Genomic DNA, 60948 nt, shown 5'->3' with positions numbered 1-60948 from the left:
GTTCTCCAAACGGTGCACTCGGATCCATTCCTTGCCACTCTTAATTGAATCAGACATCATATTAACCTTTACATGATCCTCTCAGTTTTAGTAATATTCCTGTATGTGAACATGGATGGACTCGAGTGTTTGTTCAGTCCGCTCGCTTCTTTTATTGAAAATAATGCCGTAACAACCTCAGCTAACGCGACCTGCTGTTAGCTGCAACAGGCGCTGGCTGTCGTCAATAACTCAAAAATAATCTCCATGACATAAGCCTACTTTTGTGAAAACACATCACATATACATTTAAAATAATCAGAAATTTACCAAAATGGAGGTTTTAGCCTGTTGCTAATTGTGGAACTCATTGTTTGTTGAGTTAGATTTGACAGCTATTTTTGACTTTTTTTGGGGGGGGAAATACACGTGTGTGTATGTCCCGGTAATTAAAACAATAAGATGGAATAATTACGTGCGTTGAAATAAAAAGTAGCTCTCTTAATACTGGACCTGTCATAAAACGATATTTATATCAGTTATCGGTCCAATATCACAATGACAATAAGATGATCATTTATAACACTGGGGAGCACAATTTTTTCTTTTTTTGTTCGGTCTGAAAGATATTTTTAACTCTTATTTGGGTGTCGAATTCAAAACTGAATCTCCAGCACATAAAAAAAAATGTATTTGTATGTAATTAAAACAAAAAGATTTCATCGTTACAAGCTTTGAAATCGAAAGAAAATGAAACTCTTTGACTACTCACTTAGAGCATGACAATCCGATCTCGGTACCAGATAATGGTCTATTATCACCCTAATAAAACAGTATCAGATTATGCTATATCAGTCTGATATTTGCATTCAAATACAAACATAGCGTCTTTCTTTTCTATCCAAATAATTTAAAGGTCGTCATTTGCAGACTTAAACAATTCAAATTTATTGTACAATTTGTTTTAGGACAAAGTTATGTTTTGTGTCCAATCAGTGTTTTTCAAAACACATTTTGACACTTGCCGTTGTCTGAAAATGACATCACGTACCAACCGATCACGGCTCAACTTGCGAATGTCACATGACCAAACCCAGAAAACAGGTTATTTGCTATTATTTGATCCTTAAGTTTGTGTGATTTCGTTTTCAGTCAGCAGAAAGTGGCAATGGTTTGTTTTCAAAGGTATTTGTACACGAAATTAATTATGAAAAACTATTAACTTTTTACTGCTCAAAATGACTAAATCAGCTTTAGTATCCCTTTAAGTATTGGTGGCTGGTATCAATATCCCCCGCAAGAATTTCTATACTCGAAATGGGTTTTTATTCATAATTTCCCATACCTAATCTTTTGGAGACATCCACCAATCAGGTTTTCTTCTTTTGGTTGCAAAGGTGTCTAATTCGGACTAATTATCTGTAATTGCTTCAGACTATTAACTGCTTAGCACCCAGTTGTTTAAAAAGAAAAAAAAAATGACATCATCCGTCATTGTGCCAAGTTGTTCCACATCAACACCAAAAGTGTGGAGTTGTCATTTCACAGGTGTGTGTTTATTCTGGAAGCCGCCGCCTCTCGGTTCTCGTTTGACGACTTCAGAGATAAAACCTGCGAGCACTTTTCGGGCCGCGTGCGTGTCTGAACAGACGACCTCTCGATTGAGTTTCTGTCCATGGGACCGATTGAAACCTCAGACGGCAGAAGATGTTGCGACACGCCGCGTCTCTGCCGACCGAACGCGACTGACGATCTGATGAGAGACGGGGTTAGATGTGAGAGGAGGTCATGTGACTAGGAAGGGGATTGAAGGAGAGAGGGCGGGACCACCTGAACCGCTCTCACCTTTGAGCCCCCGAACACCAAAGAACCAGCCAGATTGTTCCCCCATTGGGATGCGCCCGGCGTAGGACTCAGACCCGGAACCGGATCCCCTCGGCCATGTTCGGGCCCGGGCAACTGGTCTCGGCTCTCCTGCCTGCCGTTTTCCATTCGCCCGCAGCGCCGTTCTTCCCGGCCTTCCCGGCCCGGCAGATCCTGGTCCCTGCGGGGCCCTTCATCAGCTACGAGTCCCTGAGGACTTACCTGCAGCCCGAGCCGTGCAAGGATGCGCTCTTGCTGGCCGCGCACGCCATCGGCGTGCCTCCGCTGCTGGAAGTCGCGGGTGAGTTCAAACGCTACCACGGGTATGTTTCAGGGAGTCCAGCGGAACGCTGCTAGGGGTCTTGGGGCCCCTAACTCACATGTATATGTGAAGACAGGCAACATAATCAAAAAAAACAAAAAAAAAAATCCATTATTTGTGCTAATCTCACTTTTGGGCCAATTAGAATCAATTTCTGTGACAAATCACATAAATCGGACATCTCTGCAAACCAATGCACTTTCTAACAGTAATAAATACATGATATTTTGCCCTGTCATCCTCATATGTATCCATTTTTTTCCACTCCATCTATTCCGTAATATGCTCAGAATGTAAGTCTATTCATTTATTAGTGGTCGTTATTACCGCCCTTATTGCTCTATTACTCTCTTTTGTTTTTGTTTTATTGCCTACTTTATTATTTGCTCGATTATGGATGTAATATACTCGGGGACGTGAACAGAATAAGAATTTCATTGTGTAGTATTACTAGGTATATGACAAAACTCTTGAATCTTGATAAATGTACATGACATTCAAAAACGATTGATATACTCTTAAAAAAAATTATTTTGTAAAATTATATTTAAAAAAATAGAGCGTGCTTCGCATGTTATGCACAAACTTTGATAGCATAATAAAAATTATATATATATATATATATATATATATATATATATATTGTATCTAAAAAATATGACTTTTCTCAAAAGGTTATTACTTTTTGTCTTAACAAAACCTTGTAAGTATTATGACCTACAAAAAATTCTGGTAACGCCATTATTTTTCTTTAAAAAAAAAAAAAATCTTTTATAATGAAGTCAAGATTGTTTTGCAAAAAATATTCCAGATTTTAATTTGGGGGTGTCAAACTGAAATACAATAATTTGTAAGTGTGTTGGTCACATATTTACTTAATTTTTAAATCAGAGGTTGGTAAATCTGTTCAGAAGAGAGATTGGGAATAAACAATTAGTTAGTTAGTTTAATTGACCTTAGACAGTTAGGCAATTTGTTTATTTTATCTCTTAAAATAGCATTGCAACATATCATGTAAGTCTGACATCCCCGCTTGCAAGTTAATGAAAATTAACTGCCACCTTCATATATTTTTCCTCTTTTTTTTTGAGTCAAAAAAGTCCAATGCCTTTGACTATAATTCACTTTATTTTTCTTTTTTATTTATAGTCGTAAGCAATAATGACCAAGAACATATTGCGTTTCTTTATGCATTTTGTTTACAAATCAGTGATTGGAATTTCATACTGCCAAATATCGGTCAAGCCTTTTTGGTTCACACATTGTAGTTATGATGATCTGGTGTGAGAATAGTAATAATCCCTGAAAGTTTAAGAACTCCATCTGAAATGTCAAATTCTGCCATCAATAAGATGTGATCTTCGAGTGTAAATGTTTACAAAAGCCGGCTAACAGCTCGTGACGAACAATCAATTATCAAACCGTGCCGAAGCAACCCTAATGATCGCTATGCTAATTAGCCAGTCGGAGCCATTAACTTCCTGTCACCCGTTGGCGATTGCGTTAATTTACCGCCGTGCTTTTTATTTTTTTCCTTCCGCCAGATGAGCAGAGGCCGGTGAAGCAGCGTCGCGCCCGCGCCAACTACAGCAGCTGGCAGCTGGAGGAACTGGAGAAAGCCTTCGAGAGCACCCACTACCCCGACGTCTTCATGCGGGAGGCCTTGGCCCTCAGACTGGACCTCATTGAAGCCAGAGTGCAGGTCGACCTTTTTTTTTTTTCCTTTTTCAAGTTCCTCTTCTAACAAACAGTATTGAGAAAGTGCAGCAAAATGCATAAGGCGTTGACGTGTCATCAGAGTGAAATTTGACAAGATGGATGTATAAGATTACACACCTGCTAACTGGCACTAGCCAAGACTAATATGTGGCTGGAGCAGCTGCAGTATGATTCATTGGAAGCTATGCTGGCCTGTTTGTTTATTTAGCGGACTTAGATTGATAGCTAGAGTACTTTTTACTTTTTTTATTTTTTTAGGTAAAGAAATGCAATGAAAAAAAGATTAAAGGTTTCATTTCTGCATGGAATTTTTATTGTGATGTGAAGAAAGTTTGGGGGGTGGGATTTGGTTTTTTTTTGTTTTGTTTTTACACTTTTTTTACACTTCATTTATTCGTTTTTACCAGGGGTTCTCATTCCGTCTTTTTCACTTCCGAAACAAAACCGATACTTCTATAGATCCTATAAGATACTAGTAGGAATGATACATGCTTACATTATTATTATGTATTTTGTGTAATATTTTTTTTTAACTATGAAATGTCAGAAGTGACTTGATCAAGGGTGTGCCAAAACTACTTTTTCACTTTCGAAGCAAAACCAATATAGCAGGCTAGAGTACTTTCCAATACTAATATTGAGCCTATATGATACCAGCAGGAATGATACACGCTTTTATTTTGTTGTTTTTTTTCTATGAAATGTCAGAAGAAACTTGATCAAGGACGTCGCAATACAACTTTATCAATTCCGAAACTAACACGATGTCTTAGACTCGACTACATACTGTACAATATCGATCCTCTATGATACCAGTAGGAACGATACATGCTTTTATTGTTATTATCTATTTATTTATTATATTTTGGACTAATATCAATATTGGAACACCTCTCATATACCGCTATATTACACCCCTGATCCTGACTTCAGTATATAACCAAAACATGTTGTTCTACTACTCTGATATATTTTTTTTTAATAATTTTAATGATTAGTTTATTTACAGCTATAAAAAAATATATATATACAAAACTGTGACTGTTATTTAACTCATCCAATGCCATCGACGACTACAGACGCCATTTTAACTGAACAAGTAAAAAATTTGGACTTGGCCGGCAGCGAATGACTTAATAAACAGTTGTTATGATTTTTAAAAAAGAAAATATTGTAAGTTTGAATTGTCCTTTCACTTCTTGTACTCCTGAAATATATTTATACTTACTTGGTATTTTTTTTTCCAGTATGACCGCTTATTCTAGTTCAGGTAATAGCAAATTTAATTTACTGTTTAGTTTTTTTAAATGTTGTGACAGGGACCGTATGTTTTTCTTTTCAAATTAATAGTAAATTGATTGGAACATGCTTTAACTTCTTGTCAAATTGTGTTTAAATGATTCTTAATGCTATTGTAACTTGTCATTAGTGACGCAATTTTCTGGCAAACAGGCCAAAATATTCAACATGATATGAAACGATCTTTCTTCCATTAACGTATCCTAATAATGTGAATGTGTTTTAAGGTTTGGTTCCAAAACCGACGTGCCAAGATGAGGCGTCAGCTGAAGCTTCTGGGCCAGCGTGCTGGGCCTCACCCCAAAACGGAATCCAGAGATAAAACATCCCATCCTTTGATACGTCACTCGGACGCTTCCGACGGCGAGCGTTGGCCGCGAGTTCACCAAGACGACCACAGCTACCCGTGGACAAAAGCCGCCGGCGCCAAAGCCACAGGTCACAGCTCAGAGCAGCTGCGCACCAGCAGCATCGCCAAGCTCAGGGCCAAAGCCAGGGAGCACCAAGCCGAGATCAACGGCGCCGTCGGCATGTCGCCGGGCGTCGCGTCCACTCCAACGCAGGAAGTGGACGCCGTCCACTGTGATTGATCGCTTTCCTGCTTCCTGTTTTTCATATCGCCGTTACGTGATGTAAACATGCTGTCAAGGCGCAAAAAAAGATTGTTGCGGGAACTTCTCAGGCACATCTCAAATATGGTCTAAGTTCATAATACCTTTTAGGAATCCTTTTTGTGTACCTTGTAAATAATGTTGGCTAATTATGCTTCACCTTCAGTATTTAGTGTAGTAAAACACTCACACTGCAAAGTCCCTAAGAGAGAAAACAAACAAATGACATAATTACCTCTAAAAATTGTATATCTAAAATTGGTTTATCATTTTTAATATTAAGAAAAGAAAAAAAAAGCCATTTATATCAACTTTCAGCAACTGTTTACTTTATGCGGGTTACAGCTTATTCTGAATCCGAAAAAATAAAGTGCATTAAAATGCTTCAAATATTTTTTTAAAATGTCAATTCTGATTCAAACGAGAAACAATTTTCACAACTGAACCGTTTGTTGCTAAAAAATAAATAATAATGTAAATCGATCTGAAACTTTAACACCAATATGTTAAATATTTTAACCTGAGGGAAAAGGTTTAAAACATTGCGCTGATTTTTCACCTTAATCAATAACGTGATTTAGACAAAAAATTGTTGACAGCAATTTAAAAGTTTCTAACCCCTGCACCACAGAGCGCGCCACAGCACCACCTGATGTCGTAGATGTGCAATTACACTACACAGCGCAAAGTAAAAGCCAGTTTCCCTACGTCCCCCACCCCACGCCACCCTCACCCAATGAATTTTTGGAAAATGTTAGGTACTATCATTTGATGGCTTTTAAAATAAACCTTAACATGTTTGCACAGTATCATGTGAACACATTTTTATCCTAATTGCGCAAGATAGCTTTTACACGCTTGGAACTCTGCAGAATACCTGATTAGAACATTTGCACACACGATTAAGAATCTGTATGCACTAGACGATATAGAGCGCCCATCTTGTGCATGCAGTATAGTAAGACACTAATTAACATAGCTGAGCCTTTATACCTCTATTAAAAACTAAAATAAATGATTTACTCTCCCACTAAGTTACAGTATTTATTTGATGTTATTGACTGTACCATAATTTGTCATCGTGCTAATTTAGATGACAAAATAACAACATGTTTAGGGTTTGGCTAGAAACCAAGCAAGCAAATTTGCTGGTGTTAAAGGGAACAATATATCCTGCTCATGAAAAAAAGTAAACGTTACAGTTTACCAAGGTAAAAGTCAAATGTCATATGTTGCCTTTACGGTGTTTCCTTATTTATCGGAGGGTTTATATTCTCAAAAAATACCCATAGCAAATTAAATTCGCTAAGTATACTTTTTTTTCTTTTGTATGGAAAATAAATACATAAAAGTTGATGAAATTGCTATTTTTTCATCTTTATTCTTTTTGACTCATCTGATTTTAAAAGAATATATATATATATATATATATATATATATATATATATATATATATATATATATATATATATATATATATATATATATATATCTTGTTCTGTAGATATTCTACAGGTGAGTTTTGAATAATTTTGAGAACTTTTGTGACTATTTTTTTTCACTTAAATAATTTCAATATGGATATTATGTTATTCAAATGTTTTATTGTTTCACTTTTAACCCTTTGTGCCAGTTGCTCTGTCTTTGTCAAGTGTCGTGTAAAAGTGTTTTCTAGTTGTACCATAAGGTAAGGAGGATTTTGCCACCTGTTTAAACACCTGTGTTTAAATTCAGACCGTTTTTCATTATGGACTACAGGAGGCGCTGCAGATGTTGCATTTACCATTGTCCTTAGATGTAACAAACATGGCCGCCTCCGGAGAAGTGCCACCCCCTCATGTCATATAATTTAATAATAACGAGACCTACAATTGGATTTAAAACATACTGTTGGTCATCAAGGACACATTCATTTGTAAGTTTTTGAATTTTATGATCATTTGATTTATTCCTTTTTAATTAAAAACGGTCTAAATCCTACACACAAGTCCTACATACAAGTAGCCTTTTTAAAGTTGATAGTCTACAGGTGAGTTGTGAACAATTTATCGCACTTTTTGTGACGAATAGGCATAATTTGCGCGTCAAGCCTCCATAATTATTCAGCGAGATTTGTGTACTCTATAATTTGAAAATATCTGATAGTTATTTTATATTTATTTTTCGATAGCCACTTAGATTATTTTGAAGAATTTAGGTCACCGGTTGTGACGGATAAGCAGCTGCGCATACTTTGCGCAGAACCACACGCACCTACTTAATTTGTCAAATTGATATATGTACGATGTATATTTTTAGTTCGTCTATAATAAGTTTATGTTTTGACAGGCACTCTCACAGGTGTGTTTTGGACTTTTGTTTGAGGAATTCTATTGAATTCCTCACACAAAACCTGGATATATCCATGTTCGTTTTCGATGCCAACTTCATCGGTTGCGCATCGTTTTGCGCAGAAACCCACTCGGCAAAAAACAGGACGCAGCTACGCCTCCTGCCCCACTTCCACCGCTTCTTTCCCCTCTACTTCGCTCACTTCTTTAAAAGAAAAAAAATATCGAGCACCTTGGGAGCATGTCTGCCATCCAAGCTTTGGAACAGTGGTGCCGCTCTCAGTGTGACGGCTACCGGGATGTGAACATCACCAACATGACCACGTCTTTCCGAAGCGGACTCGCCTTCTGCGCGCTCATTCATAAACACAGACCCGACCTCATGTAAGTACCGGCGGTTCACTTCTTCATGCAACCTACAGCAAAATTCTATTTTGCGGACTCCAATTTTGACAATAGTAAATACTGCTTCATCTACTCCAAGAGAGGACGGTGTGTACTGACAACATTTAAAGTGATAAAACACTAACTAGGACAGGGATGTCAAACTCATTTTTGTCATTTTGTAGCGAGAACTTCCTTCATTGGGCCGATATGATGAGGAAACCAAGTCGATTTTAAATTGTCTCACAGTATTATTACTGTACACAACAAATTGATGGCTTAGTTGTTTTGAAATCAGAAGTAAAACATTCTAGTTTGTTCATTTATTGTTTACATTACTGTAACAGAACAAACCAAAAAATCTCAACATTATTTTTCATTATATATGATAAGCTAAAGTTTCGGAACTGAGTTCAGCAAGGGTCATGGAAACTTACATGATTTGCTTTCGCGGGCCACATAAAATGACGTGGCGGACCGGATTTGGCCCCCGGGCCTTGAGTTTGACACCTGTGAACTAGGAGAATGTGTAGTGCCGAGTAAATAACACAAAAAGTTTTTTTTTTTTTTTAAGTTGTATTACCAGAATGAGGAATTATGTTGTTGTGTTTTTGTTTGCACAGAGACTACGACTCTCTCCGCATGGAAGACGTTTTTGGCAACAACAAGCTGGTGAGACGTCATCTCGTTCGTCTCTTTAAAATGTGACTTGTGACGTCACACCCCCAGCAATGTGCACGAGATAGATAAGGGCAGCTGGAAGGAACTTTTTTTAAAGGAGTTTTTTGTTTGTTTGAGGGCGGCGTACAGAAGAATGAAAGAATGTGAGGGCATTTTCAAACTTCTTTGACTGATTTATTAAACAGATCAGTCAACTAAGCAATTGTGTTCGTATCTTCAAGTTCAAGCATTCTGTTAAAAGTAATGAGGTAAATGATTAAGGAAATGTTATGTGCACAGCAGATTTGTAGTCCACTAGACCTAGATCTACCCCTTCACCAAACATCAACCCAATCCCATCACATTCAGGACCAGAACAAGAGCAAATTGTAGTGTTATCTATTTTTTTAAAAAAACGTTACATGAACTGGACCCTGATACAGAAACGATTTTTGTTTCTAAAATGAACTTCTCGTCATTCATCTTCGCAGTGTCTTGAATAGAAACTGTTATAGTTTATTATTTATTTATTTTTGCATAAATCTCTACAGTATATAAACCAATTTCTTATTAGAGGTGGCGACGATTTAAAACAACAAAAAAAAGCAATATTTGTCTCTTTTAATATTTGTTGCGGGATGCTGAAAATCGATAATCGATGGCGCGCCATAAATGGCCCCCAGGCCATATTTTGGAGACCACTATACATTTCAATATAGCATTTTTTTCCCACTTTTATTCTTCTAATTTTTTATGAGGACACGCTACCGATACTTGATGTTGACACTCGCCCAGCCCTAGTAGTAAGTAACAAGCTACTCGGTTTTTATTTTTGGGATAAATACTTGGGAAAGTATAATGTAGCATACTTTTTAATCTTCATTTGAGTATTTCATGGCCTGTAATATTGAGCTCCATTCCACAAATGGGTGATGGCTGCTTCAGGCGTTTCAATTAGGAACTTCTTCGCGTCTTTTCACGTTTACAAATTTTGGTTCTCAGTATACAGGTCAAGCACGTTTGTTATATTAAACTTTGACGACCACAGCTAGGACTCTTCTGTGACATGTAATTTTTTTCTTTTTTGTCACTTCCTCCCAAGCGAGGAGTCCTCCGCGCCGGGTCTTGTTGAAAGTTGACTTCCTGACACAAAAATTACAGCTCTGAGAGCATTTACGTGACCGTCACGGAGACTCCTATAGGAAACACGAGTTTAGTAACGGATACCCTTGCATATTTTATGACGTCTCACCTTTCCTACTCTGCTGTTTGATAAGAAACAATTTGGACAAAAGCGCCTCTTGTCACATTCAGATTATACATTTAAAAATCATGTCCAAGTTGCTCGGTGTTGTATCCATGCGAATGCGCAGGAAGTGAGCCTTCGGTCTATTTCAAGACGATTGTTTTGTCCCACTGGTGACGTTTTTCCTTGTGAAGGCTTTTCAGGTGGCCGAGGAGGAGTTGGGGATCCCCGCCCTGTTGGACGCAGAGGACATGGTGGCCTTGAGGATCCCCGACAGACTCAGTATTCTTACCTATGTCTCGCAGTATTACAACTACTTCAAAACGCGACCGCAAAGTGAGACACGGTTAATTTCGTTTCCATTTTCAGGCTGTTTATCCCAAATATGTTAGCTTGGCACGGCACTGCATATCCAAGTTTTTTTTTTTTTTTATAAGATCTATACATCTGTATTTAATAAAAGTACTGAATCATTCTTTAAATACATATACTAAATAAATAGTAACTATACTGTACAATGTTGATTAAATTTGTTTCTAAATTATTAATAAAATGAGATTTTTTAAAAACAAATTAGTCTTTAAATTTTACTAATAAAATAATATATAATTTGTAAATGATTGTTTCAAATATTTAAAATGTATTACTCAACATATAATAAAATATTCATTTCTTAACCAATTGTTTAATTTTTTCAAACACATTTTTATTCTTATTTTTTGTGATTTTGTTGTGGTAAAACAATTACTGTATTTTTTATATATATATATATATATATATATATATATATATATATATATATATATATATATATATATATATATATATATATATATGTGTGTGTATTTTTTTCAATATTGTTTTGAATATTTTTCATTAGTGATAGGCAACTAATAACACCAGGTATGTTGCTATCTAGTAAAAATGTATTTTAAATAATTGTTTTGAATATTTTTAATTAGTAATATGCAACTACTGATACCAGTTGTCGATATCAGTGTTGATACCTTATTTCAAGGTATTGATACTTTTGATGGCCGCTGATACTTGTGGCCATTTTATGATCAGGAACTACAAATTGGAACAAAACAAAACAAAAAATTCTTTCACTTTTGAGAAAAAAAAATGCTACATTTGGGTATGTATATAAAAATATTTATATATTTTTTTTCAGGAAACATTATGAAAAGTAATAATGGTCTTGACTACTGTAATATTTCTCCTAAAGTTCTTATTCAATTAAATGGATTGAGGAAATGAATGTTTTTAAATAAACATGACAAAAGATTTCATGTTAAAAGTTTTCAAAGTTACTTAATACATTGTCAAACTTTTTTTCTTGCGATTGGGTAGGAGTGAAACGTGCGGCGGAGGGCTCCAAAGAGGCTCCGTCAGAGAAGAAAAATCTCCCAGTTTTTGCCAAAGCCTTGCCATCCAAGGCCGCCGTCAAAAATACGGCTTCGCCTACTGCCTCTGGCCGGACCTCACCTGAACTTTCGAAATCATCCGCTCAGGTGGGATCACATCATTAGCTACACCTGTACAATCTTTGTGAACTTGAAGCTTGTTTTCCAGCAACCAACCATCAACAAAAGTGGAACGCTCAACAGCAAATGTGTGGCTTGTAAGAGTCACGTTCATCTGGTTCAGCGGCACTTTGTGGACGGAAAACTTTATCACAGGAGTTGTTTCACGTAAGACGTTTTTAAAACATTTATAAAAAATGTGCAACTTAACTCATTCAATACCAGTGATGGCAAAAGACATCAAAAGTCCAGTTCAACTTGGCTGGCAGTGAATGAGTTAATTTACGAGTGTCAAATCTCCTAATTGTAATGACCTGAGCTCATTAAATCATTCTATACCAGCCATTTTCAGACTTTAAAATAAATAAATACATCTGTAAATAAATACCGGAATTGAAGTTCTAGACTATAAAGACATACAAATACTTGGGATAGGACGAGACACGAATCCTCTGGGACAAGGAAACAAATGCAGATAAGCCACACTGAACTGGAAGCCACAGGGCTCAAAACATGAGAAAAAAGTTGCTGTTTAAAGTCTGAGAAATACAGTAAATGTATATTGAGATATTAAATAACCTTTTCCCCATGCATTTTGGTTGAGACAAAATGACATCAGAACCACAAAACACATTTGAGTCAGTTTGGTTTGGAGAAAAGTGCTCAGTACGAACGGCAACTGTCAAGCTGTCAGAATCAAATATTGGAGAGTCATTTTCATTTCCTAAACTGCCTTTGTAAATCCGACTGCTCTCACCAGCTGAAATAGCGCACTCGAGTGCTGCTAGCTAGCGCCTAATTTACAGTATATAATTTACAGTACAGTCTAACCAAAATTGGCAGAGTGTTTTACTGTCAGAACAGTAACAAGCAGTGCATTCTGATTTAAAAAAAAAAAAAAAAAACGGCCAACAGAAAAGGATCTTGTGCTATGCAGGGATGAAAAATCTCGTTCCGTCCTAATCTCATCCCTAATTAATAATGCGTCTTTGGGATTAAATAAATCAGTTTGCTGATATATTTTTTGTTCTCCCTATGGCGCTGTTCCAGATGCTGCGAGTGTTCAACCACTCTCCACACAGGAAGCTACAAACCCGGAAAGAACCCCGACACTTTTGTTTGCCGCATTCACCCCGAGAAGACCCGGCCGGAGTCCGCATCAGGCTTCCTGGAAAGCGCCCTCGCCGTCCTGCCCACGCCATCTCCCAAGCCCATCCGTCCGGTTCCCCCTACACAATGCTGGACCAGCTCGGCGCAGAAGACTCAGGCGGCCCGGCAGAACTTTTTCCAAGCAGCGCCGCCGACGCCTCCCCCGGCGCTACCGCAATGGGTGCACATCGAGACGTGCAAAGCGGGAAAGAAGTTGGCTGAGCAAAACTGCAACAATAACAACAAACGTCTGTTTACCGTTCGCTCGGCAGAAAAACGGTAAGTCATTTCATCCAATTTCTAACTTTTTTTTTTTTTTTTTTAATAAGTCTGAAAACAATGACTTGTGAATTTTACTCTGCAGCTTTGGAGATTTGAAGCCGGCTGAAAACGCTACTCCTCCAAAAGTCAAATCCGGCAAAATTCCAGCAAGGAATTATCATCCAGAGACAATGAAATGTAGCATTGAAATGCTAACGACTGCCACAGGTGAGAAAATGTATCAATTATTTTCCTTTTTTGAACCTTGGAAAATGTTAGCATCACATTTGTGCCACTGTACACTATATAAGTGTTAAAAAACAGAGTTCTAATCTTTTTTCATTGGTGAAATATTTTTTCATCCAAGTGCCCTCTAACCTGTAGGGGGGGACACCACAAACAGAGTGCTGTTCCATCAGCGAACAGAACACGGCAGCCACGGTGGGCGCTATCAGAGCAAAGAGTATAAGTACTACAAACACCAAAGAAAAGTAAAACATGCTATCAGAGGGTGAGAAAACACCCTTTGATGATCAAGGTTGTGATGTTGCGAATTTGTCACTTCTATTTCCGCTTCACTTACCTTTCGAGTAAAAGTGAAGCGAGCAGTGCGTCTGTTTTCAAACCAAGAACTGCTCTGAGTCGCGTGTCATACTGTATGCTGCATTCAAGCACAGTGGGAAGTCGTTTTTTTCTGACCTTCGACGAGGTAGCCTCAAACGCTTTGGGGTGGGAACTTGGACAATCTGAGTTGGGTAAATCCAATTTCCCATTTTCCGCGAATGCAGCATTTGATTCTGCCACGCAAATTAATACTTATTGTAGGTGCTTAAATAGGCTTTTTTTTTGGTTGTTGCTGTAAGTGTCAGGGCGCGTTGTACAAATCAAGGCAGTGCTTGAGCACTTATGGGGTGAAAACTATGTACTTTTTAACATTTAAAATCCTTCATGCACCTGATACAAAAATGAAGCCATCCCCTCAACAACCATCGTTCCATTTTGCCAACAGATCCTCCAAAGCCAAAAGCTGTGGAAGCCAAAGCAGAGGCGCCAAGGTGAAGCTATCAGTATCACTAAGTGGCTTATTAGAGCAGTCACTCTTGATCTTGTCTAATCTGGCCGGCATCTCGAAACTACGCTTCCACTTTCCCTTCAGCTTATCGTCCTCTTAACAGCGAGTCTCCTCGATTCCTCTCCTCCGCTAATGACTCCGCTGCGACTTTCATCTCCACCCCTGCTTCTCTGCACTTTCAAGTCCCAAGACAAGGCCGTGATTTCCTCTTTGTGTTTCTTTCTATTGTGCAGAGGAGACGCAGAATTTGCTGGAAAAGAACATCCCCATGACTTCACTTCCACGGCTTTCTCCAGTACAAATAACGCAAAGGAGCACCCGTCGACTCAAGTGCCTGTACCGCCACTTTATCCTGTCACTGTTTCACCAACTGGTGACATGCAGCCGGGTGAGTCTCTTCTAGGGTTGGTATGATTCGTCAAATATTTCAATTGCATACAAAAAAACATAAATAAAAGCTGCCAGATTGAGCACACACAATCACCAGGCCAGGCCCCACCTTATAAAGCCACACACACCCAAAGTCACAGATGCTCCAGAAGCACAGTAGCAGTGGTAGTATGTGAAGATGACAAAACCAAGTGGACATTTTTCCAAAAAAGAAATGCCAGTTGTGGATTTGTTGGCCTTCACTGGAGCGTGTGACAAAAATTGTACGCTGGAAATAAAGTAGGAGGCAACTGATGTGGATTTTTTTTTTTTTTTTCCAAGGATCGCCCGGTTATGGCAGAAAAATAATACAGATTATAATGGTCAAAGAATTGTGGAAAGAGGGCCTAAATACCTAAAATATAACTTATACCTGAAAATACCTAAAATTTGGGAATTTTGTGACAATTAGTTTTTGAGAAGTCTTGAATGAGCTGATTATATTATGATTTTAATTTGTGATTGTGTTCATTAATTTGTTGATGAATCAATTCGTTTTTTGTTTTTTTGGTTTTTTTTTTAATTAGGGGCCAACTGACATGGATTTTTTTGGTATGACTGCCAATTTTAGGCAGAAAAAATACTGATTACCAATAAATTTGATAAATGACGATAAATTAGATAGCTTTTTTTTTCCTCCCGATGCATTTCAATAGGTGTCACTTGTATGCAAGCGAAGTTTCACTACTCATGAGCCAGCCTCTGTTGAGAATAATGACACCAATGTTAGTTTTACACACGTGTTGCAAATGCTTAGAGCAGAGATGTCCAAATTATGGCCCGGTGGCCATTTGCCACCCATCATCGACATTTTAGCGGCCCGCAACATATACTAAAAATATGTTTGGACATGGCCCAAAATGCTATCTGAAAAAGTAAATAAAGTCAGTGTGGTAGTAGATGATTGTTAGTGGTCTCAAAAATAAAATCCTAATTTGCCTCATCTCCTTTAAGGGAAACCTTTGAGGTAGCATTATATAGAAAAATACAAAATTAGCCACATTATACAAAAAACAAAAATTAAAGTGGCCCTTACAGCTCTCTGTTTTTCTGCTTGCGGCCCTCAGAGAAGAAGGTTTGGACACCCCTGACTTAGAGTATATGAAGGTAAAAAGTCAACTGGAAAATATTTGGCCGATATTTTATTTAATTTTTTTCCATGTTTGAAGGCCCTCTGTTGATTAAATAGACATAGTCCCCAAAAAGAGAGTTCTTAATGATATAGAAATCAACCCTGTTAATTTCAACCGATTGCTGCTAATAAAAGAAAAACAATGACAAATTGAAATTTTCCCTAGCACATAGCAGGTCTTTATTTGTTTGCATGGAAAATCCGGTGAAAATTGAAGCGAGCCCAAAGCAATAAGACGTAAAGCTGCCTGTCGTCCTTCTAGCTCGTCCTCCCAGGAGACGCTCACCTGTCAAATCCCCTTCAAGACGACCAGCTGTGGAGTTCAGTACCTGGCAGACCTCCAAGGGAGACGTCCCATCAGGTCCACCCTCACCTGAACACACGGGTGCGCCTTTGTTATATGTTAATATGACTTTTTACATATATCGCATAAAATGTTACAAAAGCTGCCATCTAATCCTATTCCATCTACCTCTTAGGCGCTAAAAAGGGAAAGTACTTGTCACCCACGGATGTCTCCAGTGCTGAAATGAGGCCAACCTCCGTAAGTCCCCCTGTTACGTCTATTAATTCATTCAATCCCAAACACGTGGTTTTACGTTTTTGTTTTTGTTTTTTTTTGTAAGTCCAGTCAATTGTATGCATGTATAACTCCATGTAGGTATACATCTATAATCTTTTCAAAACTCTTGAAGGTTTTTGCTAAGGCAGGATTAAAATAAACTAAAGTAATTGATTCATTTATTTACTAAAAATACCGAACTATCGATTGCTTACTTTAGGTACTAAAAGTACTAAGGTAATTCATTGTTTCAAGTACTAAAAATACTGAAGTAATTTATTAAATTAGGGAAAAATGTGCGAAAAGTAAAAATATGATAATAGTAAAATAACTACACTGTATATATATATATATATATATATATATATATATATATATATATATATATATATATATATATATATATATTCATGAAATTGAAATAGGAATATGTGTTATGTTATAATTAGAGTAATATGACATTTGATGAGTCCAGGCTAAGCCAGTCATTAAAGTCACTGAAAGGCCTGCAAATGTCATAAATTGGTCGCTAGTGCCACCCAGTGGTTTTGGAGTGTCAACACAAAAATTAATAAGAGTTGAATGGGCGCTTTGTTTCGTATCAGCGCACGTCTTTTCACATCCCGCCGGAGTGGATTGAGCGTGAGCTGGACCGCATCGAAGCCAACTTGGCGTTGCTAGAGAGGGAAGGCGTCGCGCTGGAGAGGAAGCTCCGCCGCTGGGAGGAAGGTACGTCCCTTGTCTTCCTTGCTCCGCTTTCTCCTCCTTTGTATTTAGACAAAAGGGCTATTCAAACTATGGCCCGGGGGAACTCTTGCGGCCCACCATTCACATGTTGGCGCCAACCATTGCATTTTAGCATATATTAAAAGTACATTTTGTCATATTACCGTATTTAGAAAAGTCATAAAGTTTAATAAAAAAAAAATAATCCTAATTTGCCTCATCACCTTGAACAAAAATTCTTCACACAGCGGTTTATTATCATCATTATTTTTTAAATAACAACACTATAGAGAAAATGTATATTGGCTTGCTGGCTTGATTTTTTTTTTTTTTTTTAAATTAAAAAAAATATATATTTGTTGTTTTGTTGAAAACGACACTCCATAATTGCTAATTTTGTTCAACAACCTCAACAACCTCAAAAATGAGCTTGTTTTGTACAAAACAACCCAGAAAGTTGGAACAAAAGGACCCAAATTTTGGGTTGGCCTTTATCTGACCCATAATTGTTTGTTTTTTTTCAACCTAAACAACTGTTTCCTGTTGTTGTATATTATATATTGAGACACGTACACCTGGCTTTAAAATATCTGCCTATTTATTTATTTATTTATTTATTTTGGCTCGAGGGGGTGTATATCAAAGACAAAAATGGAGTACTAGTATTTATCTAGGGGGGAATATGTGGTATCGAACATCCCTAATAATTACATTATATAGACCTTGAATCATAATCAGAAAATGAGGCGTATTTTCAAATATAACCTGCATGTTATGGTCCAGTTCTGTTTGGAATCTGAAGTGGACTTATCTAGCTTCTCAAGCTATCTAAAGGCCTATGTTTTACATGATAAATGTTAATTAAATTGACATCAGGGACAATACTCAATTCAAATTATTCATATAATATTTCTTTAATAGTGGTGTAAAAATGAAATCATGCACAGAATTGTATGGCCTTGTGTTGCTTGGGTGCTTTCCAGAGGGTCAGGGCGACCTGCTTATGGAACCGCTGATGGTTGACTGGTTCAAGCTCATCCGGAAAAAGCAAATGTTCATCAGGGAGGAGTCAGAACTTGTCTACACGTGAGAAACTGTCCTTTGCTCAGTTTATTTGGGTTATGAGCTATACGTATGTGTGTGTGTGTGCGTGTGTGTGTATACATATTTATATACATACATATATATACATATATGTATGTATGTATGTATATATATATATATATATATATATATATATATATATATATATATATATTGTATTTTTAGAGCATATTTCATACACAAGCTTGCTCATTTGCTTGAAAAGTAAAAGCACAACATTTAAAAGCATAGCAAATCTTTCTAAACAAATAAAAACTGCCCATAGTTAGTATCTAATGCAGGGGTGTCAAACTCATTTTTACTGTGGGCCACGTTGTAGTTCTAGTTTCTGTCAGAGGGCCGGTATGACTGTGAAGTCAAATGTTTTTTAAATGCTTTTGTAAAACACGCACAAAGTTTTGAAATCAGAGGCCGGCAAAAACTGATTGTGAATTAAAAAATGCTTGTATTTTCTCTCTGGATTTTTAAAAGTTGAAGAAAACTTGCAAATTTGCTATTTTAGCCAGAAACCTGAAGTCAAATCAGCATTTTGCGGGCCACATAAAATGATATGGAGGGCCGGATCTGGCCCCCGGGCCTTGAGTTTGACATCAGTGATCTAATGTTTTGACCCAGGGCGCACACATGCACAGCTAAAAAGAAAAATCACTCAAGTCGATTACAACAGAAATCAATCGGCTTTTATCGTGCTTTTATTTATTTATTTATTTTTGACATTTTCCATGACTGGTGAGCAAGACGGCCATTTTCCGACAGAGATCTTTTGTGATATTTCAGAGCAAGAACTCAGGAGCTTGAGCGGCAGCAGCCGCACGTGGAGCAGGAACTCCGCGGGCTGCTGGACAAGCCAGGTAGGAGAAGCCGGCGCGCTCCCATGGTCTCGCTTTTCCGGCCAACGTTCTCGTTTGGTGCAATAGATGGCGTCAAGTCGGCTGAGGAGCGAGCGCGTGAGGAAATGCTGATGCGCAATCTGGTGGAGATCGTGGATGGCAGAAATGCCATCGTGGAAGTCCTAGATGATGAACGACTCAGGTGGTGGTGGTGTCTTATATTATTAAAAAAAAAAATCTCTTCATTTTCCAATAGTGTTTCATACATTTGCAAAATACCTACGTAAAGGTTAAACAACAGATTTGTTTTTGCAGATGACACAAAACTGGCATTGGGTAATTGATGATGTCATTGACACCCCCCATTAAAAAAAGAAGCATTACTAACTGAAATGTGGACTCACTACTATTACTTATCACAAAAGCATTTTTTTGTCATTTTTAGGGAATTGGCGGAGGATGAGCAGCTGAATGCAATGATGAAAAATTTGGGTAAGTAAAGTGAAATATGTATTTTTTGATCTATATATTTTGAGTTTGATAGATCATTTTTAGTTATTTTGTGTGTGTTTTTTGTTTCCTTTTGCCATCACCATAGGAGTAAAGAAAGGGAAACCTAAGAGGAAATCCTCCATCTCAAAACTCTTTGGTCGGAGGAGTAAGCGACGAGTGGAATAACGTTCCGCTTCTTTAGCGTTGCCTTACAACGTTGAGGCATTTTCAGGTTATTGTTTGCATGACGCTGAGTACACGCACACCAATTTTCACATCTTAAGCAATTTTGTCAGTTGCATTTTGTGGTAGAAAATATCAGTCTATATATAGAGTTTTTTTTTTTTTTTTTTTTTGCAGTATGTCTTATATGACCCATTAGTGTAAACACAGTATTATGATCACTATTCATGAATATTGAATTTATAACTGTTTCATGTCAAAAACCATCCTGGTCATCAAACAAATTCTGCTTTTTTTTTTTTTACGGCCAGTTTTGCTAGTTATCACAGGTAGTTATGCTCGTTGTTATGTCACATATCACAGCATAACACCAGGTTAATGACATGAGTTTTTTAACAGGAAAGAGTCATGTCGTCAACCTGTTATTATGCTAGTCATTTCAGGTAGTTATGCTAACAGATATGCTAATTATCAGAGCTAGTTAAGTTTTCTGCCATGCTAGGTATCAATGCAGAACTACGTTTCATCAACCATGTCATCAAGCCATAGTTTTTCGAGTTGTCACCTCTAGTTATGCTAGCAGCTACTTTATGCTATTCATCACAGCTAGTTGTGCTAGCTGTTTTGCTACTTATCACTTAACCACAGGGTAGGGACATGATGCTTTCGTGTCAGAAACCATCATGTTATTAACCTGCAATTATGCAAGGTACTGCAAACATGATAGTTTGTAAAAAATAATCATGTCATCAATATGTAATGCTAGATATTGCATTTAGTAATGCTAGCTGTTATGCAGGCCATCGTAGCATACTGTAACTGCACCTTGATGACGTGATGTTTTCATGTCACAATCCATCATGTCATTAGAACGGAATTATGCTAGTTCTCACAGCTTGTTATGCTCGTTGTCACAGCTATTCATGTTAGTAGTTGTGCTAGTAATTGCAGCATACCTACAAGCTTCATGTCAGAAATCCTTATTGCAGCTACCTAAGCAATTACACATTAATGACATAATGCTTTCATGTCATTATCCATCATGTCATTAGCCTGTAATTCTGGTAGTTCTCGCCACTAGATATGCTAGCTGTTATGCTAGTTGTCACCTCTATTTATGCTAGTAGTTATCTTAGTAATTGCAGCATAACGACAGGTTTCATGTTGGGAATCATCACCCCGTAGTTAATGCTAATTATTGCAGCTAGTTACAGAATGCTAGTTGTTACGCTAGATTTCACAGCTTAATATGCTAGCGGTTGTCATTAGTTTGCTGTCACTTTACCTGGATGTTGAATTTCCCACTGTCTCACACACGCACACATACCTACCTACCTTCCGTCCTATATTTCTACTTTAAATTCCATCTTTTAATACGAACATGACTGCGTGAGCTACTTTAATGAGTCATTAATCTTTTACAAAAAAAACGCAGCCAATCAGGTGGCGCGAGGTCAAAAGTAGGTCGCGGGCTGTTGAAATAATTCCTGCTGCATTATGTGCATATTAGACACACGTGTAATCCTTCCACAGTCTTCCAGCCAAATTGAAATTATTTCATTAATAATTCCAATAATGGATTTTAACAAATTTCCTGTAACGACATTAGCGGGAGAGGAAGACAGAGGGGTGGGCGAGGACGCGGGGGTTCTCGTTAATTAAGGAAACCACACGTGTTGAGCAGCCTCCATTTTGTACTGTAGGTGGCAGCCTGGCAATGCGCTAATGCACACAGTCTTTTTCTCTCTCTCTCTCTTTCTCTCTCTCTCTCTCTCTCTCTCTCTTTCTCTCTCTCTCTCTCTCTTTCTTTCTCTCTCGCACACACAGCCACCACTTGCAAAATCCAATTTGCCACACTTGCAGACAGTTAATTTCTTTGCTAATTTTATAAATGCTAAAAAAAAGAGAAAGTTTGAGCCGTGCCGACGCAGTGACGTTACGTGAAAGAGGATTAGCGCCGGCGCTAGCTTATGGCGGCCAAGGCTTAGAAACTATAGTGCGCTCTTATCACACGTCTGACGGGCTTTAATTAAACATTACTCTTTACTAACATCTAAACGACGCTTGTGCCGCACCTGAATGTGCGGACTCCTCGCTTTTAGCATTTTAGCTCGCAAACGGAAGCTGGACTGCAGCAAATTTAAACTCTGGTGTCCAATAAATCCATTGAAGATTAGTGTGCGGGTGAGGTGGAATTATTGTGCGAGAGCCGAAAAGTATTCAAGTTATTCTGCCATCAATTTTTCTTTATTCCGCCCACTTATTTTGCTTGCTTATTTCTCAGTCATTTTCAACCCATCAAATTTTAAGAGATTCAAAAGCGTTAACTCATTCAATCCCAAATGCGTTTTTACACGTCTTTTCAGTTCAGACATTCTACCTTAGGTGATATTTACAGTGTTAATAATGTTACAGTGTTAATGACTGTCAGCGTGATGAATGACTTTTCTCATTTCTGCCATTTCAGATTTTCTCCGAATTCCACATTTTCGACAACAAAAGAAAATCAGAAGTTCAGTTGTTTTGCATTTCAAATTACAAGTGCAATGATCAACCAATACATATTTTTGATAGTCAATGACAGAGGATATTTAGAATAACACATTAACACATGACAATAACACACGCAATGTTGCACATAACTGTCGCCGATGGAAATATATCGGAAGGAAAGACATGCTATTTTATTCATTAATATTTTTCAAACTAATTTGCAGATTTGTTAGAATTTTTTTTCTGTCCAAAATCAACATTGGCCTAAAACAAAAATACATATGTTAGGCGCTAATTAAAAAAAAATGTAATTGATCAATCATCATTGAAAAAAATATACAGATTAATCAAGTCATAAAATGTTACGTTGCCAAAATTCCCAATTTTTTACTTCAAAATTCCTCTCTTTTGGAAATCAATTCATCGACAAAATCAAAGATTAATCCATCATTAATAAAATATTAATCTCATTAAGGACATCTTAGAAACTAATGATCAACTCTCCTCCTTTTGATTATTAAGTCTGATAAATCGATTCATCGACAAAATGAAAGATTAATCCATGTTTTTGCTAAAATTTCCATTAAAAAAAGCTGATTAATCAAGTTATGATCAAAATAAAAGCCAGATGAATCCTTGATAGATAAAGTTTTCAGTTCATTTGGGATTTATTAGGAATTAACCCCAAATGTTTACGATAAAATTATCTTAAAAAAAAAGGTTTATTGACAAAAATCAAAGACCTTAATCCACGATTAATAAAATATTCAGCTTATTCAGGACATCTTGAAAACTAATGATCACATTGGCAAAATCCCCCAATTTTTATGCTGTAATTCCCTGTGGAAGAGACATTTTACACATTTCTGCATTCATTATTATTACATTTTAATTTAATTTTTATAATATTAATTAAATATTATAATATATATATATATATATATATATATATATATATATATATATATATATATATATATAATAACAATTGAATAGTAGAGTAATATTGATAGTTTTTTCCCACATTCGTCGACCAAATTAAACTACATTTCATTCTACATTTAAAAAATGTAGTCATGCAGCGTTCTTTCATTCACACAATTTCTCCGGAAATTACTTTCTTTAATTTACCGAAGAATCTCTTTGTTTAAAACTTCTGTTTTCTTTTGTTTTGTTTTTGTGTCTCAGCAACTCAAACAGAAAATAAAAAAGAAGAAGTCAACTGTAAATGAAGTGCAACAGATATGACACAGAGTTCACGTCGAAATGCATGAAACGGTGATCACAAAGTCGGAACCGACTTCTCGGATGATGTTTGGCGTTGCAAAGAAAAAAAAGGGGGAGGAGGAGGAAGAAGAAATGGCACGCGTGTGATGCGTCTGACAGTCGAGACTCCAACGTGTGATATCGGAGTTAATTAAAGCTTTGCGCCCCGTCTCCTGCAAATGCTTGCACTGGTGCAATTAAGAATCAAAGGCGAGGGCTTAGTGTCAGGGGGTGCGCAATACATGCTCGCAAACGGGAATGGGACCCCGTCCGCCCGCCGAGCGACAAGCATTAACAACGGCCTCAAATTAGAGGCACATTAATATTCATAAGTGAAACAATTTGCGCGATGAAATGGAATCCCGGTGTCCGGGCTGCTCATTAGAATACGCCATTAGCCGTCAAGTGCTTCGCCCGGATCAAAAGTCTCGCCTAATCTTGCCGGAGAAATCCACTCACCGGGACGCACGTTAGGGACACCCACGCAAAATGATTCCAAAAAGCCTCCGTGTGCATAGTAAGGCAATCGGGGGGTGCGATATGTTAATAATGTGGTTGGGACACAAGCGTGTTCCTAATATTTTGGTTGTGCACAGGGTCTTGAAGTTACGGCCACCTGTCAGAGTAGTCCTCCATGTTATTACTGTTTCTGCCTATTTGTGTTTTGGTGAAATTTGGCAAAAGCTGTGGATTACATCTTTATAATAGTTACTAACTATTTAACTCATTCAGTGCCAGCCGTTCTCCGACCATCCTTTACCCTCACGATTAAAAATAAATTAATACCGTAAATTAATATTTAGAATTGTATGCCTAGACTCATGAAAGATGCATAAAAAATACGTCGTTAAGTTTAGGTTAAAAGTGGTTTCAATCAGTATACGTTATCGTTGTCTTAAAAGGATAGTGTGTAAGATTGAGACCGTTTTTCATTACGGACAGCAGGAGGTGCTGCAGCTGTTGCATTTACCATTGTCCGTAGCTATAAGAAACATGGCCGCCCTCCATGTAATATCATTTCATGATAACTACTTTATATTTAAAACATACTGTTGGTCATTAAGAACACATTCATTTGCAAGTTTTTGAAATTTACAATCATTTAATTGATTCCTTTTTAATGAAAAACGGTCTAAATCTTACACACTGTCCCTTTAAAGGTACAATGCGTAAGATTCAGGCCGCTTTTCATGACGGACAGCAGGAGGTGCTGCATAAACCATTGTCCATAGCTATAACAGACATGGCAGCCACCCCCCATGTAATATAATGTAATGATAACTAGACCTACGATCATATTTAAAACATACTGTTGGTCATTAAGAACACATTGTTTGAAAAGTATAATCGCATAATGTATTCCTTTTTAAATGAAAAACGGTCTAAATCTTGCACATTGTCCCTTTAAATACAGGATTTAAACAAGATTTGATTTTTCATAAGTTAAAGTTTAGATCAATATTTTTTGGGTTAATTCAATTAAAATCAATTCAAATGATAAGCGTCCAGAACGACTGATTTTTTGCTAATCTCATTTTGGGTTTTTTTCCTTTGAATTTTTTCACAGACATTTTGAGGTAATTTTCTTTTTCTGGATTTCCCTCTACACAACAGTGAATTTTGTAGAAAATAGTGTGAAAAAAGAGCAGACACCGTTTGACAGTCCTTGGAATACACATTGACGCAAAATGAAATTTTGTATCAGATTTTTCAATTATTCAACGGAATAATTGATTATAACAATATTCAGTCGTGACAGCCCTACAAGCAGCCTAAAAACATTTAAATGTTTTGCAATTTCCAGCCATCTTGCATATGTCACACATATTTTCTTTTGGCAATATCTGTGTACTTTTCTAGCCCTTAACAAATGGAATAAAATTACAATAAAGCATTGCTCCCTCAATGTTCTATTGCACATCGGAGAAAAAGAGATTATATTTTTGCTAGCTCCAAATTCAAGGTAGCTTTATAGACCATGTTTCATACACAAGCTAACCCAATGTGCTTTATAACTAGCACGGTATTTAAAAGCATTACAAAACAAATAAAAACTGCCCATAGACAGTAGCTCATGTTTTTTGACCCAGGGTGCACACAAGGCCAGTTGCATCATCTTTAGCTCCGCCCCCCCTGGCAAACGCCTGCCACTAGCCTGTAATTACCATCCTCCAGGTAATTTGATCAGGCTCATTAACTCTGATGAGTAAACGAGAAGAGCGCCTCTAATTTATCGGGTCCGTCCGCACCACAAACGAGCTTCTCATCAGCCCGTTATAATATTTGAATAGTAAGTTTCTCGGTCTTAGATCTCGGCCCGACAGATCGGATTTTTTTCCCGCCCCTTGGTGGGCCTCACATGCTTTTAAAAGCTTGTTTGTTTACATTTTGTCACTTAAAATGAGATTCTCACACCTCCTGAAAAAAAGAAGGCATTGTTTTCTTACCTATTGACTGGCAAAGATCCATTTTCTGTCACGCGGCGCCGAAAGCGGGGCGCGTAAAAAATTTGCATTGAGGGGAAATTATGCATGGCGGGCGAGTGGGAAATGAAATATCTAAAGTGCATGACTGGTAGACTTGACAAGTGCAGCTTTCATCCATCTCAAATGAATAATTTTCACTTGCCTTAAACATCCCTAATCCAAGCATGTTATCAGCCTGCGCGCAGGATCCTGTCAGAATTTTTTTTTTTTTTTTTTTTTTTTTTTTAACAGCGGAACGGAGCCGCAACTTTCGACTCGCGGATTCACGCGAGCCACACTCGTGGTCTGAGCCACTCACTTTTTATCCTCTCCCGCTGCGTGCCGGGATCAGTGAAATTCCCTGGCAACGCGCATGTGACGCCGGGCGCTAATAGATAGCGCCGCGTCGGCCTCACTGGTCGCGTTTTACCCGCGATTCAACCCGGCAGCCTGTTCGTGGGGATGTAGGATTTAGATCTCTTTTCCACAGCCCTTCAGTAGCCCTTTGTCCCCAAGTCGATGCTAATATGCTATGCTAATGCGCTCACTGGTTTAGCACTGGCCTAGTGTGGCTAGGCTAGGATCAGTTTTACTTGTTGGACCTAAATCCTTCTTTTTTACCCTTTAAGGCCACCATACATCTTGTGTTAACTCAGTCATTTCTAGTTTAATTGCCAGAAGTCACCATAGGAAGTGTTTTCGTTGATTTTTTTTATGTTGTGTTTTAGGATTTTTTTTTACCACTTTTTGATTTTCTTTTGTTTTTTTTGTTGTTGTTGTTCCTTGTTCATGTGGCAAAAACCTGAGTTGGAACTTTCCTTTCATTTTTTGAAAAATGCTAGCGCCACCCTGTGGTTATAGGGTGTCAACACGAAAATTTTTATTGCACCCTATTCACAGGTTGATGTTGAAAGGATGGATGCAACAATAAGGGGAAAAGCATGATAAACCATTAGGTGATCAATATGTACAAATATAACAATATTTTCCAATTTTAATGGCAGTAAATGAGCCTGACATGGGCTAAATTTGACACCTATAAAGTCTCGCTTGCAAGCATTTATAAGGGACGTCAGCTTGGCATATTATAAGCCGCCATTATTTGACAATCCAAGCAATATTTTAGCCCCCTTGTGTTTTTTTGGATGCTTTTCCTTTGATACCACGCATCAAAAACATCAAAAGCCTGGGTGCCAATTCCAAATACTGCAATAAAGTAAAATGAAATTTTCTGAACTCGATCTTTTCCTCTCAATTCCAATCAATTGAAAACGATGCGATCGGCTAGATTTCCAACGTGTGTTTGGTATCCGTTTGTAATTTTCTAAATTGTGTACCTGATCCAAAAATTTGAAACAAAACTATTATAGTCGGCCGGAAAAAGCTACAATAAACTACTCATTATCGCGAGTTTCTCCCACCTTCACCCCACTCATTGCCTTTCAAGCAGCGTATCACGTTAACCAAATAGTCCCCACAATAAACAATCAAATGCCTAATTTGTATATACGAGGCTAATCCGCGTCATAGCTGCTAATGCGCGGGGTTACCTGGCTATTTTTCAATATCCGCTTTCACACCAGCCCGCCGATAAGAATATTAACCTCATCGGTTTCAGGTAACTTTCAACGCTTGAACATCTTGTCTTAAAGACCCCGACGCGCGAGCGGGAGTCTCAGCCTTGGCATTTAGTGACATTTTAAGCCTTTTAACGGAATCCAGACGGGGATTTGCCGTTTCCACCAAAGGAAAATCATTTATATCCTCCGTTTCGCAGAAATTGTGGGCAGAGGGATTAAATGCATGCGTATTTGGTGCAAGTAAAACAATGTTGTGACTCAGTTAATACATTTGCTCTCATCCACTTTCATGTTTTTTTTTTCCTCCTCTCTTTTTAAATGGGACTCGTTACTCATGGGGCTGAGGCTGTGAGTGTGAAGTGTGCGGGTCACACTTGTGACAGCACCAATTACTTGCATCACCTCCCAATCAATCTTCCTTAAAGCTACAGTATGTAGTCATTTTAGCTCCAAATAACAACCCCGGAATCACTTGGACGCTACAGTGGCTTTTAATAAGAAGTATCGCTTGTCTGTTGTTGCCGTGGTAACCAAGAACTTGGTTAGTGGACCAGCCAGGACGTTTCGATTCTTAAATAACTTGAGCAGGGTTTTGTCCAATCCTTTGATCTTTACATCAAAAGGTATTTCACATCAAAGGGAAAATATTGAAGGCTCAGGAGAGCTGAAATTTCACCCACACTGGGGACAACATGTCAAAGTTTGAAATTGATTTCAAAATTGGCTGAAATACTGTCAGAATGGTGTGGGGGAAAAAATGACAAAAAAAAGATTAAAATACTGCACAAGCGTTGAATAAGGATTTATACAGTATTTCATCATCTTATAATCCCCTGTATCATTTCATGGCTGAAATTTTTATGAGCCAATTTTTGTGGTTGATTTTGTCAATATAGGCTGTTTTGATGTTAGATTTGATTTGGCTTTGAATAGGGTGTAACTGTATGCCAAAAATCAGGGCTCTTTGCCATATTTTAGGCACTGTAAGGTACACCTAAAAGCCTTCAATTTTCTCAAAAGCTGACAAGGCGCAAAAACCGCGAGGGGGGGGTTGTAAAAGAAAGCACAATTTCATAAAATAAATCCAGTGACTGTTTTTCAGTCCACAAAACAGTATATTCGGTTTTCGTTCCAAATTGATTATAAAAATTGTTAAATATTTAATTGAATCATAATTATACTATTTTAAACTTGATAGATCTTGAAATGGATCCAAACTGTCTTTTCATGCAATCAAGAGGTATTTTTTCCAGTTTTCACATTGTACTTTCTACAAATCATCTTTCTTTTTAATTTCGGATTGTCTATGAATAAAGTTTAACTGACTCATCTGATTGTTTTGTTGACTTTCCCTTTGATGCAGCTCCATCTAGTGGATGCACAATGCAACCCCAGCCACTACTGTAGCTTCTATTATATGCGCAATACTCGCCTGCCAAAAAATAAAAGTTTCAATGTCGCAGCTGTTAAGTGAAGCAAACGCTGCACATACCAGCTTTCCCAATCATCAGATGCCATTTAAAATTATTATTGTTTTAACATTCAAGACCCCAAAATAACTTATTCTGCTCATTTTGTCTTTTCTATCAACCAATTAATTGGTTATGATAATTTTACTCTGTCGAAAATCAGAATCTCTATCGATCTAAAAAAATTCTGATGATTGGTCTCGAGGAGAAAGGCAACATAGCAGCATTAGTGTTAGATTCATCCAAATCATAATTCAAGTAATCGATTGGCCAATTTAACGACAATATTAAACATCATTTAAAATTATTTTTCATGTCATTTTTATCGTTATTATTATTAGTATAGCATTTAGCGCTAAAGACCCCCAATTTTTTTTCATTACGTTTTTTCTAATTACCAGTCAATCAGTAATTTGTATTCTGTCAAATATCACTCTCGTGTCCAATGCCCATTCCGAAAACTCGGCCACGAGTTAAGAACGTCCCGGAAATTGTTGTTGCTAGCATTTGGCGATGCAGTGCGTTCGTTTCACTTTCCTGATGTCTATAGGGGGAGCCCTTGAGTCAAAGCCAACAATGATCCCTTTTTCCTTCTTTAAAGCAGTCAACTATTCAGTTTCCCCTTGCATGTAGATTGGCACTGTTCCCTGCACATGTTCCACAAAGGCTCCTTGCAACATGTTAGACGGGCCCGTGTGTGCGCCGCCCAGCGTTTGTGTTCCATGTGTGCGCGCGCTTTGATGCACTGCCTCTTTATCTCACGGACGCCAAGGTTAATGAAGTGCTGGCACTTTTGCAGGAAGTGGAAATGGGATGAGTGGCCAAAAGACCAGAGGAAGCTTGGAGATGAAACGTCCGGCTCTTAGCGGCTGTAAGTGGCAATTCTGCTGCGTTCGCCACAGACAATAAGAAAGGCGAAAGGGGGTCTCGGCTTTGGAAGGGAGGGGGTGGGGAGGGGGGCGTCATCCTCTTAAACACAACAGACGTCTCAACACGGACGACTTGATTGCATCTCTTTCAGGGCGGCTCATAAGGAATGACATTAACATTGTAAGTTGAGCTGTCAAGCAAGTCCTCATAATGCTGCTTGAGTGTTTCCGTGACACGTTTAATCCCGTTTTTGTGCTCGGACGTGTTAACGATTGTGTTCATGCTGGGCCTAATATGCAAAAAAAAAAAAAAAAATCACAGTTCCCCGACTTAAACAAAAAGTCGTCAGATCCAAAACAGCTTACGGTTGGAAGTCCTTGCAAAGATTACGCCCTAACTTTTTACAGTGGTGGACAGTCAGGGTCCGTCATTTATTCCTTGACAACAGTCCCAACTCATTATTTTGTTTGTTATGTGGATGTTAGACCACAATCTGATCAATTCTCTAGGGTCACTTTAAAATGTAACCTTCACACCTATCACAATTAATAACAGAGCCGCAGTATAGCGCCATCTAGTTTCAAGAGATTTATTGTCATATGCATAGTAATACCACAATGAAATTCTTATTCTGTTCACTTCTCCGATGTATATTTAAACAGTGTGTGAGCGTGTGTGTGTGTGTGTGTGTGTGTGTGTGTGTGTGTGTGTGTATACATACTCACATGTTAGCCGCTAAATTGTTCGTTTGTGAATTTCAGTGTCTTGGTGCCCTGTGATTGGCTAGCGACCAGTCATGGGTGCACCCCATCTCTTGGCCAAAGTCATCTTGCATAGACTCCATCTCCACCAAGGTTGAATTAGAGTTAGATTTTTCGTTATTGTTTTATTTTTAAGTATTATACTGTATGTAGTTCAGTTCTGTTGTTGAATTTTAACAATTTTCTAGAATCAGTGTAGTTTGCCCCCCTCTGGCCATGCATGGCAACTGCATTAAAAAGGAGCACTCCTTTCAAAGGTCATCAGTTAAAAATAAGATGGCCATCTTACTTGCCAGTATACTGTATGTAGACCATGAGAAAATTGCCAAAGCATGCATGCAGGCTTCCTGGTTTGCTATTTTTTAAGCATTATTTGAAAGTATTCTGGGCAGGCTATCCCATCAGTTCTTGTTTATTTTTTTTTCAGGAATAGTTTGTTCCTCCTCAAGCTAATCAACATCCATTAACTAGCTCGCCCCAACTAACAAATGGTGAATGAATGCTATCAGCTCATGTCAATAAGCATGGTTTTAAAAAAACTACAATTCCCTAATAGGTACAGGTCAATAGAATGGATCTACTTGTGCTTTTCCCCCCCTTTGTACAAAGAAAAACATCGTGCCGAATACTGGAGGTTCAAATCTTGTTTCATTTTTGTATCTAGTTTTAGTTTTATTTTGATTTTACTTATTTTATTGAATATTTGAACTAGTTAGAAAAGAATGTATTTATGCAAATACTTTATATATTATTACTCTCATCATAATTATCACACACAAAAATCGTTAATCGTTAAACATCAACATGACTATGAATCATTAAGCATTTCAGGTTTTTCATTTATGGATAAAATACTATGCTTTACAAAATCATCCAGCGGGCTGGTTTAAACCCGTTCGCGGACCAGAACCGAGCTGCATGTTCGAAAGCGTAATTTAATTTTGTTGTGGCTCCACCCTCTGACAAACATAAACACAGTTTGACTCCAGTTTCCACGTTAGACAAAGAACCGAAACATAAGCTAATGCTAATACTCCCGATTCTACAGCTTTTCTTTTTTTTTTTTTTTTGCTTGTAATGTTCCAATTCCCTTTACATGCGCACAAGCTAATAGGTAAACAGTCCTGTATGGTCGAAATGAAGCAGATGAATTAGCATATAGATGAGTTCCTTTCACACAAATAGCGCTCGTTTGCCTCCCGTGCGCTCGGCCGAGATCACGTATGTAACGTGCGTACCCCCCCCAAAAAAAAAAACTGTACATTAATCAATTTCAGTCATCAAGCCGTCTAATGCGAATACTTTCCCCTCGTCATTTCCTCGTGGCTCAGAAACGATGCCCTCAAAAAGGGGGCGAGGAAACTCCCCAGAGCGGCGTAATTGTTTGGACAAACACCCAGGGACGTCGGTAAACAGCGGCGACAAATTAGCTTCCTTTTCCCGCCTAAATCTGCATTCACGCAGATGAATTCTGTAAATACGAGCGCAACCTCGCCGTCGCCGCTGACTTGTGTTTGATCCTCATTACTGTAATTCCCTCAAAAAACAAACACACGCCCGTGTGAAGTATTTGCGGCCTAGCTGTTGTTAATATACCCAAAGAAGCTTACGGAAATTGGGTCAGCTAATTAAGCAATTAGCTTATTCCGGCTGGGCGGTCAGGGCCGCCGCTAATCTGCCGGCGGTTTGGTGTGCCGCCGCGTCTCTTCTGAAGCCATCTTTGGCACGGCTAATGCGCCCATTTGCCATGCAAATCCCCGCCAGTGAATAGCTTGTTTATTGTCAACTTGCTACACGGAGACATTTATGTAGCGCCGCTCAAGTGTTTTGCACTCGGCGTCGGGAGCTGTGTTAACACACAGCAAATCCCAGACAGATTATGAGCGGCTGTGAAAGATGACACACGTAAGCGACGCGGGTTTTCCTCGCCGTCGGCGCCGCCTCGCTAAATGCTCCGCGTTCCTTTCACTGATTGGTCAATGTTTATTTGCCCGCTTCAGATCATGTGATGTGTTGTGTGTCTGATGGGCGCTAAAACGTCCACGGCACTAATCTTCCTCATCACTAGTCACTTTACCACAAGCACCTCACAAATCCTGCACAGTGCAGGAAAGCTGCTAATCCATAATATTTTACACTACATGATATTTTGCACTCTCATCCTCATATGTATAGTTACTTCCACTCCATCTACTCCATAATATGCTCTGAATGTAAGTCTATGCCTTTATTCGTGGTTCATTTTTACTGCCCTTATTGCTCTATTGCTGCTTTTTTGTTTTATTGCCTACTTTATTATTTGCTCGATTATGGAATGTAGTTTGCTAGGGGAAGTGAACAAACAAAGAAAGTCATTGTGTAGTATTACTATGCATATGACAATAAAACTTTTGAATCCTGGATCAGATCTAAAATGGACAAATTCATCAATTTTGATCAAATTTCCTCTTTTTTTGTATTAATTTTGCTAACATTTGTCATTTTTATCAAATTCATTTTGAGCAGCCATCACTTCAATCCACATATGCCCATTATGGAAAAACATATGAATTTTAGTGTCATAGTTTGCTTAAATTTTTCGTCAGCTTTATTAATGTGTATGAAAGAGGATTAGGGCCGTGAAAAAAAAGGATTCTGAATTTTCTCAAAAGCATCAATGATAATTACATATTTTATGATTTTTTTTATATATTTTTTGTTATTTAGAAAAAAATCTGAAATATTTCTCGGTATTGTCATAATTTTGACTTGTGTGAGGATTTTGACTATTCTGACAATTCTCACTTTAAACTCCGAAGCCTGACTTCTCAGAATGTTTAACTTAAAGATCTGACTCGTCAGAATTCTCACTTTAAAGCGAAGATTTTAGCTTCAAAGTAAGAATTTGGACTATTTTCAGAATTCGCATTTTGCAGTCAGAATTCTGACTATTCTGGCCATATTTAGAAGTCTGATTACTCAGAGTTTTAACTTTAAAGTCAGGATTCTCACATTTTCCAGTGATGATTTTAGCTAGAATTCTGAGTTTTTTGAGAGTTATGAACTTTAAAGGAATTCTGGTCATGTTTAGAATTCTGACTACTCAGCTGTCTCACTTTAATTAAAGTCAGAATTCGACTATCTTCAGAGCTTTGAACGTTACGTGACTTCTCATTCAAGTTGTAATTGTCACATTGAAGTGAGGATTCTAGCTTTAAAGTAACAATTGTGACTATTCTCAGAATTCTCACTTCAGTCAAAAGGTGTTTTTTAGTATTTGACTTTAAAATATTTCCTAGTCAGAATTCTGACGTGTGAGGATTTTGACTATCCTCAAAATTCTCACTTTAAAGTCAGAATTCTGACTTCTCAGAGTTTCGAACTTGAATAGATTTCTGGCCGTAGTCAAAATACTGACTACTCAGAGTTCTCACTTTTCAAAGTGTGAGAATTCTCACTTTAAGGAGAGGATTTTAGCTCACGCCAGAATGTCTTCGAATGGACTTAGTAGAGTAGCTGGAATGAGTCAAAAAATATACAGTGATACTTGTAATTACAAAATTAATTCATTCTGGAAACAATTTCATCACATGAATCTTTTATAAGTAGAATAGCGTAATTGGTTCAAAGGCCACCAAAATGTTCCCTAAAACCCTTTAGATGAATATCAAATAAAAAAAAATGTTTAAAAATGGTAACAAACACACATTAGAATTACATTAGTGCATAATAATCAAAATATTTAATGAAAAAAAAATAAATGCTCCTAAACGCTTTAAATTAATCATAATAATTGTAGCAGGTGACAATATGAATACAGTTCAATTGTTTGTCTTGAGATGGTGCTGGTGTGTTGGTGATAAGTGTAGAGGGAGACACCTTTTTAGGACGTTTAATTTGTGCATTTTTTGGATCATTATGAGCATGTAAGTTTACTTAAGTTTAGTTTGGGGTCATGCAAAGTGCTTCCTGTGTGATGTAATTGCTAAAGTCCTAACAACGCTATTGTCATACGCGACTGCCCAAAGTGGTATGTTACGTATGTGTTTTTTATGTGACTATCTACCGAATGTCAGTTTTAAGTTTATTAGTTCTACGGTATAAATTGTTGGTGAGTGGAACGAGTAAAGATGAAAAGTGGAAGACCACAGTAAACGTCAATGCAAAAAAAGCTATTTTCTCGTTTGTGGGCAGGCCGGCATATTAATAAATTATGCATCACAAACTTGAACAAATACAGTAGACATCACGAGTTGTGATAACATATTACATTACAGTCATGTTGGCATAAGCGCTAGTGTCTCAAATGCCAACAGTATTGTCTCGTGCATCTTGAATTTTCTCTCCTTACTGGAGACAATATTTTTCCGCTGAGGCGTTTCGTAAGGTGAATTTTTCGTAACAAGAGGCGCTCGTAAGTAGAGGTACCACTGCAGAGCAAAAACAAACGCCCACTACATTGGACACAAACGAATAGCCTGTGAAAAGTGCCATGTGAGGTGAATTGAATGCCGTTGATACATTTTGTGGACAAATGCAATCCTCTTTGACCCTGGAAATGCATTTCCAATGTTGAAACGTGCTCTCGGTGCGCTCTAATATGCTAATGGCGCTTTAACGCGAGTCGGACCAAGTGTGCCTAATTGAAGGGAAGGGCTTCAAATGCATTGTTAGCGGGGGTCACGGGCGCCGCCACTTTATGATATGCAAGGTGCGGAAAGGCATTTGCAATCTCCCTCATCCCGAGCTCGCCGCTTCCCATTCAAGGCGTTCATTAAGCTTACGCATATCGTCGGCCCCGATATGGCGGGGGATAAAAAGCATGCGAGCGACGGGCAGAATTCAAACAAGCATTCTCATTTGCAAAGGTCATTAAAGCCCGGCATACATTAGAAAATCTGCTAATTATGAAATGGCTTAACTTCACATTGGCTGGGATTATGTCTGCTCATTTGGAATGTGTTGATCCGCCTTTTTGCTGGCCACCAGACACTTGACAAGCGACGTTCCCGCTCCTTGTCGGTCATCTTCGCCGAGAACGGTCAAAGTGGGCCCCGGTTCGTATTTGCATCGTGATCTCGCCGGGAAGATTTCATATCGCCTTTCGAGTTGTGTCAGGATCCTTTTGCTTGCGCTTTGGGATTACGTTGCTCATCGTTTCCCGCATGTGACATTTAGAAACTGCAGATTGAGTAATCCGCCATCTAATAATGCCCCGCTTGTCACTGGGGACACTTTGTATTGTATGGTTCATCTTAAAAGCATGTGTATTTGGTTTTACAGTGAAGCATCAATGTTAACCCTTTGCTGGTATTCATCCATTTTATGGACTATCATGGTCCTAAGAAGTCAAAAATCCCTTTTCAGGAGGGTGAAACTTATTTTACACATAGAGGAGTAGGCTGGACTGGCAAAATCACCGTATACTACTTCATTTAATTTAATTTATCGAATATGTGAACACAAATTTCAAAATAAACAAAACCAAAAGAAAGGAGCAATACATATTAATTATTGTAAGTCCAAATATATGTTCAAATAAGTAGGAAGAAGTTCAGAACTTCTCGAGAACTCTGCAGCTCTGAAGTACAGTGAAGTGCAAAGAAAATCAATTCAGATGGTGTTCTACGTGACACCCTCATGATGACATACATCACATAAGAGGAAGTTGAAAACGCAGTTGAAAAAAGCCAATACGGGAGTACTGTGTGCTAACTACTGAGTTGTAATTAAAGTAAATTAAAAATAATGACTCAAGATTCATTGTTGCGGTGCTCATGTGGGTCAGTGGGTCCAGTGGGTTTTATGGACAGTTCAGGCCCATGGGCCCTCCGTTTGACACCCCTGCTCTCTCTCTATATATATGGAATGTTATGATGCCACTAAACATTTTGAGTGGTAAAAGTAAAACAAAACAATACACCTATATATTTTCATAAATGATCACACATGAGGCTCAAAGCCATATTTTGGCTCAAATACCACGTCCTAAAAAAAACAAACCCTCATGTTATAAGGATACTAGCTATTAATTTTGTCCACTTAATTTTGATTACAAATTTTCCTCTCGTTATATCTATCTGGCTTGATAGCTAGCATGACCTATTTGACTGGTTTGCTAGCTATATCTATCTGGCTGGTTAGTTAGCTATATCTTTATATCTACTGTATCTGGCTGGCTGTTAGCTCGTTATAGCCATCTGGGTGGTTAGCTGGCTGTATCTATCTGGGTGGTTAGCTAGCTGTATTTATCAGGCTCGTTATCTTGCTATCTCTATCTGACTGGTTAGCTAGCTGTATCGATCTAGCTCGTTAGCTATCTCTCTCTGTCTGATTTATTAGCAAGCTATTTTGATCTAACTAGCTATCTTTATTGCTATGTATCCAAACTTAACATGATACGGATTTCTTCAGGGCCAAATATTCAATATTTCTTAAAAAAAAAAAAAAAATGAACGTTCCATGTTCAAAAAATATGATTTTTATTTACCCAAATATTGCAAACTTCATCACAATTTTTTGATGAAAAATTTTCTTGATTTATTATTTTCTTTCATTAACAGGTTTACCAAGAATTTTGTTCACATATTTCCACATATTCCTTAGTGTTGATCAATTTACCTAGTGTTGCAAAAAAACTGAATTAAATGTGTGTTTTTTTTGCTGGGCAATCATTTGTGGCTTTACTGCTGTCCTCCATGCAGCTCGCAATGTCTTCAGAGAGAAATTCCGTTTAATCGCGGTACGTTGTCACAAACTGGACCTGTCCTCCGCCTTGTTGGATGAAATCACTGTGATTTGGGTCTATTGAATAATCCAGTGGCCAATTAAGTGGGGCGGCAGTGCTGGGATCTATAAAAGGTTAATAAGCCTCTGCTGCAGTGTGTTTCTCTTGAGCAAATGTCACTTAGACGCGGGCCAGCGCGGGTCAAGATCTCCCTCCAGATCTAAATTTAATCACAGCGCATCGCCTCGCCCTCATTAGTCCTCCTCGGTTTGAGAGGGAGTCTGATCTGTCCCCCCTTTGCCAGTTTTACGTTCTAACCGCACAACTCCAGAGTACATCAAGCCACAGCTCTACATGATGGCCTCTCTTGGCCCCTGTAGTATAGCACCTTATCGAACAAGGACCCCCGTATATTTGCAGTTTGTCACCTGTGAATTCATGTTTTGAGGTACGCATTGGATGATCATCGATTTGATGGTTGAATGTGGTTTGAAGTTAAGGTTTTAATAATTGTTGATGCTGCTTGTTACAGGCAATGGGCTTTTCTTTTTGAGGGGGCGTCTAAGGGCACAATATGATTGGCTGCTTGTAGAGTTGAGTCAACGAGCCACCTCTTTGAAGTTAACCGCCACCAATTATGTTTTTTCCAGCTTTTCAACAGAGGGAAGGGGTGAGCGGTTACATACAAAGAAGGAGGAGGGAGGAAGCAAGACAAAAGAGATAGTGAGTCTACTCATTAGCCCTAAAAATGGGCCTTTTCTAAAAAAAACCCAAAACAAACAAACAAAGCTTACCAGAGTAATATTTTATATCATTGCTTCTTGCTATATTTACAGTATTTGTCTTGTTAGCTAGCTTTACCCGTTTGGCTGGTTTACTAGCTATATTTATCTGGCTGGTTAGCTAGCTACGTATATCTTTTGTGGCTTATTTGCCAGCTATATCTACTGTATCTGGCTGTTAACTCACTATAGCCGTTTGGATGGTTTGCTCGCTACATTTATCTGGCTCGTTATCTAGCTATAGCTACCTGACTGGTTAGCTGGCAGTATCTATCTTTATCTGGCTGATTTATTAGCATGCTAAATTGATTTAACTAGCTATCTTGATCGCTATATATCTAAACTTAACATGATACGGATTTCTTCAGGACCAAATATAAAATACTTCTTAAAAAAAAAAAATACAACGTTCAATGTTCAAAAAATAAAATTTGTATTTACCCAAATATTTCCAATCACCCCCTCACAACCTATGGTGTACAAAATTAGAACAGTTAATGTGAACATCCTTTTTTTTATGAGTGGACTAGAAAAGTGGGGGTACGAGGGGGAAGGCCACGTGGTCTGTTTGTTAAGAACATGTTACACCTTCCATATGCAAAAGTATAGGGCGCACCGACGTTGAAAGAAATTAGGCACTTAAAATGAGCAATAATTCTCCGGGCCCCTACAGAAACGATTAACATAATTCTGATAAATAAGCAGATGGTAGAATGTGAGAATTGAGGTAGATTTATCTTAATTAATATCTTGAACCTACTCAGAGAAAGGTAAATGGCTCCAGCGGGGCCACTGATATTCCTGTTTTCTCTGTGTGTGCGTGTCATTCTCATGGTCCTGACATGCAGTAGTGGCCCGAGGGTAGAAAGTTGCTCTCCAGGTATACATCAAACCCAGGCAGCTTGCTGATAACACACACGCACACACACGATTGTGTTTGTATCACACCAGATTGTGTTTTTTTTTCTCTGCCATTCACATCCCAGAGATTAGTCTGAGCCCAATCGTTTCAAACAGGTCCAAAAATCTCAATTGTGTTTCCATGGAGATTCAACACCGCGGAATAAATGTGCAAAAAAAAAAAATACAAAGAAATGTATACACACTCAAAAAGTAGACGTGGCAACATATCTTTAATGAGTGTGGCTTTCTTGGTTTCCTGTCAAAGAAAGTCTGACTTTGTTTCGCCCAGATTAAGGCAATTAAAATGTTAATTATTACAAGTGGAAAGGAGACAAATGAATTTAAATAAATGGATGTATTTTTTTCCTCCTTAATTAATTCACTGGGTTCCGACTGCACTGGGTAATTACGCTTAAGTGTTTAATTACATATTTTGATGGGATTCTCAATTAGTGCAGCTTAATAAATTATCACATGACTGTCTCTCAGGTGCTTTGAAATGAAATATTACATTACAGCCTGGTCCGGAGGTGCACGTCAGCCAGCGGAATCTTTGCTCGTCGCCAAGAAACAAAAACAAACGCAAACAAACATTAAGAATATTTACATTTTAATTAGCATCACGGTGATTTATGCAAAATGTGATGCCTGTTTGATGCCCTTGTAGGTAAGGAGAGCCGTAGTGCACTCTGCTATATATATTCAATGGAGGCCACACCCCCTTGACCGTTTTGGGGTCATTTTCTTTCGTATCTCTTCATATTCTCATCACTCTCATTTTAGCCAAGGGATGGTTGACTCCTGGTAGTGTGATAACTAAGTGGTCATGCCATGTTGAACTTTAACTTGTTGTAATCCTCTGGGTGAAATTTCAGTTCCCCAGTGTCTTCTTTCAAAGCTTTCCTTTGTTGAAATGCCTGTGACGTAAAGATCATTGGACAAAATACCTGTACAGTAATTATATTTGATAATAGGTCTTGAACATTGGAGTTCCTGACTTATCTGTAGAAAACAAAGCACCATATTGTCCAAATTTAGAATTATAATGGAAAAATAAACAGATCTTTAAAATTAAATATTTATTCCACAATCACAGACGGCCACAAGAGATGGGTGGGAGGGCCACACGAGGCTCGACAGCCGCAGGTTGCAGACCACAGACGCGTGGAGTGTTGGGATTAACCACGTCCCTCAAAAGTGGAGCCGAGCAGTCGGATTTTTCCTAAAATATTTTTTATCAGGTAAGCGAGCCCGCGCAGTCCGCCGAGACACCCGCGCAATTCCGTCTGCCGTCACTCACAATTTACCATCTGGCAGCAGATTGGCTCACAAACTAACAAAATAACAGCACATGGTGTACATCATCAATAGTCTTTTAGAGTAAACAAATATTTGAACTAAAACCAAAACTAAAATTAGAAATGACAGTGACTGGATTAATTTTGTAAAAATTAGGAATTAAAAGACCTGAAATCACATGGAATGACACAGAATGATATTGAAAGTTATGCAGTATTGTGGAGTTATTTAGGTGAAAAATATGGAATATGTGGAATGATATGGGTCATTGATTGACTGAGTGATATGGATTCCTGTTGAATGAAAATTAAATGCTATGGAATAACATGGAACGATTTTAGTGAAAAATGCAGTTGAATATTGTGAAATGATATGGAATGAAATCACGTTTTTTTTTTTTTTTGGTTGTTTGTTTTGTTTTTTAACTCCATAGCTCCGGGAACCCCGCATTGGAGGAAAGAAAAGACAAACAAACTTTTGCAGCGTAATCTTCGGTTTTATTCTGTATTTCACACTCCAAAACAACGAATTTTGTAGAAAATAGCATGAAAATGAACCAACACCGCTTCACTATCTTCGTTGCTACTTCTTTGTGTTTTCACCAAGTGGTCCCCTCCTAATTATATATGGAACAATGTGGAATGAAATGGAAGGATATGCAATAATATGGGATGTTATTGGCAGAAAATGTGCAATTTAATGACGACAATCTTAATGTGAAATGCCTGATGTCCAAATTTTAGAATTTGGGATTCTTTTGATTATTTCTTTGGGGGCAGCTCGGTGACGTAGTGGTTGGCACATCCGCCTCACAGTTCAGGGACCAGAGTTCAAATCCATCTGGTTTTGGCCTTCCTGCGTGGAGTTTGCATGTTCTCCCCGACCCCATGCGGGGTCTCTCCGGGCGTGAATTTTGAGGGTAGTGTCACTATTGATTTGTGAGAAAACAGTTGTTGGTATGTAAGAAATAGTAGCCTGCATAGCATTAATTTTTGGAAGTTGGGATGAGAATCGGTCAAGAAATGAGGAAGAAGCGTGTCAAAATGAGGAGAATAAACTATGTTAAATGGTGTAGAATATCTCATTGCATTTGCTTAATGAGTGTGTCCTCTTTACCTCTAACTCTGAGCCAATCAGAAGCTTGAATAAACTCTTAGAAGGCAAAGCCATGATAACGACAAATCATAATAATTTGTATTATATGCATAGGGATCTCATTTTTTTTTAGACTGGAAAATTTGTGTGTGAAGAGACGCACATAGAAAAAAAAAAAAGTTCCCTTTTGTTTTCTCATTAATTCATCCTATGCACTTGAATGTGTCTTAGCGTCCAGACGGCACAAGTAGTGAGGCAAACGTGACATGAACCGGGAATCCGCACCGCTCCGGGACACCGTTACCTTTGCCGACTCCGCCGAGGAGGCGAGAGAGGAGAAAAGACACCTCAAGTGTTTGAAGCAAAATGAGCTTTTCAAAGGCAATAATTAGACTTGAGCCGCCTGCAGGTAAATTACCTGCTAACCAACTCAACCGCCTTCTAATTATAGACTCTTGCCCGGCAGCCATTTCAAATCGGAAAGCAGGAAAGGGTGTAAAACACAAAACAAAAAGGGAAAAAAAAAAGTGCATGTTCCTCGCGCGCTAAGTGACAGATAACTGCGCTAACCTTTGAGAGGATTTCAACGAGATAGTTTCAAGCGGCAGCCAGGTGGCGTTTTTATTTTTGAAAGAGGAGTAGCGCTGGCTGGGTGACAAGCTGCTACTTATCTGCGCTTTGCATATTCCGCAGCGGATGTCGTGACACTGCAAATTGATTTGTAAGACTCCCAGCCAGTCAAAGCATATTGAATATTTACCCTGGCCATGCCATAAAAAGCAGGCACGGATTGCGGGGCTTAGTCGGCCTTTAAAGGGCACATATTGTGGAAAATAGGCTTTTTATATGTTGTACACAAATAGTTGGGTCTCCGGAGAGCCAGACCACCCATCCGGTGTAAAATTACCCAAGCAAGGAAATCCTTTGTTTGGCTTTTTTTTTTTTTTTTTTTAAATGTGTCAAATAGAGAGGTGTGCTTTAATTAGGCAGTAGCAGCCATGTATTTGTACTGTGGGCATGGAGTGGTGAAACACTGCATTAAAGCTAAAAAGGTAAGCAAAGCTGCATTGCGTTCCATAGTCTGCATTGGTTAGTTACCTTCCGATAAGTGGCAATTACTTAATTGCTTGGTAAAGTGATTTTTTTATTTATGCAAAGCAATGTGCTCAGTATATCACAGCTTGGTTCTAACAGGTGTTTTTAAAATCTTTTTTTTTTCATCTTTTTTATCATGTTGGCTGTGCAGCAGGTAGTGTGAATTTCATTACCGTGACAACTGAGGTTAGATCCCTAAGGGTTACCCAATGAAATTTCCTTCAAATTAAGTTTTAAATTGATTTATTCAACAGATATTTGTCAAAAGGTTGAATTTCGGCGTCACTAATCGACCTCGTCGTTAGTTGGTCCATCCCGATTTTTGAGTAATGCATTAGTAATGCTCGAGCGACATCAATGCATAAGTATGAATGTGTTTTTTTTTTCTTTGTGCCCTGATCAGTGAATCTAACAAGCTATATAGAAATTTTACGGATACTTAGACCTAATGTACACCTAGTCGGGTTAAAGTGTAGACAATATTTGCGCTGTGTTTCAGAGTCATGGTTTTATAAACTGAAATGCATACTGTCTGCAATCTTGCTCAATGCATTTTTTGAACAGGCCTTAAAGTGACACTGTGTAAGATTTAGACCAATTTTCAATAAAAATGAATACATTAAATTATTATAAATTTGAAAAACTTGCAAATAAATGTCTTCTTAACGACCAACAGTACGTTTTAAGTATAATCGTAGGTCTAGTTTTCCTTAAATGATATTACATGGCGGGTGGCACTCCTCCGAAGGCCGCCATGTCTGTTTACTGTAATTCCCCTAAAGCTCCCACGGCCGCATGCGGAAAATTACACATACTCCCTTCAAATAAAAAGTAATGTTTAGATTTAAGTATTATGAGCTTTTTCATTGTTATTTTGATTTTGAAATGTGATTTGAATGAATAAATCGCTTGTAAATATTTGCATAAAGTATTCTGGGATTCCCTTCCGCAGGCAAGGAGTTGGTGCATTCAAGTGACCATTGAACACATAGCAAAGTAATAATCTCACTCTGAATGGCTCTTTGCCAGGAAATGCAAAACTTGAAATCCCCTCCCAAAAGGCATCATCTAGTACATTTAGCCCAGCAAAACCCTGCTTTTTCCTGCAGTGTATGTGACAGATGACTAAATTGTATTTTTTTTTTTTTAATGTAACTGTGTCTGTAAATGATTTTTCAGTTATTGACTCAATCGGTTGAAAGCTGTCTGAGACACAGCTTTGCTCTTTAGTGAACGTGATTAGCTATTGCAGTTTATGTACAGCGCACATGGTGCCTGCTTGCTCGGCATCGCGGTCAGGGTTTAGTGTATTTTCATACGTTTTATACACTCAAAGAGGAGGGGGTGATGCGGGTTTGTTTAAGTGTAGACGAAGCCTTGGATTAGAACGGCCAATTGCTCTGACTGTCACTGTTTACAAACCAGCAGGCAGCGTGGGACAACAGAGTCCACTGTCGGGGCCTCGCCGCCGCTGACACGTGTCAATAGTGCGCCGTTTCCGCTTCCAACTGGAAGTCTTTTGAGCCAACACGAAAAAATCAGTGATTAGCCCGCCTTGTTCTCTGCCAATCGCCACGTCTCAGCCCTCAAATCGCTGCCTGCCGTGCGAAGCTTCCAGCTGGAGCAAAAGATCCCCAGTGAAGCGTGAGATGGAAGGCTCTCCATCTTGGCAACATCTCGGGGCCGCCCGGCAAATAAATCCCCCGCAGGCTATTAAAGCCCCGGAATATGTTGCTCTCGGGCAGAAAAAAAACTAGCGAGCCGCCATCGTGCCGTAACAGCCATTACTTAATTGTGGCGGATTGCGCGAGGCCCGAGTGTTGCCTTAATTAAGCAGCTAATTGCAATGTAGCTCTTGATTAGCTCGGGAGGGGGGGGCGTACGCGGCCGCCTGATATGTTGCGCACACTTCAGAGTCATTTACAGAAATTGGAGCTAATTTCGCTCTCTCGCTCGTCGGCATTAATTTAATTTGGGTTGCTTTTTTAGCTCATTAACACTTCTAATTAATACGCTGACACCGCCATTAAGACGTCGCTTTGAAATCGGCGTCTCCTGATGGATCGCGAAGAAGACACTCGCACTCTTTGCATTATATATTTATACACGTAGCTGCATGTATATAAGGCTTTAATAGTACATCATGGCCGACACTAATGGGAAGCTGTGGCAGGTGGCTAAATTGGATGCGAAAGGGATGCTGATTGTTTTCAAATGTGATTGGGCGCACTCGCATTGGTGCGTTTCCCGTGGCAGCCTCAGGGGAGCTGGGTGATGAGGGCGGGTTGCCGGGGTGTCAGGGCCAGATGCCACACACAGCTGAAGAGCACGCCTGACTGACTGTGCGCGTGTGAACGTGCGTGTGTTTGGCTTTGTCATTTTAATGAGCACAATTTAGTGAGTGCGGGCTGCTAACGCTGCGTGAGAAGCGCAATTAGCATTAGCATCACCCGGGCCCTACGCCGATGACTACTTTTAGCCACTTGCTATTTTATTTGTTTTGGGGATGTTTTTTTACCCCCATGTGTAAAATTAGCATGGAAAAAAATGAGTCTAGATAGGTTTTTCCTTGCTAATTTTGTCTATATTTGCACAGTTGCAGCACAATTACTGTCTTAGTAAAATGGCAGACTTTCTCAATTGGTCCATTATATTCAAGAGGGGAATTTAAGAAGGTAAATAAACGGTTTATTTGATTTTTCTTTATTCAGATTTTTTTTTTATTCATTGAATCAATTAATTATCATAATAAGGATTAAGAAATTGAACTGGCCCAGTGCTATTGCCATGAATTTAAGTCACGTTACTTCAGCATGCAAAAGCCAGTATAGATGCTCCATTAAAAGATGAATGTGCCAAAACTGTGTGTGTGTGTGTGTGTGTGTGTGTGTGTGTGTGTGTATATATATATATATATATATATATATATATATATATATATATATATATACTGTATATATATGTGTGTGTGTATGTATGTATGTGTGTATGTGTGTGTGTGTGTGTGTATGTCTGTGTGTGTGTGTGTGTGTGTGTGTGTGTGTGTGTGTATATGTATGTATGAAGTTTCTGAGTTTGAGAATTCTCGTTTGACGGAGTTCCGTAGTTGGGACTACTTACTGTATGGTATGAACGGATTACAATTTCTCTGATTATATTGCAGTAACGATCAATCTCTTGCAACAGAACATCCGGTATCCGGAAGCTATATTAGAGGAGGGCCGCTTCAGCCGAAACGCCGGAAGTTCCCGCTCCATATAACGTAGAAGTAATATTCTAATAATGACCAAGATTGATGTAAGTGGTAGGATTTATCACAATAACATTTATTTTCTTAGAGCTTTCACTATATTATTTGTTCTACGTTTGTTTTTTTCCTGCACTATGACAACGTTATTCACCATGGAAATGTTAACACCTCTTTGATTGACTTCCTCTCACACTGTCTACCATGAGATGAGAAAGAAGCATTGATTTAGGGGGCGAGTGGGCTGGGCAATTGGGGAGGGGGCTTCCTCTGCCTCTACGTGTTGGTGGATGTATTTTCCTGCAAAGCTTCCCTCGCAGTTTTTTCACGAGGACGCGGACCGTGCAGGGAAAGCCTCATGTTTAGCACTTCATTAAAAGTGCCTCTAATAGGAGCCACTGGGGAGACGCTCCCTACGTCATGTGTAAAAGCCATCAACATCTGCATCAATTAACCCCTTCGTCCCCGCGGGGCCCATTAGGGAGGCGGAAGACCAAGAAAAAGCTGCATATGGCGGCGTCACAATAGAAGCCGTCTAATTGCCTGTTTGTTGTTGTTGGGTTTTTTTTTTCTTACCCGTCAAACGCCCAATTGGACGTAAACGCCTCCGAGCGGCACCTCCAAAGGAAATAAGACGAAATGAGGGATTTAATGCGGGATCAAACTTTAATCACAAGTCATGATATTTAATTCCCTTTCAACAGCTTGGAGACGAACAAACAAGTCCAACGAGATCATACGGCGACATCGGAATTGGCGATATGTGTTTAAAAGTCGGTTTGAGCCAATAAAAGTGTACAAATAGGATGTAATTGTCGTGCGGCTGGATGACTTTTGCGGCTGCTAATAATTCCATTGTCAGCCTTAATATGGCCTGCTATTGATTTCATTAGAGCGCCTCACGCTTTCTCTTTGAAAGCAACAATTAGGGCGCATTTGCAGTTCTGTCACATATTATCTTTAAATTGTGGAGGATGGCGTCAACCTAAACCTTGTGCAGTATTGTATTCGTACAAATTTGTCCACATCCTACTCACAGTACTTTAACATAGTATTTTAGCCAATTGATGGCACATTTGTCCTAGTGATAACTAAGTGGTTGTTGACCTCTGACATTTTGTCACCTTCTGGGTGAAATTTCAGCTTCTTAGTGTTTTCTTTCAATTTGCAAAAAGGCACAATTTAATTGGGGAAATTTTATATTACTTACCAAAAAAAAATCATATTTTTTATAAATTTTTGTAAAAAAAATAAATCTTTATTTTACTCATTTTAGACAGTTGGGTTTAAATTCTTGTGGATATTTTGACATTTACTCATCAAAATGACAACTTAAAATACTGTACATTTATTCTTCAGAAAATACATAACTTGACCATCATCAGATGATGATATGATTATTATCCTTATGACCACCATGACAACCAGAATTTTATGTTCATAAGAGTTTATTTTTCCTTTCTTAAAACAAATCTGATTTTGTCTTGGAAATATTTAGACTTTCATCTCTAAACATTTACAGTATGTTTTAGTCCAGGGTTTTAGTATTTTCTTCTTCTTCTTGTTCTTCTTCTGAAAGATGTGTAATTTTGAGGAATCGACGGCATAATCCGCTGGTTCTCCCTCACGGAGCGTCGACAGCTGAGCCCCGCTATGTTGGACAAACCCCAAACCAAATCAAGAGTAATAAAATCACTCATTTTAGCTAATGAGCATATTAACGGCGGCGCCGGCATTTAAGCACAAACAAGAAACGGCAACGTTAATAATTGCAACTCTCTGGTGTGGGCCTGATGCGAGCTTTAATAATTAACAGGTCTTTGTCTTATCCCCCGGAGGCGCTCTGGCTATTATCCCGCTAAGTTACAAGCGAGTAATTACGCTGTCACCTGGCGGGTCACAACAGCGCTCGACATCCTCGCTGTCGGATCACCTGGCAGACACCTGCTGACATTTAGGCTATTTTAACTTATTTACTCGCTCTCATTAGAGGATTACCTCCTGTGTTTACATATTAGCGCTAATCCAATTGAGTCAACAAGGGCACTTGGTGCGGGCCATGAGCTACTGAGTGTGACGGACACCGAATGGGAGGAGAGAGCATGTTAATTTACTTCTTTGCATTTTTTTTTTTTTTGGGGGGGGGCTTTCAGGGCAAAAAAGTTGCATGACAAAAGAGGCTTGTCACTGCCGGCCTGTAGAGGGCGCTCGCTCGATGTCAGCTATGCCTAAACTCTAAACTCCAGACTCCTACACATTTGTCCACTGAGGTGGACATTAGCTTTTGGTCTGTAGGTACTACTCACAAAATTAGACTATCCTGAGAAGGTTGTATTTCTGCACTTCAACTTGATTGTCTCCTGTTTTATGTGGAATACAATTAACTTTGTTGTTTTGCTGAGACAAAATGTCCACTACAGTGGACACATTATTGAGAACACAAAACTGACTTTGCAGAGGACATCCTCAATCGAGCACACTAAACTGACGTAATAGATTTGCGCCACTGGGTCAAAAGGTATAGACCTAACACAAATGTCCACTATAGTGGACGCAAATGAATAGCCTAAGTGAGTCTGCGTGTGCTCAATAGAGGACACAAATGAATATTGAGCACACAAGACTGACTTAGTAGCGTAGCTCTAACGAGGAGTCAAAAGATTCAGACCAAAAGCCAATGCCCACTACAGTGGACACAAATGTCTTCTATTTAGCACACTACACTGATTGAGTCAAGGACATCCCTGACGGATGTCCCTTATTAAGACCACTAGACTGATTTCGTAGAGGACAAACTTTATTGGGGACTCTTGACTGACTGTAGTGTAGCTCCAATGAGACAAAAGAGTTAGACTGAAAACAAATGTCTGCTCCAGTGGACACAGACGTATTTGCCTGTTAGTCCAGTGTGCTCAATGGAGGACATCCTCTATTTAGCAGGGTAGCTCCAACAAGTCAAACAATACAGACCAAAAACAAATGTCCACTACAGTGGACACAAGTTAATCGGCTGCGGCTCAAGGAACTTTAAATCTTTGCTCGGCAAAAAGCAGCACAGATCCTGCTGAGTGAGAAAGAGGCGGCGTTTTAACACATTACTCAGTTAACAATTTTGTTCTTAAACTATTTTCAAACCTTTAAATTCATTAATAATGTGGAAACAATCCAATACCATCCATTTGTCAGAAAATCTGAGCTTGGCTATAATTGGACATGAAAGGACCTCTGCCCAAATATAATCAAAACAAAATAATCCTCTAGAGGGCGCCCCTTACATTTCCGGTATATAACTTGAAATTTAAAAAAAAAGTGATTAAAAGGCTAAAACGTGTTCCATTCAGTTGTGATCCACTTTAATGAGCAAAAACTCCTCCCGTATCATCAGTTCTGATCTTTGACCCATGGGCTAAGCCCTGTGTCAACTCACACTAATTAGCTTTTGATCACACACACACATACGCATGAATCACGTGACTTAAAAACTCACTCTGAAACCCGGAGCGGAAATGAGAAAATAAATAAAATGTTGACGGATGGTCGGCTGAACCCGAGGCGACCTCCAATAGAAAGGTGGCCCCCGCATCATGCAGAAGTCAATTAGGATGTCGTGCTCTCTATCGGCTCGTTACTGTCGGCTGTATTTATTTAGTTCAACCATTTATCTTTGCCTAATTAGTCGGCAATCAATAAGCCAATTGATTTTGCGCCGTGCGCTCGGATGTGGTGCTCTTGAAGCGCGGAAATTAGATGCTAGCCAACCTCGCACATGAGAAGTAAATTACAGCAAAAAATGCTATATTAATTGTACTGGATGAGACCCAAAAGATCTAAAAAAAAAATGTTTTTGAAGGCACATAAACATGAGACTGTGTATATTTAATCACCAAAATATTCAATTATTTTATCTGAAAAAGTCTATTAGCTTAAAGCTAACATGTCGCAAAACACCAATTGTTTAAGAAAATTGTTTTAAAATCAGTAAGAGCAGGGCATTGGTTCTCAATAAAACGTCCAGTTAGCATATGTGATGATAGCTCATTAGCTTTTTTTTTGTTTGTTTGTTTATCAGAAGTTTACTTGCTTACAGACATATTACAATTAAACAGTGCATACTTATACTATAAAAATTCAGACAAACTTTCATTTTGTTTAAAAATGTTGTATGTTAGCTCAATGCTAATGGAAATTAGGATATTGCTGTAGTAATTAACACCCTTCAGTCATTTACTTTATATGAAATGGCAGAGCTTAGGATCTCAAAATTGTTTGTAAGATAAAAGGTTTGTAAGTACAGTAGCACTTTCATACTGTAATATTTCATTTTTAAAGATGCTTAAAAATTGGAGCAGGGCTATTCTCAACAAAAATAAGCTAAGCTAGGATAACTTGCTTTGCAAGACATTTCTCTTGTCACGTGATATTTAGTGTACGTTAAACACTAAAATATTCAACCATATGATATAATTTTGTCTGAAAAGTTATGTTAGGTTAATGCTAGCGCATATCATGAAATACCTTAGATGGGCTAATAGAAATTACCATGAATGTCACGGCAATTACCAACTTTCAAACAACTGCTACAAAGTCACATACAAACAACCCTCAAATTTTTGGGTAGATAAATGTTTGTATCATGTAAAGTCATTTAAAAATGGCTGAAAAATATGCAGGGCAACACAAAGCTGACTTGGGAAGCTACAACGTTGTCTTGTCAGCTGATGCTAGCTCATTAGTTTGTGTGTGTGTGTGTGTGTGTGTGGCGGGGGGTTGTTTTACTTTTAATATCTTATTAAAAACCTTTGACAGTGACTACCTCCACATTGCCATGCTCCAAAATAAAAAGTGAACACAAGTATGTGGCTAACACACTCGGCAGTAGTTCACCTCAGTCCACAGGAAGCGGCCGCCTCCCCCTAGCCCCCCAGAATCATCCGATTGCTAATATTTGTGTTTTATTTCACCATAACTGCAGACAATACACATTGTAATTGCTTCCCCCCCTCACATCCTCATCTTTAAAAAAAAAAAAAAAAGGGAAATGTCTGTGTGTGGCAGAAGCTCGGCTAGTAAAGTAACACCCATTAAAAGCTAATTTGCACCTTTAGGCAGTTCATTAATAGTGAATAGTAGAATCACACCAATATAGTCTGTCCTCACCTTAGGGCACCATCTCTATTCATCAAACACACACACACTCGCACATTCACACACACCTCTCATTTCCAATAACATCAGTCACCATTGTGCAGCTGAGGGGACAATGGACGTGTGTGTGTGCGTGTGTGTGTGTACGGGGTCAGAGAGGCAGTGTAAAAGGCCTGTCCCGTGTCATTCCTCATCATTTGGATGCTAAACAAGGTTAGCCGTGTCCCCACCAGTGAAGTGGTCACCATAAATTGCATACTCCCGTCTGAAATATGATGACACAGCGGCAATAAACGTCATGTTGCTTGGACATACCGCACATGGAGTGTTATGCCGTGCGGGCGTTTTGCGCCACGCTCATTCTGAGAGGCCACACCAGCGGTATTTGCGGTATTGATTTCAAATAAATGAATAAATTATTATTTTCATACACATATATATATATATATATATATATATATATATATATATATATATATATATATATATATATATATATATATATATATATATATATATATATATATACATAATAATATAATAATGCAATAATCATAATATTTTCAAATCCAGATTAAGTACTATTTTATTTTTTCATACCAATGATCAAGTGATTTGTAGCGGTTTCCTAATCTTGCTCTTGCACTGTTCTTTTGGTCATTTTTAGGGACGCTGGCCCCGATCACATAGTTTTTAGCTTTTTTTCTCTCAATGACGTACCACCTGTGATTTTTTTTTTTCCAGCAGTGTACCCCCCTATCCAATGCAAAGCATTCTTGAATGAAAACGACATGAATAAATTCCATTTTCATCTGCCACAAAATTGAGTCACCAAGATAAAGTGCTCAAAATTATATACACCGTAAGATAAGAATGGCATAAGGTTTCGCAGACAAGTCACAATAACATAATTTTGTAATATTTTTTGGCTAATATGCTCTCAATTCGAAAAGAAAAATGTACTGTGTTTTCATAGCATTAAAAATACTTGCAGAAACATTGTTAAAAACTCACATACCCCATGAAGTGCCTTCATGCACCCCCATTTTAGAACCACTAACATGAAGCTGTATGTATGATGTAAGTATGACAATGTCTATATGAAATATATATCTATTTTTAAACATGAAAACTATTTGGACCGGTGCAAGAATATGTGATCGGGACGTCCCTTTTAAATTTGTTAAACTACTTTTGGTGTACTGTTTACAAAAATAGACACTTTAAAATGGAGGAATTTTACAAAAAGTTGTAATATTGAGGAAAAAGTTATGCAATACCTTTTACTAAGCTAACCCTTGTTAATCTTTCGATGTTTACATCAAAGGCATTTCCTAAAGAGGAATCTTTTGCAAGAAGACATAGGGAGATGAAATTTCACCTAGAAGGTATCCAAGTTCACCATGGCACAACCACTTATTTATAATACAAGCAGAAGTGTGCATTTCCTTGGTTAAAATAATGCCAAATTGACATGGAAGAAAATGACCCAAAAATGGTCAAAATACTGCACAAGGGGTTTAAATATGTAATATGGAGTTTGAAAAAAAGTTGTCTTTGTTTACACATGCTTGTAGAGGTCTAAGCAGACTGACTGTAGTTCCGCTCACAGCCAGTAGAGGACCTCACCCCACTCAGCACCCCCTCCTTAGCTAGCCCATCTCTCCCCCATCGGAGTCTTCTCTCCCTTTCGCTTTTCATCACTTGGTGATGTCCAGCTGCTGCTGTCAACACCTTCTCGCAAGCCGCAATTCATGGCCGGGCGCCGGCAGCTGAGACCCTCCGTCATGAACTTCAATCTGTTGTTTGCGCAAGGGGGATTCACCCCCGCCAGTCGGCCTTAATCAAGGGTAACACCCCCTTTTTTGCCAGAGGGCGGGGAGCGCTCGAGGCCCCTAATTACCCGGCTGCTGAAAACTGATGACTTTCCAATGGGCTGAACCAGTAATACTGGACTAGAACTGGTCCGTGGGACATTTTTTACTGTCCATCACAGACAAAAACATTTTAGGATCATCACAGTCAAAAATACTATAGTAATCCCCGATCCATCGTTAGGGAAAGCCACGATCTTTAAATACACAATTTAGTGATTCCGTGATTTTCATCCTTTTTTTGTGCCAAAGTACTTTTTTTTTTTTTTTTTTTTTTACTAAATCTTGAGCCACACCAACGGTCCAAAAATTTTAAATTTGTAACTCTATACCTATATGAACCATATAAAATCATTTTAATCAAAGTTATATCACCAGGAATCAAAGAAACACCAATTAAGATATTGTCTCAAAGTACTGTGCTGCTACTTATTGCCGAAGAGTTCATGAGTACGCTGCAACACACTACTCTCACAGCAATGGCATGTTTCCATAATTTACAAAAAAAAAAGTGAAATTGACTGACTATATCTCATGAACACTACTGTGCAGGGTAAAAAAAAATCATCACCACCAAAAACTGGGTTGAGCCAAAATCCTGTAGTTCATGATTTTATTTTTCTGTTGTGTTAACAGTCAATTAAGAGTCTGCCGCCATCTAGTGATCAGTGCTGGAATTACACCCAAAATGGAGGTGAGCGAAAACATACAAAAATACTTCATAGTAATCCACTTTTATTAACAGCATGTGTTGAAATAAAATTCATATACGGACTGATCATCTTACAAATGAGCCTGCGGCGCAAAAAAAAAACAAAACATAATGGGGAACATATGAAACAACAAGTGAAAAAATAGCTCCCGAAACATTTTAGCCCAATTTTCGCGACGCAGCCTACGCTAAACATGCGGTAAATGCCTCTCGCCCCGCGGCTTTTCGATTATTTCCAACTTTGCGCACTCCCTGGGGCGGCGGCCGAGGTCCATGCGTGTGTACGTGTGTCTTCCAGGGGCTTTCTGAATTTTATTAAAGCCTCAGCTGATTACTTGGAGTGAGGCGCGCAGGTTGGCGCGTTTTGGCGCTGGAGTGGAGGCCCGACAGGGTCATGTTTAACATGTCCACAGGCAATCAATTCACCTCAACCCCTCCTGCTACCCCAGCCCTTTCCACCTAAGCTGTCCTTAATAACCAGGCAATGGCGAATTACTGATAAGGCGCCGGGGTCTGTGACCCATATATGCCCAGCGCAGCCGCCACCAGCAGAAGCAAGCCTCGCCCCGGCACAAATTGGAGAAATCCTCCCTGAAAGAAATGTACATTTAGAATGCATAGAAATGGGGGGAATTAAATTCATTGAGCAGCCGTGAAATTCACCTTTTTGTTCTTGGGACTTCTGCGTAGGAGAGCGGCAAAATCGGTGCAAGGGGGCTGCAGGTGATTTTTTTTTTTTTTCACGTTTGTTTGAATTCATACGAAAAATTCACAGCATAAAAAAGACGAGAGTTGTGATTGTACTCTGTGAAAACAAATTCATGTTTATTTTTTATTTTACATAAAGAACAATGAAAATTAATAGCGGTCAAATCGTTTATTTTATTATTTATTTTATCATTATACAGAAATGACTCATACATTTACACCATAGAAAGAGGATAAATAAATTTGACATTACACTTTGTCTAAAATACGTTGGTGTGAAAATAAGAGTAAAATTTTGCAAGAATAAGTATTGAATACCGCATCAAATTACAGAAAATAAGTTGAAATAATAATACAACTATACAACTTGATATAAGAATAATACATCAAATGTCGTCTTTTACGTTTACTCTTTGGAAGGGTTCTGTCCATTTAGAACAGGTGTTAAATGAGAATTTTACGAAAATAAATTTGCTATAGTAGCAACCGACATTGGCAGTGAAATTTGAGTGACTTTTTCTCTTAAAAAAAAGAAAACGTTGTTAAAAAACCGTTTTATTTAAAACGGTTAAAAAATATTCATAATAAGAAAGAAAAAAGTCTAAAATGAAAGTTCCATACATTTTCATTTTAAAAAAAAAATCATAATTTGGATTGATTCAATCTAAAATACATTGGTTTATAAAGTTTACATTTGATAAGTATACAGTAAGTTTTGAATACTGCATCAAAACATTACAGCAAGTAAGTTATAACGACAATATAATAATCAGAATATGCGATGAAAACTTTTATATTGTTTACTCTTTAGGTTTATTTTTTTCAGAGGAGGCATTAAATGGAAAATTTTACAAAATAAATTTGCTAAAATAACATTAAAAAACTTTGACAGTGTCAATGATATATGAATGCCTTTTTTGGAAAAAACAAAAAAACAAAAACAAAACAAAACAATGCTACACAACAACTATTTCAAAGGGTCAAAAATGTTTATAGTAAGATAAAAAGACCTTTTTCAATTAAAGAAAAAAAAACATGGTTAAATCAAATTTGACCAACACAATCTAAAATACATTGCAATGCAATAAGTATATATAAGTATATATAAATATACTCTTCTTTATATCAGAACTCACGTCTGAAATATGATGATTGGCATTAATAGGCATTAAATTGAAAATTTACAAAATAAATTTGCTATCATATTACGTGACTTTTTCTATAAAATAAGACTACAAGTCATTAAATATTATTCCAGCCAAAGCTGTTCCCATGGCGATGCACTGTTTGCAAAAAAAAAAAGATGCTTTCTGAACATGCATGTTTCCTCATGAAACTTTGCAAACACACCAAAAATGGGAAAACATGACATATTAGAGGATTTCATTCATATTATTGCCAATAATATTTTCTGTGTCATAAACTCGCGCAGGTGTATGTGATGTATTTTCAAGCATATCATACACGACTTAAACATAGGCTTTATGTTTTTTTCCATTGGCAAGGTTCCACGCTGCCGCGTTTCTCTTTGGTGTCATTGACCCTCGTGTAAGTTTTTACTTAACAAGCCTGCAAAAAAGCTTCTACATTTGCCCTCATATGACAGTGACTAATTGCCCTGACTGTGTGAGCTGCTCGTTAGGCCAAGGGACTAGCCTTCCTCTTTCTTCCTTCCTTCCTCTTCCTCCCGGCTTAATTCATTATTTCGCCCATTCGCTTCCCACAAACACACACACGCACACCCTCTTCCTCCAATTAAAGGTTAAGAGATGAACATTCTTTGTCTCTAATTGTATGTTGCTAATTTTCCATATATGCCACAATGACATTCAAGTATCGAACTCATTCTATCCCAAAGACGTATTTTTACGTTTTTGGGTTTTGTTCTTTTTTTGGTTCCAAACGTTTGGCTAAAAGAAGGTCTCAAAATGGCTGCAACTAAATGAATTATTAAAGTAATAAACTCCTTTGTGGTACTAGTACTTTAGTTACTGAAGTAAACGATTCTCTTTGTACTTAATTCAATTTTGTTTCAGTCATTTTTAGACCATCCTTTAGGAAATGTATACGCTACACTTGAAATTGGGATTAACATCTGGACTCTAAAAAAATACGTGTGTGTGTGTGTGTGTGTATATATATATATATATATATATATATATATATATATATATATATATATATATATATATATATATATATATATATATATATATATATATATATATATATATATATATATATATATATATATAAATCCCCATCCATGTTTTTGGTTGACTTTGGCTAGGCTAACTGCCATCTTATTGTTCTACAGGGTGGCCATCTTTGTCTGGAGAGCGTCTCTGCTCGATGTTTTTTCGGACAGCTGGCCGCGCAGCTGAAAGGTGTGTGTTTTTTTTTTTTTTTTCCTAGCTCACCTGTGCAGCTGTCGGGGTAGCGGCTGTTTAGACAATTAAGAATGTACGACCTGGATGGCGGCGGGAGCAGATCGCGGAGAGAAACATCAATCTGATCAAGACGTTTTGCTCTCATATTACCGCCGTGCTGTTTATGCTATTTTGGCCCACTGTTTACACAGAACACACACAAGGAGCAGGGGAAGCAGGTGGGCAGGGGGCACTTTCATCAATGCCATTATGTGTGCTAATGCTACAAGTGCCTTTGCGGGACAAATCAAACGCTGTGTACATGTAGCATTGATCTGTCACTGATTCAGTCAGTTTCCCCTCATTAGCTACACATGCATTCGGCAAAGTAGTCATGGGCAATGCAACAATGTTCTCAGGTTAGCTTAGTCCTTGCTGGTGTGTAAAATGGATACACGTGTTTTCTCTTTTACCTGGATTTATCATAAAAGTAAAAGATGTTGTCTTTGAACTGTGGGAAATAAACCATCTCACAAAGCTCTTCAAAAGTTGGCCAGGTAGTTAATGTTAGGTTCGTTTCCAAGAAAGTTTGAGGGATTTCATTCATTCATCAATCCATCATCTGTCCGTACATCTATCTGTCCATCCATCCACCCCACCCCATCCGTCCATCCTTTTGTCTATCTGTCCATTCATCAGTCCGTCCGTCCATCCACACGTCTGTTCATCTGCCATCTATCCGTCCACCTACCTGTCCGTCCATATATCCATCACCTCGCCCATCCGTCCATCCTTTTGTCTCTCTGTCCATTCATCTGTCCATCCATCCGCATGTCTGTCCATCTACCATCTATTCGTCCACCCGCCTATCCGTCCATCTATCCGTCCATCCACTCGTCTATCCATCCATCATCCATCCATCCATCAGTCCACACATCCATCCCTCCCCTCGGCCATCCGTCAGTCCTTTTATCTATCTGTCCATCCATCTGTCCGTCTTTCCATCTCCGCGTCCGTCCATCTGTCATCCATCCCTCATAGTTGCTTGGCCTCACAACTGTCATGGGCTTGCTGGAGCCTATCCCTGCAATCTTTGGGCAGCAGGCGAAGTACACCTGGTTGCCACCTGATCACAGCGCACAGAGACTGACAACCATTCACTAACATAAATCCATCCTTTCAAGACTAGGGTACAAAAAATATAAGATTGGAACATCCCTAATTTTAAAACAATTTTTTAATAAAATTCAACATCAATTTAACCTCAATAAGTTATGTTCACAAGATTTGGGGTGAATTTAAATGTCATAACAAAAAGCCCACCAGATTCAGTGCAGCAATACTAAATATATAATAATTATTATCATTGTAAGAGCCTACATTTAGATGCAGTTCTTGTGTTAGCTAGACCTATACATTTAAAAAAAAAAAAATCATCACCTTCCCGTGTGTTCGGCATTATTTCACGCCACCTTCCCCCAACCTTTACCACCTTGTGTCAGTCCCTGGACAGTTTTTTCAGCATATAAATTTGAAAATGATTTGTCCTGCCCTCTTAATAATAGATGAGAGCCAGCACAGAGTCAGAGTCCCTTCAATAAACTCCATCCCGGCTTTAATTAGTGAAAAGGAGGGAGGGAGAGGAAAAAAGCCGCCGCCGCCGCCGCCGCCCAAGAAGTAGAAGAAGAAGCACGCAGGGCCTGCTGAGGACTTTGACTGGGTGTTAGTAATTAAAACTGAAACCAGCAAAAGAAGAGGAGAGAAGGAGGCTCTATTTTTAACGGGCAGGCTGTTTGCTGCCAAGTGCCAGTATAAGGTTGTGCAATAAAGAGTGATAATGAAGGTGCGAGACCTCTGGGGGCTGACTGGGCGCTCGCTACAATGGCTGCTCTCGCGGCAGACTGAAATACGGGGAGCAATTAGAGGAGGCAGCGTGTGGACTGGCCACCAGAGATTAGTTAACACCTCAGGAGTGGCGCTTCAGGACAGGCACATGCTTGTTTTCCTCTCTCGCTCGCTTGTTCCCTTTCAACATATCACAGGCAGCCTTAATGGCCACGCTTAGTTTTTTTTTTTTCCCTCTTTCTTTTAGAAGTGCCAGACGGAAAGCATCAGCCCTGATCTTTTTAATGTAAAAAGTTTTGCCTTTTAAATTAGACCTGCAAATACTGCTTTTCTGAAGGATGAAATGTTCCAAAAATCAACTGAAAAGCGGTTCGTTTATCGCATCTTAGCAATTCGCAAAAAAACATGTGAAAAGGCCTTGGAAATCTGATGTACAAAAGTAAATGATGCAGGCACAGGCATACAAAATTAATGGACAGTATATTTAAAAAAATAAAATGAAAATAAATAAAATTGGCCCAAAAGGCAATGTGTTGCTAGCTTGCTAATATCAGCTAATAAGCAACATTTAACAGGTAATCTTAAAACAATCGGGATATAAAGTGTAACACATTGCGTTTGAATCAAGCATGTATAGATAGATTAGTTAGTGATCAGCAAACATCAGAAAAGCTAATTATATGGAAGAGAAAAAAAAGAGTAGGTGGTTAGCTAACTAGCTAATAACTTACGTCAATAGCACCTAACAGAATTTTTTTTAAGCAATCAGGATATGAAGCATGATGCTTTGCGTTTCATGAAAATACCATGTATAGATCGATTAATTACTGTATAGTAGATACCAGAAAAGCTAATTACATTAAAGAAGAAAAAGAGGAGGTGACGCTTACTACCTAATAATAGGTTGTACTTATAGCGCTTGGCAGAAAAGTTCTTTTATAGCAATAGAATGAGTGATGCACATTAAACAAAAAAACAAACTGTCTTTTGCATTGAAGCGACAATAAGAACAAGGTGACCCAAAAAGCAATGCGATGCTGGCTTGCTAACATCAGCTAATAAACATCACGTAACTAAAAATATAAAGACAATCAGGATATAAAGTGCAGTACTTTGAGTTTCTTGAAGGGCACATATATATAAGGAGATTAATTAGTTTCATGTAAACATCAGACAAGCTATACAGTAAACATCAGAAAAGCTAATTATGCTGAAGAAAAAAAGAGTGATGCTAGCTATTAACAATTAATACAGTAATTGCACTTGGCAGAAAAGTTCCGTTATTGAGCTAGATTGATTGATGTACAGTGTTCATTGAAGCAGCAAGTACAACGTGATGCAAGCTAGCTAACAGTGGCAACGCCAGTATCACATGACAGAAGCAACCAGAATTTTCCTATTTTATAGATAGATGTATTAAAGAAAAAAAATAGGTGATGCCAGCAAGCTAACAATGCCTTATACTAACTTTGCTTAAGCAAACTATCTTTTACGTTGAAGGATAAAAGTACAAGCTCGCTAATATTGGCTACCGCTAATAACACTTGTGAGCAAAGTTTGAACCAACTAGGATTTCCTTATTACAAATGCTTTGAAGAGACAAAAAAGTATAACGCTATCTAGCTAATAACAGCTAACACTAATTACCCTTGACAGAAAAGTGAAAACAAAAAACCTGGATATGATGTGTGCTAATATGTCATACATGAAGTAAGCATGTATTTCTCCTTACCTAAGTAGATTGATAGATTGTTTTGCAGTAAACATCAGAAAAGGTGTTCCATCGTTTACATTGAAGCCAAAAAAGTACAAGGTGATGCAAGCTAGCTATTATTGGCTAATGCTATCAGCCCTTAACAGAAATGACGAAACCAGAAATGTCCTCTTATAGAGAGATGCAAGGAAAAAATAGGTGATGTTAGCTAGCTGATAACAACTAATGCTAATAGCTCGTTACAGAAAAGTTCAAAACGACCAGGATAAAAAGTGTGCTATTATGTGCTGCATGTATTTTTGTATTATAGATAGATTGGTATACAGTAAACATTAGAAAAGCTTTTTTACATTGATGCGAAAAAATAGGTGATGCTAACTAGCTAATACTGGCTAACTCTAGCAGCACTTAAAAGTTAACAAAAGGATTTAAGTTGATCAATAGATGGATGTACAATAAACACTACAAAAGCTAACTATCTTTTACATTGCAGCAAAAAAAAAAAAGCAACCAAAAAAGCATAGGAAGTGACTGTATCTTAGCTAGCTAACATTTAACAACCGACAAAACAAGACATTTTATCAAAGGAGCCAGTTGAATGTGTTGAAAAATGCCAATGCAATGACATGCTAGTCAACTGTTTTGCATGTTGTGAGTGCGTGTACGTGTGT

The 60948-nt window shown here is 38.3% G+C and overlaps 2 protein-coding genes across 2 annotated transcripts; both read left to right on the top strand.

The window, feature by feature from the left end:
• The first annotated feature begins 593 nt into the window (after positions 1-593).
• Positions 594-7069, top strand: LOC148410312 (uncharacterized). The gene is made up of 3 exons (XM_088437391.1): positions 594-2143; positions 3709-3866; positions 5410-7069. The coding sequence occupies exons 1-3, from the start codon at positions 1921-1923 to the stop codon at positions 5770-5772; spliced, it is 744 nt and encodes a 247-aa protein (XP_088293517.1). The 5' UTR covers positions 594-1920; the 3' UTR covers positions 5773-7069.
• Positions 7070-7325: 256 nt separating this feature from the next.
• Positions 7326-57170, top strand: micall2a (mical-like 2a). The gene is made up of 22 exons (XM_088438116.1): positions 7326-7708; positions 8247-8507; positions 9131-9179; positions 10608-10749; positions 11767-11927; positions 11989-12107; positions 12990-13367; positions 13453-13577; positions 14359-14404; positions 14655-14809; positions 16245-16367; positions 16462-16526; positions 17150-17273; positions 18254-18356; positions 19152-19225; positions 19292-19406; positions 19650-19696; positions 19803-19928; positions 40271-40415; positions 53566-53623; positions 55855-55897; positions 56667-57170. The coding sequence occupies exons 2-18, from the start codon at positions 8365-8367 to the stop codon at positions 19880-19882; spliced, it is 2049 nt and encodes a 682-aa protein (XP_088294242.1). The 5' UTR covers positions 7326-7708; positions 8247-8364; the 3' UTR covers positions 19883-19928; positions 40271-40415; positions 53566-53623; positions 55855-55897; positions 56667-57170.
• The last annotated feature ends 3778 nt before the right edge of the window (positions 57171-60948 follow it).

This window comes from Hippichthys cyanospilos, chromosome 16, assembly GCF_059441005.1.
Source record: "Hippichthys cyanospilos isolate Australia breed blue-spotted pipefish chromosome 16, RoL_Hcya_1.0, whole genome shotgun sequence".
Lineage (NCBI taxonomy): Eukaryota > Metazoa > Chordata > Actinopteri > Syngnathiformes > Syngnathidae > Hippichthys > Hippichthys cyanospilos.
Note: the sequence above shows the minus strand (reverse complement) of the source record. Positions and strands in the feature narration are given on the sequence as shown.

Excerpts from the sequence above, each read along its gene's own strand:
- LOC148410312 (XM_088437391.1), top strand. The coding sequence starts at position 1,921 with ATGTTCGGGCCCGGGCAACTGGTCTCGGCTCTCCTGCCTGCCGTTTTC. Across the intron at positions 2,144-3,708 it reads TCCGCTGCTGGAAGTCGCGG|ATGAGCAGAGGCCGGTGAAG; the intron begins GTGAGTTCAAAC and ends TCCTTCCGCCAG. Across the intron at positions 3,867-5,409 it reads TCATTGAAGCCAGAGTGCAG|GTTTGGTTCCAAAACCGACG; the intron begins GTCGACCTTTTT and ends ATGTGTTTTAAG.
- micall2a (XM_088438116.1), top strand. The coding sequence starts at position 8,365 with ATGTCTGCCATCCAAGCTTTGGAACAGTGGTGCCGCTCTCAGTGTGAC. Across the intron at positions 14,810-16,244 it reads AACTGGTGACATGCAGCCGG|CTCGTCCTCCCAGGAGACGC; the intron begins GTGAGTCTCTTC and ends TCGTCCTTCTAG. Across the intron at positions 16,368-16,461 it reads ACCCTCACCTGAACACACGG|GCGCTAAAAAGGGAAAGTAC; the intron begins GTGCGCCTTTGT and ends TCTACCTCTTAG.